The 72,089-nt window shown below is 35.3% G+C and overlaps 1 protein-coding gene, 1 long non-coding RNA gene and 1 pseudogene across 6 annotated transcripts; 1 reads left to right on the top strand and 2 right to left on the bottom strand.

The window, feature by feature from the left end:
• Nucleotides 1-15,732: 15,732 nt before the first annotated feature.
• Nucleotides 15,733-16,826, bottom strand: LOC132035036 (F-box/kelch-repeat protein At3g23880-like; annotated as a pseudogene).
• Nucleotides 16,827-24,635: 7,809 nt separating this feature from the next.
• LOC132032409 (uncharacterized) lies at nucleotides 24,636-25,963 on the top strand. 2 transcript variants are annotated; one of them, XR_009408439.1, is made up of 3 exons: nucleotides 24,636-24,741; nucleotides 24,988-25,077; nucleotides 25,852-25,963. It is a non-coding gene; the product is annotated as an uncharacterized LOC132032409 (long non-coding RNA). The 2 variants fall into 2 exon arrangements; XR_009408438.1 differs by lacking the exon at nucleotides 24,636-24,741 and having other exon boundaries at nucleotides 24,941-25,077.
• Nucleotides 25,964-40,623: 14,660 nt separating this feature from the next.
• Nucleotides 40,624-55,330, bottom strand: LOC132034356 (PWWP domain-containing protein 4-like). Of its 4 annotated transcripts, XM_059424682.1 has the most exons (6): nucleotides 50,007-53,674; nucleotides 49,853-49,923; nucleotides 44,602-45,461; nucleotides 44,202-44,274; nucleotides 42,637-43,343; nucleotides 40,624-41,970 (listed from the first exon to the last, which is right to left on the bottom strand). In XM_059424682.1, exons 3-6 carry the CDS (start codon nucleotides 45,449-45,451, stop codon nucleotides 40,784-40,786), a joined length of 2,817 nt encoding a protein of 938 aa, XP_059280665.1. In that variant the 5' UTR covers nucleotides 45,452-45,461; nucleotides 49,853-49,923; nucleotides 50,007-53,674; the 3' UTR covers nucleotides 40,624-40,783. The 4 variants fall into 4 exon arrangements, with proteins under 4 accessions (XP_059280665.1, XP_059280666.1, XP_059280663.1 ...); XM_059424683.1 differs by lacking the exons at nucleotides 49,853-49,923; nucleotides 50,007-53,674 and adding an exon at nucleotides 55,121-55,330; XM_059424680.1 differs by having other exon boundaries at nucleotides 49,853-53,674.
• Between the last annotated feature and the right edge of the window lie 16,759 nt (nucleotides 55,331-72,089).

Genomic DNA, 72,089 nt, shown 5'->3' with positions numbered 1-72,089 from the left:
CCCGCCGCTCGTGGTCACAAACTTGAGTCCAAGTTGGGTGCCCAATTCATATCTTCCAAATAGAAGGAAAAGTGGTAAAGTTGACAACCGTCGTGCCGCGACGTTAACTTAAGCGCTTGGTGGGAGGCAACCCATCATTTTCAAAATTTTAAGTTATTTTCAAAATTTTATTTTTTAGAATAGTTTAGTTTATGGGTTTTGACTAATCTGCAAAATTTCAGAATTTTTGCAGTTGTTTTGAGCAGGACGAGATTCTCGAACAGCCCATCACAACATCAGCAGACTTCAGGGAGTCCCTCAAACTATTTTATGTTTCGTTTTGCTATTGTGCAGTGAGGACACTGCAATGTTTTTAGTTGGGGGTGGCATGTAGTGGCACATTATAGTTTATTTATACTGGACATGTGCCCTTGTCGGGCTTCTATGTTATGTATGGATATTGCGTGCCCTTGTCAGGCTTGTTTTACCATCTATGATGATCATGTGTCCTTGTCAATCTTGCTTTATGATCGTTGGTGTGGCTGTGGATAGATGTTGTTGCAAATGGAACATGGCCAAAGTTTTCAAAATTTCGTTCTGTTGGTATGTTGCAGATTAATCACTTTTATTATTTTATTTTCTTTCTTAGCTTCTTTAATTAGTCTTGTAGTTTAGGTGTAGGTGATCCTTTGAGGAAAAATTGTGGAAACTCTTGGCTTGTTTGGTAATAAGAGAGTTAGTCTCTTGCATATGAAGCATTTAATTGAGCATACCCCTCCAAGTGAAATTTAAGTGAAAAGAAAAGCAAGATGCATGGAAAGAATGATCTTTGTGACAACTTTTTGGCTCATTTTGTGACTCTTTACCTACTAGATAGGTTTACTTTAGATTATGAGATATTTCTCTAATTGTTCTTGCTTAGGAAGTGAAATTGATCCATCTTGACTAGTTCATATGCCATGTGTGGTGAGTGTTTGTTGAATAATTCTTGTGCTAACTTTTTATCATCTAGAACTTTCCCGGTTAGTCTTTCAATGCTAATTTTGATTATGTTGGTTGGAGAGATGACCTTGAGCTATCTTTGTGATTTTTGAAAAAACCTCTTTAGCCTTTCTAGCCTACCATTGCATAAATAATATCACTAGTAACCCCATTTGAGCCTATGACCTTTTCTTTGATTGCCACATTACAAGCCTTTGCCCTTCTTGATGAAATTCTCTCTTTTAAACCTTTCCCTCCTTGAACATTATGTTATATCCGGCATTTTTGCGTATTTGAAAATTTGGAAATAATCGTGAATTGTGTAAGGTCATATTTTGGTTTTATTTAGCATATAAGTTGTTCATGAGAAGTAAGAAAATATCGAGGAAGGCTAAGGGGTGTTAGTGTTTATTTAACCAATGAAAAGTGGTGGAAAAGAAAAAAAGATAAAAAGGCCCAAGCCCAAGTTGTTAAAATTTGTGGAAAAGTCAAGAAACTTCAAGAACAAAAATTGAGAGAAAAAAAGAAAATTTGAAAGAAAAAAGGGAAAAAGGTTGCAAACTTTGATGTAAGAATTCCTTTCTTCTTGAATTCTTAAAAAAACGTACTTCGACGTGGTACAATTAGTTAAGCAAGAAAACTCCGTTTGCGGAAAGTAGGAATTTGAAGAATAAGGTATGAACTCTATTCTTTCATGTTATGGAAGGTGTGTGCATGTTATAATGATTAGAATTGATGAGAAGGAAATTGTGTTGTGAGATTGATGGAGAAGATGGAGAAGTGATGTGGAGAAGAAGTGAATTTGATTTTACTTAACTTGTTAAGAAGAAGAAGGAAGTTGGCGTTGAAATGGAAGAAATTAAGAAGATTTTTATATAATTGTGGAAGTAAGTCTAAGGTGTGAATTAATGTTGTTGTGAATGAAAGAAGATGAAGAAGCAATTGTAGGAAGTTGGGATGGATTATGGTTTGATGAAAAACTTGTGCATTTTGAGGAATAGTGAGGAATGTGTTTGAAATGTATTTGAATGGTCTCGAATTAGTAGATAAATATGAAAACGTCGATATTGGATGAAAAATGTGAAGTTAGAACGGAAGTTGATGTATTATGTTGAAAGAAAGACTATTTATGTTAATATGTGTTTTGTAGCGCTTAGTTGTTGATGGATGTTGTTGTTGGGCTGAGTTGTCATTTAAGAGTTTAAGGATGTTAGATTTATAGAGAGAGCTGCCCAAATTTTTGTAGACAAATTCGGGCTAAAAAATAAGCTCTTAAGGACATATGATTTATATTTGGTAACTTTGACCAGGAGGACGAAACGAGATTTGAATTTAAGTGAGCATAAAGGAGGATGTAAGGCTATTCCTTTCCTTCTCTTGGCATGAGGTGTACTAGGTTTGAAGGAGGAAATCCGGAGTTTGAGTACTATTCAGCGATTGAATTAGAATCTTTATATCTTGTTGGAAAATGCTCAAACGTTTATAACTTGCATAAATGTGATCGAATTGCCTTGAAACTTTCATAAATGACTCCATTAAGCTTAGCATATGTAATTTGCGTACGCCACCTCCGTTGGCCGAGGCGGGCCCACTATTTCCGGATCCCCTCCTATCGTTTTATTTGACTTATTTCTGTACCCCAATTGAAGAAAATTTTTTGGCTATTGTCCTAACTACTAAGCGATATTTTATCATTCAAGACTTTTCAAAACCACTCCGAAGGGAGTGCGATATTTTATTATATAAAAAGGAAGGAGGAGACATTCCCTAACGTGATTATTATCATTATTATCAGAAGATTAATAAGAAGAAGAAGAAGGAGAAGCCGGGAGACGTATGTTGGAAGAAGAAGAAGAAGAAGGGAAGAAGAAGAAGGATTATTATCATTGTTATTACCATTGTTAATACTATTATGGTTATTATGGTTAGGCCGGAAGAAGAAGACTATTTTAAGATATTAAGATATCTTAAATTTGTTTACGGTGGTACGATTTATGAAATCAAGAAAATGGTTACAAAAAGAAGTTGGAATAATTGGGAAACTAGTATGGAAAGGAAGGTCGGACAAATCAAGAAAATGGTTACACAATTATTTTGTTGTAGAAGTCCTTTTTGGCTCGCCTTGTCCTATGTCGTGTATATATATATATATAAGATGTTTTGAGAAACTAGTATTTTGGTTTAAAAAAAAAAAGGAAGGAGTGATGTATTGAAATGAAAAGGCTAAATGCACTAAGTTAGGGGTGTAGTGTTGACAAAAATTGGTGTTGTGGAAAAGTCAAAAGAAATATGAAAAAATACAAAAAGGTTGCAAACTTTTTGTCAAAAAAAAAAAAACCTATCAAAGAGAGAATTGGAAAAGAACAAAAACATTAGAAACCAAGAAAATGGTTACACAAAAAGAAGTTGGAATAATTGGGGAAACTAGTATGGAAAGGAAGGAGTGATGTATTGAAATGAAAAGGAAAGTGGACAAAAAGTATTATGTAGTGTTCAAGGAGGGCATAGTCACTTGTATCCCAAAAACTTATCCTACCCTTCCCCAAGCCTACATTACAAGCTTAAAAAGTCCCCATGTGATCTCCAACCGAATGTTCTTGAGTTAGTGATGATTGAAAATAAGGGCAAGCTTATGGTGTGATATGTGTTAGCACTAGAATTTCTTTGTTGAGTGTGAGTGACTTTGTGTATATGTCCCTTGTGTTGTTGTTGTTATGTATAGTGATTTTGGGACTTTCTTTCTTGTGAGGGCATATGGATTAAGATAGATTGGTGATGTTGAAAAATTTCAAGTTGAGTCAAATGAGCATATCTAGTAATCTAGTGGTTTTGAGTCACTTCTTGAGGCTTGGTTGTTGTTATTTGATTGTTTTGAAACTCCATTGCATTCTTGAATTTGTATTTGAAAATGAGGGAGTTATTTGCTTAAAGATTCACATGCTTGTAGCCTAATTATTTGTACCATCCAAAGTCATGAGTTTTGTGCTTAATTGATGAATGTGATTTGAAATGATAGTGATACTACTTGAGCTTGAATTGATAGGTCCTCATTAAGTTTTTGGTTTTGATTTGCTTGAGGACAAGCAAAGACTTTAAGTTGGGGGTATTGATAAGTGGTGATTTTACCACTTATTTTAGTCTCTTTTCTTTGGTTTTTGTGTTCTTAATCTATAATATAAGGCTATTCTTGGTGTGTGTTGCTATTATTTCAGATGCATTGAGTCCAGGGCACAAAAAGGACAAAATGGCGTAAAAAGACGGAAAAGAGCTGAATATGGGTTCAGTATGCAGCACCGCAAACTCTGGTATACGGTTGCATACTCAGTCTCAGAATGACCGGTGAGTGGAGCTAAATGCGCAAGGATGCGAAGACTATGCGGCTTCGCAAACTCATTTTGCGGCCGCATACTTGGTCCGCATAGCGTCATTAAAAGTCACTTTTGCACTTTTTGTCTCCTTCCTATAAATACTCTCCTAGAGTTTTATGATAAGTTAGTTCATATGATTGAGAAGAGCTTTGGAAGAAACCAAGTGAAAAACAAGTCGAAAAGAGGCCAAATTGAAGAAATGGCAAAAACTAGACAGTGGACAGTTTTGCAAAAATGGGCCAGTTTCACAAATTCGGAAAATCAGTGGCTGCTTTGGACATATTTTGGGTTGGAAACTTTTGCAACTATAAAAGGAACATTTGGAAGACAATATCATTATCTTTGGCCATTCAACACAAGCTTTAGAGCTAGGGTTTTACACCACACCTTTGGAGGAGAAGATTGGAGCTCTTTAATGATAAATTTCTCAACTCTTTCTTCAATTCCTTGCTTTGTATTGCATATTTAAGTGTGTTGTATTTTATTCCATTACTTGAAACTTGTTTATGAAAATATACATTGTTAAAGTTTTGGATCAAACTCTTGTTATGCTTATATATTGAATGATGTTTATATCTAATGAAGTGGGTCATTGTTTCTTTAATTAATCTCGTTTTGAATGATTCTTAAGGGAGTAGCTAACCATAAGACTCTCCCATTACTTTGATTGAGCTCGGAAGAGGAAATCTAGTTGGGAAAAATTAATTAACAAGAATTTGGGGCATAACCTTCATCTAATAACTTGAGTTAGGAATAGGAAAGTTACTTGAGATTCAATTGGTTGTGCTTGATATCACACTCTAAGGCTTGGAAAAGCTTAGAGTGAAATTCATTGATTTGGTTAGAAGACTTTCAATGAGATGTTAGAAACCATTATCTATTAACATAAGCCCGCTCTTAGTTGTAAAATCATAAAATATACTTGATCGTTACTTGAGAGTTTCTTGTATCCATGCTTGTGGCCATTGATCATTTTACTTGCTTTCTAGATTAATTTATATTTTTGCATTAGGTATAATTTTCTCAAAAACCAAATATTGAAAAAGTGTTTGACTTAGCTTAGTTGGTGATAATTCCTTACTTGTTTAAATCGCCTAGCATATTGTTTGTTCCCTGTGGGACCGATCCCGACTCATAGTTGGGTAAATTATATTGCGACGACCGTGTACACGTTCTCTTTGAGGAGTGGATTTGGACATTATCAATGCATATGAAAAAGGTGAATCAAATCTTGTCCAAAAATCTTGCCAAAAAGGGGAGATTTGTTAGGGTTTTTACCCTGATTTTCTTACCATATTTGAGTTTTACTTTTCGTTAGAAGGAAAGTCAAAGTATTTCCATAATTTCTTTACATTTCCTGAAAGGAAAATATAATTATCTTCCGTATTTGGCTATTCCTTGTCTTGGAGGAAAAGTTTTGTACATCTATAAATTGAAACACCCTTCCCACAACTAGAACACAGAAACATATCCACAATGTAGTCATTGATAGAATTAAATTTAGGAGGAGATTATTCTCTCATAGTTTTAGGGTTTCTTTTTGTATTAGTTTTTCAATATGTAGGTCACTTGACCAAATTATATTATAACATTATGTCTTTTATAGTATATTTTCTTTGTTGTCTGATTTATCATCGTTCAAAGTTTTTAATTGTTAGCTTCCGTATGACGCCCTGTTATTTCGATCCTAACATATATTTTCCTTCTCTTCGGGATCAAACATCAATTGCAACGATTCGATAGACTGCTCATTGGGATAGATGTAGATAAACAACACCCCCCCCCCCCCCCCGGAAACGTATATAAAGCTTTCGCGTACGGCTCGTGAAAAATGATTGATTCGAAATTTTGTCCTTGTATGGAATTCTATTTGAAAAATGATAACTAGGTTAATAAAATTATCAAATCAATTAAAGATGTAAGTTTTTTTCCCTTCCTTATGTACATAGGATTATATCTACTTAATACTTCTTTAAAATTGATGTTCTCGGTATTTATTTTCTTCTTTTTTCCCATGTTACGACTAATTAACATAATCCTATATTAGAGATTAAGTGACTGTATATTTATTTATTGACATTTAAAAATATAAAAGTGTTAAAAATCATCACTAAACAAAATTACATTATAAGAATATTAATCAGCTTTAAGAATATTTTGCTATTTATTTTTTAAAAAAAATTGATCACAAAAGTAAGATATAATCATTTTTGCCATGCAAAAAATCAAGTAATTGTCATAAAGGCTGTTGTGAATGGGGTAATTGGGAACCTTTTTTATTTACATATTAGTCCCTGAGGTAATAACATTTCTATTGTAGTCCTTAGCTTTCCTTTATATTCTGTACCAAGGCTTTGTAACAACCATGTTGAATGAGAAATCAATTTTATACTTTGTTTTTCTCTGTTTCTTTTCCTTGATTTTCCTTAGTTAATTTTCATGGCTTTTCCCATTTGGGAATCGCAACAATTGGTATCAGAGCCAACGTTTCTCGGCCCCAATTCCGCAGCAATGCTCCACCACTTTTATTGTCATTCACCGCGAAGCTTAGATGCTGCATCCATTCCCGAGGTCTATATCCATGGTTTACCACTTCCATATGACGTTCAAACAAGCAGTAGGGTGCGGCGGATTACATCGGATCCGTATGCACATAGAGGCTTCATTAACCACACGTGCAACGGATGTGGAAGGAAGTGGGTTCCATGCCGGCCGAGCAAATAATGCTTCAATTAACCCAGTTGATGCATATGCACATGGAGAACTCAGCTCGTACATACCGAGTCACAATTATAAATTTACCACAAACACAATTGTTGGTGGCTAGCTTATCGATATCATTCCGCAATGAGAGAATCTGTATTCGACAACCATAAACTCGATTACAGGTGACGAAATTGTCAGTAGCTGTCAATATTGGGATAATCTTTATCCAGGGTGGAAGTTTAATGTCACTCGGTCGGTGGTATCGGTGGATACGTACAATTCGGGGGTAAGTGCAAATTCTGTTTCTTCTTGTACTATTTCTAAAGAAACATTAGAGGTCCCTCACAAACAAATTAGTCACCCTTTTGTTGAGAATCTGGCCGTAGGTGATACCAAAGAAAGTGTCACCTTGCCTCTAGTCCCGATAACTGATGTTATTGAGAATGAAGTAAATGAACAAGCTACTCATTATAAGGACCACCTGTTTGATAAATGTTCTCAAAGAACAGTAGATATTTTTCAAGAGTTCCCAAACAATGGAGGTGACTTAATGAATAGCGGCCAAGAGTGTCGAGTGTCCAATGAGACTAAAAAAATTATCACTAATGAGATTTTTTTTTTAAGAATTTGGAAAACCCGAAGAGGAGAACTTAGAAGATAATGGATATCAAGTGCTCGATCAAATTCTTCGGTCATATGGAATTAATGTGATGGATATGCAATGGGATGAACGTGAAGGAGATGAGCCTATGGAGCTTGAAGATGGTGTGGACGAGTTGGAGGTATCTTACCAACATATCAAGGTTAATCATGAAATTAGTTATGCACGTGTGGATGAGTCGGAAGAACCTCATCTACCTATTCTAATAGGGGTTCAATCCAGAGAAACTGGCCTCACAAAAGTCATTACGACAGAGGTGGAATCCGACACTGAAGTGGGAGACTCAAGCTATGTGGCCAAGGTGTTTGATAAGAGCTCCCCAGGAAATGAAATCCAGTCACTTAAACCATTCATTTATAACTAGTCGCTCTTCATTTATCTTAGATACAGGAGTTGTTAGTGCTGACTGCCACTAAAAATAAGCTTCAGACTCAAAACAAGCATACTCTGAGAGTAACTTTTAAACAACCGAGAAAGAAAGAAGTGATGCGTATAATTAATGATAACATCTGGTGGCTACAATGTGACTTTGGCTTGTATAATAGAAATTTTCTTGACACTGAGCAAATAAGACAACAGTTGGTTCATGTCCCTTCTAACGTGAGTTTATCAGACTGTATGCACAACACCTTCGCAAGATGTTTCATGAAGCATGATGTGATCATTTTTGGTTGTCAACTTCAAAAGATTGTGAGAAAGGATATAGTTAATCCTGAGTTTTATTCACTTGCACTATATGAAAATGCTCTTGCTCATTTGTCACATGACACAGTCTTTAATATCAACATTATCGTAGTAGATACTAGAGATTCCATATTTCTTCAGAGAGATCCAAATCATGTTTCATCATTGAACTACATTGCTCGAGGTGAAAAGTTACAAGGAGTAATGAAAATTTCTATAGAAATGCAGATGCAACCTAAAGTGGTATTAGTAGTGAAAAGTGAATCTAACATGGATGATGTTGAACTTGGATTGGAAAGTTCTCTGATGGCTTGTAATGAGATTTCAGACACATCTTTGGCTTGGTTTGGTAATTGCGACAACCAAGTGATTGTTAGGGGTAATGTGTTTGTTGAATCTGCATCATATGAGGTTACCTTAGACTATATTCATGGCTGTAGTTTGTTTGATATAGGGCAGAGTTTGAAGAGGCTCAGATTTCGTGATCACCATGTGTTTGCACCTGCAAATCTCTTTTCACATGCCACTTGGGATACTATTAAGCTGAGACTTTTTCTTGAACCGAGTCCTTCTATAGCGGAACTTGGGATATCATTGACAGATGGGGATCAACATACACTCGAAGAATCTTTTGATGGGATTAAGAAGGTGTTGGTTGGACGGCAGATTATTGAGGATAACGCTGAAAGTTTAAACGAGAAAATGTCTTATTTCTGGTGTAAAGGCGAAGGAGGTAGTTGGCAAAAGCGATGGTCAAGATGACCGGAAGGTAGTTGGTATTGCTATTAAGGTAATCGACTTGTATTGTCGCAACATTAGTTTCATTAGCACTTCATCCAAGTTATTTGAAAGATGACAATGGTGTTGCAACTCTATTGATTTATAGTCCTCGAAAGAAAATTAATGAAACAATGATGGTCTTTGATCTCAGATATGACACTTATAGTGAACTTTTTTCATCAGTTCAACGATGCTGATTTCACGTGGCTCTCTACCTTTTATGTTAGCTATATTGATTGTGATGAGTTTGAGATGGTGCTTGAAACGCCAGCGATTCTGATTATATTTCAAGATGGACATGTCAGGATGTGTGTAATCGAAAAGGAGAATAGCTATGGTGTTGTGGTGAGTAGTATATTTCTTAATTGCGATGTTGCAGTGTTAAAGTTGAAGAGAGTGGGCAAATTGGCAAGTTTGTTTAAATTTTCAAGAATTATTCAGAATGGATTGAATGGTGCAGCTAGTCTTCTTATGCCAATTTGCAAAGTTGCAATGGTCCAACAATATTACAATAGTGCAAGGTGTGTTTGTAATGATACCAAGTGCACGACAACCTTAAATGAGATTGAAATACAACTTCTACCTATTTCTTTGCTGCTGGTTATTGCATTGTCCACCGAGACTAGCGGTGCGGTTTGCCGGGTATTTCTTGCTCATATTCATCATAGAAGTGAGTAGCGAGATAACATTGTTGGAAGAAGCTAATACTAATGCTATTCAATATGGTTTTCCTTGCAAAGATATTGGTAAAACGCTAGTGAACGCTAGCTACTTAGCAGTGGTCTATTGTGCAGAAGTAAACCATAGGTTTGTTACTTCCTTGACTGATGGATTCGAACAAAAATTGGAGACGACAATTTTGATTTTTGATCCTGGAGGTGGTACTTTGGATTGGTCACTTTATGCGGTATTTGAGATGTTTTGTATTGTTTTTAGTACCAATCTTAGGGTTGGGTGTGCTCAAAAGCTACATGAGACCAAATATGTTGCACTTCAACTATATATCTCGGTGGTGAAGTTCATGTAGCTACCACCTATGTGTTAGGCAAGAAAGCTGGTGAGAGGAATATATTCATCTTTGATCCTGGAGGGAGAACAACTTATGCGGTGTTCTCGTTGAAGATGTCGTGCATGATTTTGTTTAATTTATAATAAACGTAGAGTACTCATGTTTTTCTACTAGAAACCTTACCACATTCAATTTGAATTGGAACTAAATTCATGGCTAATAGACCGAACAAAAGTCAATTAAGTAGACGATGTGATATTTTCTTATATTTACCAAAATTACCAATAAAAATATATTAAAATTAGACTCAAAAGGTATATAAGTCAATCAATATTTTAAAGATATTTTTATCGTTCAATTTTGTTGTTGTGCTTTTAAAATAATATCAATATATATTCGTTTACCACGCCCTTCTTTGCTAAAACCACGCTTAGTCGCGCCTTCGAAGTTAATGACAGATCAAAAATCAACTGGACACAATGCAGTGTCGGCTTGACCTTTAAGAAATTTAGGCAATTGTTTAAGGCCTCATAATTATCGGGAGTCCTGCATAATTACAGGGGTCCCATATTTCTCTGTGTGTGTGTGTGTTTTAAAATTAGTAGTAGTTTTGAAAAGAAAACAAAATACTACTAGTTTTGTGTACTATTTTTTTTTATAAAAAACATAGTGGTAGTTTAGAAAAGAAAAAAAATACTACTAGTTTGTTAGCATAAAAAAGGGAAGACGGCTATTGTGACTGTTTGGCGGACAATAAGAAAAGTTTTGTGAGAGAAAGATGGAAAGTATCAATCTTTTAGGGATAACCTGATTGCATGCCAAGAATATAGCTATACATCTATTATCTCATAAATTATTGTACTTTAAATTCACCTTCTTTCTTTTTTTTTTTTTCCTCAACACTTTTAAACTTTTCTTCAATACTCATTACTTATCAAACACAACAAAATGCTTCTCATTTGTGCTGCCTTTGATTTTTTATTTTTCAATCTTCATTCTCCATAGGCTCAAAATTAATTGATCAGTCACTATTTCGAGGGAGGGAACACATTTTCAAAACTTAATTGGACAAAGTCTTACCTAAGGTCAAAAACGTCTCAAGAAATATTGAATGGATTAACTATTATTGTCAATTGAAAAAGAATTACTAGAAAATATTGATTATAAGAAAATTATTAGTAATTTTGCATATCAAAAATCTAGAAAAATAAATTCAAAGAAATAAATATACTTTTTTTTTTAAGTTAAGGTCCCCCATGTGAGTTGGCTTTAAACCCCGATTGGACCCGGGTTGGTTCGGATTTTTTAAACACCAAACCAAACCAATTGCGTCGGGTTTTTAAATTTATACACCAAACCAAACCAATAAAATTCGGATTTTTCAACCTCGGGTTTTCTCGGGTTATTCGGTTTTCTCGGACGGAATAGTCTTGATACAAAACATATAACACTTCAAATATTTCTTTAGTTCTAGTAAGATACAACTATATAATTAAGGTGTTTCTTAAGAAAATAACACAAAATGTGAGAAGAGTGATGACATTGTATTAAAATATTCAACAAAAGCTAATAAATTCGGTCAAAATAAATATTGCTAATTAACACCACATAATTAAAAATCTCATGCTAAAATAAGTAGGGCTAATAATCTTAATTAACGCGCGTGTGTGTGTGTGGTAAATTGGGGGGGGGGGAGTTACTAACATCCATAGGATATAAAACTTATTGACATTCAAAACTCGAAGTTCAAGCTTGAATAATATGATAATAGTTAAAGAACTACGAAAAAATTTAAGAAATATTTATAAATTACATTACAAATAAATATTTTTATGTATAAAATATTTTAAAATTTGAATACATGTAATGCGGGTTTTGGTTCGGTTTGACTTTTTTAGTTAAACCAAACCAAACCACGGGTTTTTTTTTTCCAACACCAAACCAAGTCAAACCAAACCACTAGTCGGGTTTTTTTCTCGGTTTGACTCGGTTTATCGGTTTGGTGCGGTTTGTCGGTTTACTTTGTACACCCCTACTCTGTATTATGCGATTTAGAGTAAATCCCACCACTATCCCTCTCCCATCCCACCACGCTCCTCTCCATCACACCCACCCCTTCACCATCCCCCCCCCCCCCGGTCACTGCCCTCCAAAATTTCAATTACATATATTTTATTTTACTTTTGTAAATATTTTATAAAAAATGAGAAATTTTTTCTTGCCAACCACCCCGCCCTGCACCCTCCCCCCCCCCCTCTCCCCCTCTTCCCGAATTTTCTATTTCATATATTTTGTTTACTTTTACAAAATTTTATAAAAAATAAAAAAAATTCTTACCACCCCGCCCTTGGTAGAGAGGGTGGGTGGTGGGTTGAGGTGGGGTTGTTGGTCGGTGAGGGTGGGGGATGGTGGATGGGTTAGTGGGTAGTGGGTCGTAGGGGTTGGGAATGAATATGAGGTGCGTTCAAAAGTGGTGGTTGGGTTGGGTGGGGGGTGGGGGGAAGTATTAGGTGTGGAGTTAAAATGGTGGGGAGTGAGTTAGAGGGTGGGAAGAGATAATTAATATGGAATGTCACTTGTGAGACTTATTTTTCCTACTTTCATTAGGTAAGTTATTTTTCTCATTTTTAGGGAAGTTGTTTTAGTAAAAAAAAAATGTTTTTCAAAATTTTTGACTAACGGAACATAAGAGGGGAAGGTACTTAAGGGAAAAAGGTCAAAAAATGGCTCTCTTCTTTGGGAAAAGGGCTAAAAATATCTTCCGTTATAAATTTGAGTCAAAAATACCCCCCATCATTAAAGTTTTCAAATATACCCCTATCTTAACGGAAATTCTCAAATCCCTCAAAATAACAAGATTTCATTTTTAAACCCAACCCAATTGCATAAAAAATGCATATTTGACCAACTTATTCCCGAATCCTACATCTGGAGCCACTAGGCACAAGAGCAGGTAACCCATATCTGTTTTTTATTTAGCTGGGTCGGATGTAAATGGAGCGGGTTTAAAAATGAAATCAGGTTATTTTTGGAAATTTCCGTTAATATAGGAGTATATTTAAAAAATTTAATGACAATTCTTTATCCAAATTTGTAATGGAAGATATTTTTAGCCCTTTTCCCAAAATAGAGGGGCATTTTTTACCCTTTTCCCCAAAGTTAATTAGAGATAGGGAGGGATATTATTAAATTACACGTTGCTTTTGTTTTAACCCAAAAATCAGATTTTTTTTTTTAAAAGCCAGTTATTTCACTTCTGTAAGTCGAAAAGGGCATATCTGAGCCATTTGCATGACAACAGGGTTACAATCATACAAATATATCATTTCGCATAATAGCGTATATTTGTGTGCGTTTTTGTGTGTAAAAAACAAGTATAAGTAGAGTTATTTATTTTAAAACCCAAACTCTCAACTAAGACTTCACTACGTCTAAATTTAGAGGAGCAGATAGTGTAGTGATAGAAACAGGGGAAATTATAGTGATGAAAACATGAAGCGAAACAATGCAGGGCTTTCCACTTCTACTTATTTCTTTTCTGATATAGAAATAAGGGAATTCCGAGAGATACCCCACTTGTTTCAATGTTTATTAGTAGTAGACACTTCACAAATAATTATTACTTCAAAGAAGATGTGGTACTATCAAATGAGCAGTCAATATCATATTAGCGATTGATTTGTCATAATAACAAAGATAGTACCTTTATTCTATTCGATTAACGGTAAGCACTCATGATCCTGCTATATATTTTATATTAAACAGAACATTGTTAGCACCTAAATGTTGTCTAGCGTAAATTTTCTTTTGATAAATTTGCCTATTTCACACTATATTTTTCACTTTTTTTTTTCGTTAAGGTATATTTTTAATTAAAGGGAAAGTGTCAAATTTACCCTCCAAGTATGGTTTATAGTTTAAATTTGCCCTCCGTCAAAGTTTGGGATCAAATTTGCCCGCCCTGTTACAATACTTATTATATTTGCCCTTTTTTGGATGGAAGTGTGACTTGAACTAAAAAATTAGCCACGTAAACTCCCAAACCCAATTATTTTAACACATGACCCGTTTACCCATCATATAAAATAATACAAACTCAATCCTTTTATTTTAGAAAAGAGAAAAGAGAGGGAACGAAAAGCTCTACTGCTGTCATTTAATAGCTGGATTTTGGAGGCAAGACACAAGCCAATTATCAGGATGCTTGAAGATATCAGGCTAAAGGTAACACTTGTCCATTTTAGCTTGTCTATTTAGTCTTGACACTTCAAACTAACACTTCAAACTAACACTTCAATATTGTGTAGGTAATGGACATGTGGGTAGCCAATGAAAGTGAGGTACACAAATGGGCTACCAACTACACTCTTAAGGATTATGAGGTTATTGCTGAAAACTGTGAGGTCCATTTCAATGGTGATGTTGGGTATGAAGTGTCTGAGGGAATTGACACACATGTTGTGGACCCAACCTTGAAGAAATGCACCTGTAGAGCAGTAGAGCTTTTCGTTCCCTCTCTTTTCTCTTTTTTAAAATAAAAGGATTAAGTTTGTATTATTTTATATGATGTTTAAGTCCAAGTCACACTTCCATCCAAAAAAAGGGCAAATATAACAAGTATCCTAACGGGGAGGGCAAATTTGATTCCAAACTTTAAGAAGGGCAAATTTAAACTATAAACCATACTTGGAGGGTAAATTTGACCCTTTTCCCTTAATTAAAAGGGTACCAAGAAGGTACACACTATATTTTTCTACGTTAATCTTAGGCAAGTTAAAACCCACAATTACACACAAAAAAAAGCGGAGGTACACAAAAAGAAGTCATCAGTTCAACAGGATATTAGAGACTGGAGAACATAGACATAAGAACAAACATTAGCAAGTTCTCTAGAACACTACCCAATATATACATGCTTTGGGTGATGAAAACCTCTAGTCCTTATGATATAGACTGAAAGTAAGTAAGCTCTTTGCATTCATTATACGCATCATTAACCAATTAAATTCAATATAATAAGTAATGACGTTTATTTTGCAGCAGCAAGAAGTATAGATTTAAATGCATCCATTAAAAATTGATGCTTTAGCATCTCTATTTGTTGTAGAATTATCATTTTTTAAGATTCAAACCAGCGGTTTCACATACCTTCTGTGTCAAAATTTTGTGCAGCCCTGCAGAAGGTAGTATGTATTCAAACTAGCGGTTCCTTTTCCACAATAAACATGCTGGGCACTGCGCTTGCACTACATTCGAACCATCAGAGTCAGAAACAGCTGGAATAAATAAAACTTTGGAGGAGCTTCTGAAAAGCCAATTTTGTTGGTAGCACCTACTTTTGTAAAGGATGAAATTTTAAAAGAATCGACTGCCGCCATAAGTGCCATACTAACATCCATAGGACTTTATTCCCTATGATGATCCAGTTGTCTGCCTAAGAGCCAAAATTTTCCGTGTTTCGTCTTTTTGGCAAAATCCAGAACCATCGAGTAAAGATTTTGTTATTTTATCATTACGCACAAGGCCACATAAGGAAGACCTTATCACAAATTTCCATCCTTCACTCATTGATTCATAGCTTTCCAAACTTCCTCTACAAAGTGTGGCGAAACAAGACTTTCAATGTACAGACTAAATAGAACTCCATAACCATGACGGATCTGAACCTGAGGATGCTGGAAAGTGTTACGTGTTGAATTATATAGCAGTAAACTTGAACCGTGTTGCAGTAAAATTTCATCATTCTGGGAGATGAAAATTGGCGAAATCGAATGCTTAATAACTGTAAAATAGGGGACCGAAGTCACCTTGGTCCATGACTCCACAAGTCCATACACGTTCATTACCCACACATCCATCTGGACGTTACAACAGTCACAAAATACACATAGATTACCACCTAAAGTCCCTAATTCCCAATCTGAATTAACCATCAACGAGATTGGGCAATGCTACATTTTCATGTGTCTTGTCTAGGAGGTTCAATGAAAAAACAAACCATAAGTCGTTCTTATTACTAACACAAGTTGTCAACCAATGAAGTCTTCCATTTACAAATTTAGCAGGATCTTTGCAAAATACAACACTTGGGTACTCTTGAATCATTTCCCAAGAGTTAGTTCTTAGACTATAAACAATAAATTCATTCCGAAACCCATAGTGACTATGTGTCCTTCCCACAACTTCTGCAACTTTGTAATCATCTTGACACTCATTGTAGCCAAAACCATAAGCCACATACGAACTATTATACGCCTTACTTCTTGAAAATGGCAATTGTTTCATCTTCCTTATCGATGGCTTCCATAAAAACAAATCGCGAAATGGCTCATCCTGAACAAGGACAGCCAACAACGTTATAGCCAACAAATGGCTCTTGGAAAGGAAAATGAAGCTCATCAGGTATGTAGGGAGATTCTTGATACATAATTGCATAAAGAGAGCAAGTGAAAAATGTTAGGCTGTTTTCATAAGAGCTATTAAAAAGAAGAGCAAAATCTTGTTTCCTGGTTGAAAGTTTCAGATGGATTTTGACGAATTGGGGAGATGAGATGAGAGAAAGTAAAGATTTAGAAACACACCTCATCTTCAATAAGGATTTCACGGGTAGCGTTAACAGTATTATTTCTTGGGGCAATGATTTTGATTCATGGGACATTGATGTTGTTGTTGCCGCTGGGCCTGAGCTTAAACCCTTTACTTTTAGTGGTAGTGTTGCAACCCCTTTCAAGAACTTGGTCAGTAGCAAACTCAAAAGCTTCAATTTTTCACCATTAAACACATGCACTATTCTATTTGCAAGCAACAACAATGAGGAGATGAGAAATCAAAGAGAGAGAGCACCGAAGACTCACCAGATTCGCTGCAATGGAAGTTTGAAGGTTTGAACTTTAGGAAGAGGAGCGGTCAGGGGAGAGGCGAGGATTGGAGGAAAATGTGAATATTTTACCCCCCGTTTGGATGGTGGTTTCCCGTGGTTCATTAACGTATGGTTTTCTATAAAATCATGTTTGTTTTCATTATTTTTAAAATTATATAGTATGGTGTTGTAAATCCGTGATTCGTCCTATGATTATATAACCATGAAAAGTCTCAATTTTTGTAACCACGGATTTGGTGATTTTTCCGTGGTTACGTATTTCATTTCTCCATTATACCCCACCCTCCACCTTCCACCCCACCCCAACCCTACCCTACTACTCACCCCCACCCCACCCTCCACCATCCACCCCACCCCATGCTCACCCCTACCAATCACCCCCACCCCACCCTACCCCCGCCACTCACCCCCGCACTACCACCCCCCCCACCCCCAACTATCTCACCACCATGCCACCCACCCCCACAAAGAGAGACCCACTACCTCTAACCACCGCCCTGGAGGAGCCCACTCCACAACCACTCACCCCCACCCTACCACCCACTACCCCCATCCTCATCCCACAACCACCCACCTCACACTACCCACCCTTCCACCACCCCCATCCACTACCCCTCACCACCACCCAACCCTACCCCCACCCTACCACCCACGCACCCCGACCCTCCCACCCATTACTTACTTATTTTTTAAAGTTCCCATTTTATTTTTTACCTGAGTTTTATTAATATATATAAACTAATTTCTAATTAAGAGTTAAGGGTATTATAGTAAACTTACAAGTTATTGTACAGTACCATACAGTCAAACCAAACAATACAAATGTTATTAAACCACAACAAACGATACAGTCTATCCATACATTATGTTCATTAATACAGTACAATACAATACAACACCATACTGTACCATACCATACTGTACATTAATGAACCACAGGAAACAACCATCCAAACAGAGGGTTAGGGAAATGTAGATGGTGTAGCTAACATTAGACCTAATTTTCATCTAGTAGATATATTTTAATTTATTTACACCTCATAATTAAAAGGTGTATATTAATTACACTCCATAACTAAAATATACAAAATAGGTTAAAATAAAAAAGCAATCCCTGTATCCACATTTTTCTCTCTCCTCCCTCCTTCTCCCTCCTTTCTGCTCTCAATATCGCTGTCGAATCTCCGGCGAACGAGCTCCGATCCTTTGCTCCCTCATCGTTACCACTGCTTCATGCGAAAGCCAGACGGAACATTGTAGGGATATTTCTTGCACTTGGGGAATCACTGATTAATTCACGTTGCTGTTGGTTGTGATTCGTGGTGTTGTTGTTGTAGTTCGTCGGAGAAGTAAGCTCCGGCGATGGCTAGTGTTGTTGTTGTGGCGGAGAAAATTAGGAGACTTTATATTCATTTTGACGGTGCTGTTATTGTTGTTGGCTGTGGTGGTTGTTGTTGTTCGCCGTCTCTCTCTCTCTTCTCCCTCACGACGATGACTTACAACTCCGCCTCCCGTAGCGGTCAGATCTGGCCGGAAATGGCTTTCTATTTTTGAATACAATCCAGTGTTGATGACGACGACGGTGACAACGGTCAGATCTGGATGGGAACAACCAAATCTGACCGGAATTTTATTTCTTGTATTCAGTTTTGAGTGTATTCGTTAATTTTATTTCTTGTATACAAATGAATACAGTGAATTTTGAAGTGTATACAAATGAATAGAATGAAATTTATTTCTTGTATTCAGTTTTTTAGTGTATTCGTTAATTTTTTTTAGTGCAAATTTTTTGTGTTTTGATGTTTTAGTTGAATACATCTAATTTGAATATAGCAAAATTCGAATTGAATACAGCAAAATCTGACTCAACCGAATTTTGAATACAATCATGGATTTACGAATACAATCAAGGCTAAGAAATTTTAGGTATAAGGCCAAGGTTGGTTACGAAATGTAATTAGCTAAAATGTAGCTATGCTCAATTTAAAACCCCTAAATGTTAGTCATTTATGTAAAATTCCCAATATTTTATTGGCAGAACGCATACAAGTTAATACTCCCTCGGGCACAAAATAATTGAGGTTTTAAGTTTGACACAAGAAGTAAGAAATTTGCTTTTTTTACTCCCTCCATTTTCATAGTAAGTGACTTTTTAGGCTTTTCATTTAATTTCAAAACAAATGACGCTTTAGGATTTCAAGGAGAAATTGATCTTTTCCTTCCAAAATGACCCTCATTTACATAATTAAGAATCATTAAGCTTTTCTTTTTCTAGGCATTTAATTAGGGGTAAGTTAGTAAAAATACTCCTAATTTTTTAGGAGTGAGCACTTTCATTAAAGGTGTGCATAAGTCTAAAAAGTCACTTATTATGGAATGAAGGAAGTAAAATTTAAGAGAGGTTTTGACTTATATGATTCTCTTATCTTTTTAGTTTGACCTAATTATTATAGGGATATGGAAATGTATCTAGGGTAAATTTGAAAATGAGAACTAAATACTTTCTTGGTTTTACAAAACATCAATCTATTGGATCAACTTTTAGAGGCTAAAACCTCAATTATTTGTGACTAGAGGGAGTATGGTTTAAGTTGGCCTCGTAAACACCCCCAACTTTTGAAAATGCACATCTAAAGTGTCTAAATGTGCATTTTTAAAATTGAAGTGTTTACTTGCCGGCTAAAACCAAGTTAAAATGTATGTCTATGTATGTTATGCCTATTTTATTTTGTGATTGGTTGAATTGTTCTTTCGATATAAAGATTCTCGGGGCAATGCTTGAGACACAAAAGAAACTTTTAGGACTTTCATCTAGTATAAGAGCATAATGGTATGTGAGGCATATATCATGATTTTGCCGCGGACAAAAATATTGTATTTTAGCGAAGAAAAGTAAAGGGACGAATTTATTATTCATCGAGTTTCAAATCTTACATCACTTTTCTTCGAGATTATCTGGATTAAAAAAAGATAGAGATACAACAAACTTTGTTTTCCGATGTATGAATCTAACATGACAAAAATTGAAATAGCAATTTCAAAAACCGAGTTAAAATTAAAATGTAAAATCATCAAAAATATGAAAAAGAAATGAATGTACATAGAGAAGGAAAGACAGAATTAAGAGGAAGGTAAATACACATTTTAATTAAATGACACAAAATTGACTGTTATTTACTCACTCATATATGAACAAACAACAACAACAACCCAGTAAAATCCCATCAGGTGGGGTTTAGGGAGGATAGAGTGTACGCAGACCTTATCTCTACCTTGTGACAGGTAGAGAGGCTGTTTCCGATAGACCCCTTACTTAAGGAGAAAAGAAAGGAGAGATGAAAAAGCATCAGTAACAATAAACAATAATAATAATCAGTAATAAGAACAAGATAATAATATAATAGAGTGAAAGAAACAATTAGATAGTACTAGGGATCTAATAATAAGAAAACAAAACAACGATACTACTACTCCTAGTATGGGAAAGTAATTTGTGCGCAACCTACTAACCCTCTGCCCTAGTACTTGATCTCCACACCCTCCTATCAAGGCTCGTGTCCTCAGTATCTTTGAAGTTGCATCATATCCTGCCTGATCACCTCTCCCCGAGACTTCTTAGCCTACCTCTCCCTCTTCTCACCCCAACCATGGCCAACCTCTCGCACTTCCTCACACTACAACATAAGGCATCTATAGCTACGGAATTTAAGCTATGAATTTAAAAATCGTAGCTATTACCTAGTAATAGCCACAAAAAATAGAATTTCATGGCTACCTACAATTTCGTAAAATTTCTTAGCCACGAAAGTTAGATTGTCAAAGCTAATACCTCATTTTTGCTATAATTGCTAACAATCGTGGCAAAAACTATCTAAATAGCTACAACTTTATTGCTACAATAAAAATTTGTAGCTGATTATAAGTTTTTGTCACGGGATAAAAGTTATTGTAGCAATAGTAAACTTTTAGCCACAAAAAATTATTTGTGACAAACTATTGTAGCTAAATAACTATTTTTGCTTCCGGTTCTAAAATGTTGTGGCAATAGTTAAGTGATAGAGCCACATATTTTTTGCTGTAATAAAATTTTGTAGCTAATCATATGTTTTTGTCACGCAATAAAAGTTATTGTAGCAATAGTAAGTTTTTAGCCACAGTATGTTGTTTCAAACAAAATATTTGAAGCTAATTATATAAATATGTTTGCTTCAACTTATATAAAATTGTGGCAATAATTAAATGATATTGCCACATATCTTTTGCTATAATAAAATTTCGTAGCTAATTATTAATATTTGCCACGAGTTGAAACTAGCGTGGTAATAGTAACCTTTTAGCCACAATAAATTAGTGTATTAGTGATGTCGTTAAGTAATGTTAATGCTTGATCAACCAATGCATGATAGTTACAACAAATAGAAGTGTATTGATGGTATTCTTATGTAATATGATTGATTGGTCAGCTTATAAATTGATAACTACATTAAGTAGAAGTGCATCAGTGGTACTTTAAGAAATGGGGAAATTTCAATTATGTACAATCCAGCATACAAAATTACATTTGCGTAGCCATATTTTTAAATTGCACCCGCATAGCCATTTTTTCACGGTATACAACATTTTACAACAATATATAACTTCATACACCTACTGTAGACAATGTATCAACCTTGTATAAAATTATATAATAATGTTTAAGAGGTGTTTATACATACTTTTACACTAGTATACAAACTTATACAAGAGGTGTTTAATGTTTATACATGAGAGGGGTTTATACATAATGTATAAGAGGTGTTTATACACACTCTACCATATAAAAATGTATAATAGTGTATAAGAGGTGTTTATAAACACTTTACGAAACCCTAGATCAGCGGCCGCGAAACGGCGGCAGTGATGACACCAGATTCCTTTATCAATAAGCGAGAAAGTGCATAGTCAAAGCAATGGCGATGGCATACGGTGTTCAAACCGAGACGGCCATAAGCCATCTCACATGCTATTACAATCAACCTTACGTCCAATTACCTCGTCGCTTCCTTCTTCTCCATCGCTGCCACCGATGGCTAGCTCAGGTAAAAAAATAAACATGGACTAATCTGGATAAATATTTTCCTCAAATTGTCACACTATGTTATTCTCCCTTAAGAAATATTATAGATTGAATAGCCTATACATCAATAATTATAGTAAGTAGAAGTACATTCGTGATATCGTTATCAAAATATTACTGATAGATCCACTTAGACGTTGATAGTTAAACTAAGTGAAGTGTATTGGTGACATTATTAAAAAATATTATGGGGTGACTAACTTATAAATTGATAATTATAATAAATAGAAGTGTATTAGTAATATCGTTAAGTAATGTTAGTGGTTGATTAGCTTATAGTTTGATAGTTATACTAAGTATTTATTAGTGGCATCTTTATGAAATATTATTGATTGATTATGTCAATAATTTTGAAGTAGAAGGGTATATATCCTTAACATAATGTTCTTGACTAACTAACTTGTAAATTAACAATTACACTATGTAGAAGTGTATATATCCTTAACATAATGTTCTTGACTAACTAACTTATGAATTGACAATTACACTGAGTAGAAGTCTATTCATGATAACGTTAAGTAATGTTAGTGATTGATTAGCCTATATTTTGATAATTATACTAAGTAGAAGTATATTCGTGGTATCTTTAAGAAAAATTATTTATTGACAATCATATACACATCAATATTTACAGTAAGTAGAAGTGTATTTGTGATATCCTTAATTTTTTTTAAAAAAAAAAACTAATATCCTAAACAAAATGTAATGATTGATTAGCTAATAAATAGCCAATTGCACTAACTGACGTTTATTAGTGACATTCTTTAAGAAAAAAAGTGACCGACTAACTAATAAATTGATAATTACACTAAATAGAAGTGTATTAGTGATATTGTTAAATGTCATACTATGTGTTGATAATTAATGTTGGAAATTTCTTTACACAATTTGCAACAATTGAACTCAATTTTTATTATTTAATCTTTCCCTCTAATTTTCCCCCCAACATTAGCGTTTCCCTCTAATTTTTTCCCCAACATTAGCAATCCCTCCGAAAATTTTAAACAAGTTGAAATAAGCTAAAAGCTCTCGTATCCCCTCATAATTCAAGAACCACCATAGCCCCCTCGAGTGTTCCGTCTCTCACCAAGCACCACCGCCGACCACCATGCCAGTAACCCAACTCACCTCTTTGAGATCTATATTTTCTCTCTATAATGTATTACTCTCTTTTCTAGGGTTTTGGATTTTGGTTTTAGTTAGGGATCTGAGTTATGAAAATATATCGAAAATAGGTGCAAAAGGATTCAAGTCAGTTGATCTAATTGTTTGTTGGATTATTTTATATCTTTAATTTTTCGTTCGGAAAATCGTCAATTAGAAGATTCCTTAGGTAGTGAGTTTTGAGTGAAGCATTAAGGTTTTAATTGGTAATATTTCTTCTAGTAAATAAACATGCGAGTTGTAATCAATTGTGGAGCATTCAAGAAATAAGACAATTTTTCCACTTTCATGCTTGTTAAGGGATTTTTGGAGTAGCTTGGTAAAGTTGTTACCATGTGACCGGGAAGTTAAGGGTTCAAGCCGTGAAAACAACCTCTTGCGGAGGCAAGGTAAGGCTGCGTACAATAGACCACTTGTGGTTCGGCTCTTTCCATTATGTTCATAGCGGGAACTTAGTGCATCGTCTTGCCCTTTTTATGCTTGTTAACCTACCATCGCCTCTGCCAACTTTATTTTCAGTTTTGATTATTTGTTTTTTTTTTTTTTGTATTGCAATATAGTTTGTCAAGCTTGTTTCATGAAGCTGAATTCACGCTAACAAGTCTGTAACTAGGTTGAAATGTTTTTTCTTAGTTCTAATGGTTTGTGCAAATCTATTTGGTGTCCTTCTATGTTTCACTTCTCTTCGATGGTGAGGTTTAAATTTTAGGGTTTATTTGGTTTATTAATTACTCCAGGTTAGAATTTTTATTTACTTTATGAGCCTTTCAATACTCATAATTTTATATGATTTTAAATTCAATTTACCATGTGCATCTCATTTGGCGGTCCAATTATCTATTGTTCACTACTATACGAGTCCAATATTAGCCTTAAATATTGGTTGGGATTCTTGAATAAAAGCGAGAAGCACTTGAAACGTGGAAAGCATGAGCTTCTTGATTTTCTCACACGGTTTAAAGGAGAAACACTTGAAATGTGGAAAACACGAGCTTCTTGATTTTCTCACACGGTTTAAGGCAGAAACACTTGAAATGTGGAAAACACGAGCTTCTTGATTTTCTAGCACGGTTTAAGGTAGAAGCACTTGGCTACTCTTGTAAACAAGTTAAGAAACAATACTAAAAGGAATCTTCAAAATTTTGAAACATATGCCCATCGTTTTGTCTTATTTGAAATTGTGATTTAGTTTATTACCTTTGTGATTTACTCTATCTATTTTGTACTAGTAGTATATAACATCAGTTTTGAAAATACCTATAAGAAAATATTTTTGCACTTTTGTATTTGAAATTCTTGGTCTGTTTGATTGACTACTTCTTTTTGTGGTATCCTTTCTTCTGCTTAGTTGGCTTCAGATGGAAAGCTACAAGGAAGGAACATTTCAAGTTTATGGAACTTGCTTTAGAATAGGTATAGACCTCTTATATTGTTGATATAGTATATGTTTGTGTATGTTTTAGGTTGATGAGTCTACGAGTAAACTTAAGGCTATAAGTTTAGCTAATGAACGACAATACAAGTTTAAGGCTATAGTTAGCGAAGTATACGTTAGTTTTCTTTTTTAAAGCATTCTATTTTCTTGATATGTGTCTACATAATACACGAGTATGAATTGTTTATAAAAGCTTTCAATTATATTTTGGAAATATGGACTAGATATACAAGCAATTGATGAAGAGAAACAGGCATCCCTTCGGTGGGAGGTGCATCATGGGATAGAGCGCAAGTAAGAGGATTTTGATTTAGGTAATAACTTAACTTTGTTACTTTTCCCCTTTTGGTAGATGGGGTTGAAGAGATTTATATGATCAGTAAAAAGAATGGAAAAGAAAAAAGATAGCAAGCTTTTTAAGATGTTATGTTGTGTTGGTCAGCTTTTTAAGATGTTATGTTGTGTTGGTCAACTGTTACAAGTTCAACTGGAGTTTTGGGAAATTAAGTTACTCTTTATGACAGACTTAATATGCACGGTGTTGCATTTCCATCTTGTCTTGTTTTTATTTTGGTGTTTGTTGGTGGTGGCATGTTGTACATCGAGGACCTTTCTTTTTCGACACAATAACTAAAGGGTAAGTCTATAAAACATCCTCCCTATCTTTTAAGGTTGGGATAAGGCTCATGCGCCTACCCTCTAAAAACCCCCACTAGTTGAAATATTTGGATTTGTTGTTATTTGTTGGGCCTTGTTTGTGTTCTAATTGGGTTCTTTTAAATTTATCATAGACAAGTACTTTAGCCAAACTCAGTTTCTTTTCAATAATTGGTGTTGTTGTATAGCTAGTGTTTTAATTAGATTGTTGTTAGTTTAAAGTTGGTTTAAAAAAAGAGATATTACATAAAAAAGAGATATTACATGATATGTGGCTCTCTTTTTTCAGCCGCAAAAGTGTTTGTGAGTTGGTCAAACTTGTTATGAAAGTGCATCTCTATTTGTTTGTTTTATTGCGGGAGAGTTTGTAAGAACATAAGTAGTTACAACCACTCTTGACTTCACCTTGCTTATGGTATTTGTACTTTCAGGCTTTGTCTTAAAGGTGCAGAATCCGTTGTGTTAGCTCTTCCCCTCAACAACAAGTTCAACATTTCAGTCTTTTGAGACAATCTACTATTGGCTCTCAACATATCATAGGAAGGACTTTCTCCACGTGAGAGCTTATTTACCTCAGAAACATGTTATTGGATATGCATTGGAGCACCTCTTGGATTTTCACTTCAACGTCCTCGTTGATGATTGTCACTATCTAACCTCATGTTAGCTTGTTTTTTCTTCTAACTTTATTGTGTTTGTTATAGAAGAGTAATGTAATGCGGATGCTATAAGTTTTAGCTATACAATTGTGTATCTGGAATTTATTTTGGCAAACTTTAGACGTCAATTTGAATGAAATAAGTTATTTCCAAATCTTTATATGTTGCTAGTTTCCAATATTATGTGCATCAGTGCGTGATTATTCGAAAAATTTGAAAGTAAGTGTTAAAAGCAATGGATTTGTGGCGGAAACTTTGGCTATTACTAACAAATCAAAATTTTTGTTACCAAAACGCAATATAATGAAAAATTTAGCTCCAATTATTGTGTCGGTTATAGCTATGAAAAATTGAATTCGTAGCTAAACTTAGCTTTTAAAAGCATAGCTACAATTCAAATTTTTGTGGCAAATATTTCAATTCACAACTATGAATTTTTTAGTTTGTAGCTAAATACAAGTATTGCCACGGAACTAAACTATAGAAATAGCCACAAAAATTGAATTTGCATGGCACACTTTTGCTACAAATACAATACCTCGTGGCTACAATTTGGAGATAGCTACAAATTTTGTTCGTTGTGGCAAAAGAATAAAATCACTTGCTATAATTTTATTTTTCGTGGCAAGAACTTTTTACCATCACAGCTACAACACAAAAAATTCCATAACTATATGTATTTGTCCTTAGCCACGGACCATGTAAAGTCCGTAGCTAACTTTTAGCCACGCTACATATTGCTACGAAAGTTACGGAACAAAAATTTGTGGCTAAAGTGTTAGCCACGAAAATTTTCATATTTAGCTACAAAGTATTCTGTAGCTACAAATACTCTGTGTTGTAGTGTCACTGGAGCATCTGCGGATCTCCTTCGCACGTGAAATTGAAAAAAAAAATGTGAACTCTTTTATTAAAATATTAATAGTAGTTATATAATATGTAATATGTGTCATGCCCTATTTTTTAACGGATTAAAACTAGTTCACAACTTATAGGCTATATTTCCTCTGGTTTTTTGCAAATTTTCAGAGTCGCCACCTAATTTTAGGAAATATTAGGAAACCATTTGTAAAAAAGTAAACTCCATTTTTAGTCTTTGAAACCTGTGAGATTCTAGGTAAGGGTTTTATTTACCCCGAGGGAAAGGTGTTAAGCATCCCTCAGAGCCTATCCGAGGACAGTCTTTAAACTTAGTTTAATTAATACTAGAGGGGGATTATTTAATTACTTATTATTACCTATTTAAAGAATTGCGGAAAAGAAACTACTCTCTCAAAACTATTTATATAAAAAGGGTATTTTTAAAGTAATTATAACTATGTGAGTAAATGCATATTTTATAAAGGAAGTAGTTAATGGTAACGCATGCATGAGGAAAATATGCATTGACATTTATTTTATATAAGAACGGTATGTATAGAATAAAGAGGGGTATATTTTTATAAGAAAAATAATGTATATATGTGATATGTAAAAGAATTAGATAGTATATGTGATATATATGTATATGAAAATGGTACATGAGTATGAGTACCATTTCCATATAACAAAAATAGCTATTTTTGAACAATTATATGCCATTTAATAGCTATTTCCATATAATTGTTCAAAAATAGCTATTTTTGTTATATGAGATGTAAACATATATATGTATATACTCATGATGTATTTTGTATACCATAGTATAAAACGAGAGGATTAGAAATGCATATTTTTTAGAAAAATAATGTATATGTACGATATTTATATCCTATGATAAATGGCATATAATTGTTCAAAAATAGCTATTTTTGTTATATGGAAATAATATATACATATACGCACGATGAAAAAACGATTAAAGAAATTATTGAAAATAATATGTATGAGTGTATATAAAATGGGATATTTACCTTATGGCTTTCGTAAAATAGCTTGAGCCACTATACTCGGGCTCTAATATAATTTTCTCATTTAAATTTAATGAACCTAACCTGTCCAATGATTACCATAAAATAAAAAAATGATTACCCATAAAATACGCATCTTATCCTTTTGAAACCCCTATTTAAATCGCTTATTTTGTTAAAACGGATAAAAAAAAAATTTTAAAAAAAGGAACGTTAATTAACTTTAAAGAAGGGAAAAAGAAAAAAATAGCCTTATGTATTGGTTAGAAAATGTTCACAACCCGTGAAATACGCAAAGTTAAAGGGACGTTTGTTATTTCTTCATCCTAAGCTATCCTTAAACCAAGATCTATATCTAAGGAAAAGTGGCCAATGAGAAAGCTCGGCCATTCACGATTTCACAAACAAACAAGAAATAAAATCCTACAAATACAAACCCATAAAAATGTTAGTCAGAGAGTGCAAATAACGTATAATAATACAAAAGATATAAAAATTTTAAGAGATGAAGAGGGACATGGACTCTTGACACGAAAGTGGGGGGACAGGTAGACACGAGCATTGCAGATGCAGCCACTGTTTTTTTTTTCTATGAGTCTGGGCAGAATCCGGAGTTGCCTTAACTCCAAATGCTCCCAAGTGTTGCATGAAAAAAAAAAAAAAAAAAGCAAAGGATTAGCAGCGATCTTAATCATAAAACTAGTTAACAAGAATAATCACATAATCTGAAATGAAGCACGTGTTTTGCTTGGTTTCCCGAATTTACACAAGACATCTCATTTAGCTTTGGAAAGGACTTGTTACAATTCATATCTTTATCTCAAACATCTTTACCATTACCCATAAAACATCTCAATTCCATGGTACAAATATGAAAACGCAAGCTGGAAATCTTCACAACTAAACTACTATTATAAAATGAAGAACCTTGGCATGGTAGGCTATTGGAGGAGGCTAAACCACACCCAAAGCTTGCCTTAGCTTTCAGCTGGCTAAACCAAATGATAGGAAAAGAATAACAAGCAGGAATCATATCATGACAGAATATATCCAGTTTGAAAGAACATGGTGAAATTAATCCAGAAGCAAAGAAAACTAGAACTCCTTATTCTTTCCCCCCTTTTTTTTTTTCACGCAATTTCACTCAGCCGCTATAGAAAAGAATCTTTTTTACAAGCAGAAGGGAACAGCTTTCAATCATGCTGAAAATCATACATAACTTGGAACTAACCTCATGTTGAGCTTTTAGAAATCATGTAGATTTAGTAAATACAATTGAAGACAGAACAGTTCTTTGAATCTTTTTAAAACTCTTTGGTAGAGAGATTTACACTTAGCTATGACTACTACATTATTCAAATCTTTCTAATTAATAAGAGGTAACCATGATTCAACTAATTTTTTTTTTGAAAGGGAATGTTATCAAAGATAAATACCACTGACTACTGTCAGTAGCTTTTAGAGCTATGCATGATATCCTTTTGGCCTCATACAAATCACAAAATTAAACTTATTACATAATGGAAAGGAAGTACTTGTCACATATTCCTCACAAGAGAAAAAAAAACCAAGGATTTCAGGGGGTTTATACCCCAGAACAGATTACAAAAAAAACTCCACACCAATCCTGGTTCCACTCCAATTGATTTCATTGTAGTCACAAGTGACACAGACCCTGAACAGCTGAATCAATTGAACAAACATTTGACCCCTATATCCTACATGATTGTAAACATATCCCTAACTTAATGACACTTAAGAGGAGACAAGGAAGGTGGTTCAATCCAAAACTACTTACTACAAACAAAGGACAACTATTGGTAAGCTAAACAATGAGGTTCCAAAACTGGAGCATCTTAAACAACAACACCAAGGGCATTGAGGACTATTAATCCATGAGATCAACTAACCATCACTATGGACTAGAGAGGGCAGTTACCAATTAAAGGTCATGTAATGAGCACTTAAACTGGGTTCACAACTACAATCAGGCCATATTAATCAAGTCAATCAAAACTAGAGCTAAGCTATTCTAGCAGCTATATAAAATATTGCTCACAAAATAAACTTCATCAATCAACTTAGATGATCTCCACACTATACAACTTTGAACTGATCTATTTCAAATGGCAAAGCAGACAAGAATCGAATGTACTAATCACACATTTACATACTAAAGCCTAAATTAAGACTGGAATTTAAGGAAAAGCTAAGGATTACCTTACATTGATCATGTGATTCATTACCAACTTAACATAGAGGTTATGAGGGAGCTCATTTGCTAAGTCAAACACATTCAGAGAATTAAAGAAGATCAGTTTTAGAATCAGCTGAGTGTTTGAACTAAATGACTTGGGAGGTTTATGGAACTGAAATTCAAAAGAGAAAAAAAAAAATGAAGTCTTTACTGGTTTACAAAGCAAACAAAGACACCCCAATGGAAAACTGATGTGCCTATTATAAAGACTTCTTTTGGCCTTTCAAAATCAATTAGCTAATCCTCTGATGTAATTATCAACAAATGAGAACACCACTTAGAACATTTGATAGGCAATCCTAAAAGAAAACAACTACTTTGACAGGATGATGTTTGTGCCTTCAGGTCTCAAACTGAGTTTAAAGAAGATTTTATCAGTTCATAGGGTCATAAGATCAAGCTGATGTCTAGGTAGTCCAATCAACATAAATGACTCCAGCCAGATATATAGGACAGGGTTTAGGATTCAAAAACAGATTTGGAAACTCATATTAGGAGCAACTATGTTACCAACTATTTAAACTTGAGACAATTAGGTGTAACATAATATCAAAAATATCTTATTCCTACTTCTTCAAACTCAAGGAAACTTAGCAAAGTGGGAGTGTATAACTCCATCTCTTCTTAAATAAAATTAAAAAAAAAAAAAAGCATTTTAGATGAAGGCAGTAATCATAAAGGGAGAATACTAAAACATCCAGGGATCAGTCAAGAGAAAGCTGGAAAAACAACAAATTACAGTCTGGTGGCTACTAAAGCAAATAATCAGTCACAGGTACCTTGACTAGACAAAACCAGAATCAACTACTACTAGCCAACAACTCAATCAAAAACTATTTTCAAGAAGTTTATACACCAACTTGTTGAATATGCAAAACAGTTAAACAATGATTGAATTCTTCCAGGTTTAAACAGAAGTTGGGAAAACACATAATGAACTGAAGGCACAGCCAACACTACAACAGATTCCAATCTCTCCCAACATGCTTCTAAAATGACAAACTGTATAACTATCAAGCAGGATTCTCAACAAATTAATTCCATCAGTATTAAAGACCTTGAGACTCATTCTTGGTTTTCAGAGAGAAAGCAGGGACATGCTAATACTAAAAATGGGTAAGGATCTTCAGAAACTTGTTTTAAGCAATACTTTAATCATTTTGGAAGGAGGAGAAGCCCAGGCAGGTCACCAGAGTTTCAAAACTTGAAAAGATGTTGACATAAAATGAGTTATCCCCATCCCTTTTACTTTAGCAAGACCTTACTCAAGTTAGACCAACTTTAGGGAGATATACTTTTAGTCAGGCTTAAAGCAAATGAGTTCCCTTTTGTCAAAGCTTCAACACTCAAGAGAGGAAAGGACAGATTCAGGTTCAGCCAAGTATACTTAGAGTAAACAAACAAATTTTTCTTTACTACCACAAACAAGCAAAAGCAAACTAAACTTGTTTTAAAGCTCTCTTAGAGAGCCTTCTTTATTACAATCTTAAACCAAACCAGTTATAAACCATGACACTTTTATTTTTTACTGATTCATTGTCAATGTCAAATAGTCACAGAAGAAATGGCTTGTAACATCTCTTTAAGCACAGCTTATTCATAATACCACTTTTCTCAAACCAATTTTATACTTATAATATAAGCAGGAACAAGCATAAGGAGAGGCAACTAATGTCATCTATTGATCAACCAGTTAAGGAATCAGAAAAAATCAACAGTCAGGGCAACCATCAAAATTTGCAGAGTTATTACCTAAGGCTAGACAATGTTTAGACTAAGCACATTTACAGAAGTAGAAACAGACAGATCCCCATCAGGATCATTCTAAATCACAGCAGTTTCAAGGCTAGGTAAAGACCCTCTATTATCATTCTATTCAAACCTCTTCAAGTCCTCTTCACTTCTCTATGTGATCTGGTTTAACAGGTTATTCAATTACAAGGTGAGCTTATACTTCTATCCATTAAATTTTCCCAGTCTCATTTTCCTTTCTTTTAATCCCCTTTAGCTATAGAATTCAGAGTTCCATTAATTTATTGACAAGTAAGAAAAGAAGGATTATAGTAGAACATTCAGAGTTCTTTAATTTCAAGTTCTTCCTAGTAAGAATGCATATCACAACTGCAAATGTCGAAAATGAAACAGGGGCAGCAACAGAAGTACTTAGGACTTCTGAAACGTATTACCAAACTAAAAAAAAAAGCACTGGGGAATCATTCTTCAAGCAGGACATTGGAAAAAAAAAAAAAAAACTTTGAACTCAAGTTATGAGCCATTACTTATCTAAACCATCTTGAACTTGAGCAAAATGGAACTGAAAAGCTGAACTAGACAATAATCTTCATTAGATTGATATTTTACTGCTTCACCTCAAGTTCATGATCATTACAAATGAACTAGCAACAAACACTTACGCAATTAAGACCATCTAAAGACTACTTACACTTAAACCTGAAGCAGATGGTTCACGACTGATCTTTATGAGTTAAAATCTAAGGAAAACTATGCTAAGTTAAATTAACAACTGCCCCAATCAGTGCACGATACTTTTATTTTTAGCTAAAACAAGACCTACATTATATGATTACAACTAACCTACATCCATACTAGACGAATAAGCCATAAACATGCTAATCACTCATCAACCAATACTAATCACCCGATAAACACAATAATCACATAATAATAATAATAATAATAATAATAATAATAATAATAAAATTAAAGACTGAAATTAAAAGGAAAGAGATTGAGGATTACCTTCTTCGTGACAGCGAACTGAGGCTATTGTCGTCGTCGAGTCCCCGAATCCGCTCCAAACAGTCCTTGCTCAGCCGAGAACTAAAAGAAGGGATTTCGACAATCAAAAAAACTTAGAATAAAAATAAGATTTTCACAGAATACAAGTTTTTAACAAAAGGAATTTTATGAGGGGAAAAGCTTGCGAAAATAGAAGGGATTTTTTGTGGTACTTCAACCTTGTTCTAAAATGGCTCACTAAGGGTTCTATTTATAGCTGGATTGTTGGACTCTTGCAGCTGAAATTCGAAATTCAAGTTTAAAGAAAGAAGGGGAAAAGTGACGGTTTTCTGAGGATTGTTGGAAAAGAGGAGAAAAGTTATGAAATGAAGTGATGAGACTTATCTTTTCAGAGATGGTATCAGTTATTGGAGCCGTTAGGGATAGAATCCGGCGGATTCTTGCTTGTATCCATTGAATCAAAGAAAACGAGCTTGCAACTGGCGGTCCATTACATTTCTCTTCTACAGAGGTTCAACGATCTATAGGGCTCCTTTCGGCTCTGCCACCACGTCAATCAGAGAAGTGGTAGCAGTGGAGGCGGTAGGCTTCAAACCCACAGATTTTACCATTTTTTTTTTCGATTTAAGAGAGAGAGCAGGTTGTTTTGGCAGTCTGATGGTCGTGGTGGCGGTGAGGAGACGTGACGGAAGTGACGGGGTGAAGGCATGGCAGCGTTGGGGGTTGTGTTTGGTTGAAGTGGAGAGAGGGGCTGGTTTGGTTGAAGGAGAGAAGGGACTCGTTTGGTTGAAGGAGAAAGAGTTAGGGATTTGTTTGGTTAAGGCTGATTTAGTTTAGGGGTCTTGGGCCGGGTCGGGTCGGCGGGGAATTGGGCTGGGGCGGTTGAGTGTTGGGCCACAGATTTTGATTTAAAGTGAGATGGCCCAATATCTTTAGGTAGATGATTATTTCCTAATCCCTTTTTACTTCTATTAATTAATTAGAATATGTTCCTTTGTCCTAATCAATTCCCACAAAAATGTATACCTATATAAATTGCAATACGAGTATTTAATATACGTATTTAGTTTTTAAAATAGAGTAAAAGATGATTAATGCGGTAATAAGTAGGATTAAAGGAAAAATGCCAATGCCAATATCGATATACGAAATTCAACATTATTATTATTTTTTCGAATTATTTTAATTATATATATATAAAAAAAAATGATGTTTAGTCCTTTTTAATTATAAAATATGATGTTTGGTAATTTTTAAGAAACAATAAAAATGTTCTTAATTTTAGAGAAATATATCTTGAAAAATAGTGTAATAATTAGCGAAAATATTCCAAACTCATTTTGGGGACTTTTCACGACTGAGAAGCATAGTGAAATTAATAGAATAAAAAAAGGAGGGCCAAAATTAGGTGTCAACAATATGTTATACAAAATAACATAAGGAAGCCTAACATAGGAGCCGTTTGGACATGATTTGAAACCATGAATTGAAACCATTAGATGAAATCATATTTGGACATGCAATTGGATTTCTTAAGTTGTATTTTTTTTATAGACATAAAAAACTCACAAGTTGTGAAAACTATCAAAACTTTCCCAATTCTTATTCAATCTTACCAAATGAGCAAGTCATAGTTCATAACAAAATTAATACGCTACCAGAAGAACTTTCTAAAAAATACAACATCAATTGATCAAACTTTAGTTCAAAAAAAAAAAAATTAACATGAATAGTAATGTAACTATGACTTGGTAGAAGTTAGAACATAAATAAAGGTTGGTAGAAATTAATGAGGTTGGTAAATGGTTAGTGGGAGTAATTGCTAAAAATATCTATCAACTTATGGATTTTTTTTTTTTTTTACAAAATATAAAATTATGGGTTAAGTTTTACAGTTAAAAAATTTGAAATCCCAAATCATACATTTTTGGATGATTTGGGATTTCATCTCATGAGATGAAATCGCATGTCCAAATGTCACTAATGCTTTATGGGAAATCTACATGGTGTGACAAACTAGTGTAGATAATTATATTTAGTAGCTATAGTTTATATTAATTACTCGCTCATAACTAAAAGTTGTATGTTAATGACACTTACTTTTGTTAGAATTACCTCCTCCTCTCTCCTTCTCCTCTCTCTAACGTACTCCTCCATCTCTCTCTCTCTCTAACGTCGTCTCTCTCTCTCTAACAAGTTTTATGGATGTCTCCGTACACGGTTTGGTCAAAAAGAGATGGATTCTACCAATTTAACGTCAAACAAAATTGGCAATGACATATTGGTTTCGGCATGCAAGATGCATACTTCTTCTCAACTGGAATCACGATTGGGAGAGAGGCCCAATTTATCAATCTGAAGAAGAATAAAGAAAATTTATGGTGCAACATACCACTCGACCAAAATATATTTCACAATGTTGATTGTGCTTACAACTTGATTTGAAGATCTTATTCTCGGATTTGTATGGATCCAATTTGATTTTTTGGATGTGTGTGATGATTTTTGTATCTTCAATATGCCAATCTACGCTAACTTTGTTGTTGTTGAGTTATCGTGTACTTGTGCCTTATCGTGGTTGTTGTTGTTGTTCGCCGCATCTCTCTCTCTTCCGTTACGGCGACGGCGGCTTCATACAACTCCGCAATGGTCATATACGGATGGAAATAACTAGATTTGACCAATTTAAATTTGACCGGAATTTTATTTAGACTTGTATTCGGTTTTGGAGTGTATTCGTTAATTTTATTTTCTTGTATACAAATGAATACGAAATGAATTTTGCAATTATACAAATGAATAGAGTGAAATTTATTTCATGTATTCGACCAAAATATTTTAGTGTATTACTTGCTTCACTAAAAAATTTGTATGCAACAAGTTGAATACAATATTTTTTGTATTTATGTTGTTTGAATAAAAGATTTTTAAATACAATAAAGTGAATACAATGTAAAAGTATTATAGATGAATACAACCGAGTTGAATCATTTTGACATGAATACGAGGAGTTGAATACATATGACTTGAATACGATGAAAAGAATTTTGAAATTTTTTTATTCGCGCGATCCATGTCTTGCGATTTTTTTTTTGCTTAGTTTTATGAATACGGCGAGCCGTTTTGAATATTGAAAGACAATACGCAATGTAAATATTAAAGACCACAAATATGGCATATTTAAAAACCCCAAAGTGTAGTCGTTTATGTAAAATTTGCCATAACCTTCAATGGGCCCAGTAGAAATTCACACAACAATAACATTATTGAAATATAACCGTATTTCTCTTGTAAGGTAAAGAAAAAAGAAAAGGCAACATAACGGTAATCGGTATTTTATTCTTTGTTATGCAATTTTAAGTCAGTGCATATGATTAAGGACAAAGTAAAATGTCATTAAGAGCTTGTTTGGATGGGCTTAAAATAAGCAGCTTATAAGCTAGTAACAACTTATAAGCCAAAAAAAAAAGTTGGGGTAGGCTAACTTTTTTTTTTTTTTGGCTTATAAGCTGCTTTAGATAAGCTAAGCCAAACAGACCCAATTATTTCTTGGGCTTATTTTATGCACAAAATGGCTTTAAAAAATTTGGTACCAAACACTCAAAAATTTAAAACCAAGCTTATAAGCAACTTATAAGTCAATCCAAACGGGCTCTAAGATTCCTGTCAGAAATTAAAAAGAAAATAGTTTGGATGGTAAATTGTAAGATCTTCTTAAGGGAAAAAAATAATGCCTAATAAAGGCTGAACATTTCAAATTTCCCTCCTCTGAATTAACGTAAATACATGAGCTCATCTCAACTTGGATTCAAGAACCAAGAGCTGGCTTTTCTAGATCAACATTCTCTTCTCAATCCCATTAAATTTAGTCTTTTGCATTTCTAATCTGTTACAATTCCAACCCTTTTTTTTTTTTTTTACTTTCTTGAATTCTCACTGTCTACAAGCTTTGTTCTTGGTTAAAAGTTAGTCTCTTTTTCCATTGAAAAACTCAATTTTTCCAGCAGTGCATCTTTGATATTTCTCTTCCTACTTTGTTCTTTGTTGAAGTGAACTTGTTCTGTAACAGGTGAAACATATTTATTAGGTGTTGCTTCTTGATCACAAGGTTGATACAATGGGAAGACCCCCTGGTACTTAGCTACTATGAAATCCCTTCTCATGATTGCATCCGTTGTCGTATCTGCAGAAGTCGAGTTGCATTCGTCAAGGATTTCATCGGTGTATGGATTTTTACTCTCTCTGCATCATTTTTGCCTATATATTACTAGTAATAGTCTCAGTTCTGAGTTTTTTTCTTGCAAGTAATTATAATATCAATTTTTTTGTGAACACACCAAATGGTGCTGATTTCATAGGAAGAACTATATTGTATATTTTGATGAAATTGCTACTGATTTCATAAAGAGGATATGTAAGATTCAATCCCTTAATTTCAACAGCCATTTGTGTCATGAATTATGATAAAGCATTGAATTCAGTTCAATTGCTTACTTTTTCTGTTGTATTTATTTGGAACTCAACATTTAGGACAATCTTGATATTTTTTTTCTTAATTTGTACTTAACTATTCCTTTAGGAAAACCATTTTGTATCTCTTGACTAAGCACAGGTGACAGGACTGTTTGAAATGCTCACATTTTTTTTGTCTTGTACATTTTGCAGGGGTCAGACATTCGTACAGGTTATTTAATAAAATGTAAGCGTCATGATTTCATGCAATTTTGAAAATTGGGTTTTACAGACGATATCAGCATCTTGTGATTTGTTTTTGCCTAAACTTTTTCCTGCGGTCTGAGCATATATGTATACACACGTTACAAACCTTTATATATGTGTATATAATATACACAGGGTTAATGTTGAAGTATCAGACAATGTGAGATATCATCGACAAGTATTTGGCAATAGCGTGGTCTATACTTATTGTGTCCAATGTAGAACGCGGCTCGGGTCCAAACTTGTAAGATACTAGTAATAATAAACAGCATTTGATTTTCATGAACTAGGCAATTTTGTTCTTTTTTTAAGAAAAATACGAAATTTATGATTTCTCCATATTGCAGTCCCCCGACCGTCCATGTATCTTAGAGAAGGAAGATTTTTTATGAGATTGTAAGTTTCTAATTATAACTATGCAAATTGAGACTTTACACGTATGCGGTATGACTTGTAAGGTGTTAATACAATTGAGTACTTTGTGGCCGGGGCAAGCTTATTGACTGGAATGATCAACCATTGTTTCATCTTAATGAGGAATTAGTTGGAGGTGCTAATGAGCTAAATGCTGATCAAAATGGAGTCGCTAATGAGCAAAATGCTGATCAAAATGGAGTCGCTAATGAACAAAATGCTGATCAAAATGGAGGAGCTAATGAGCAAAATGCTGATCAAAATGGAGTCGCCAATGAGCAAAGTGCTGATCAAAATGGAGTCGCTAATGCGCTAAATGGAGACGCTAATGAACAGAATCATGTTCAAGATGGAGGGGCGCCAATTAACTGAATGAACTGGCTGATGGAATAGATGATATGAACCAACTAATGATGAAAATGCAGACATTGATAGCCTACTCATGCTGATCAAAAAGCAGAACCAGATTACAACGATTTACGAAAATATACATTCACTGAATAAAGTCACTAGAGTTCATACTTACAAATACTAACTCATAATTGTGTCTAATCTGTTTTCCTTTTTGGTTTCGGGATAACAGTACATATTATAACTTCAGACTGGACTAAAGCAATTGACACTGAACATTTTACATGTGTGAGCTCTGGTATTACTGCTCTCTCTGTATGCTGCTTAGTTTATCTTTATTTCTTGATACGAGTCAACTGCCAAGAAATCAAGCATTTCCTTAAAAATTAAATGACAAAACCGTATCTGATACTTACTGTGTCAAATGTGGAATGTTGCTTGGCATGAAACTTGTAAGATGCTAATATTAACAATTAAATTTATTCCTTTCCATGAAGAAGAGCATTTGCATTTCGATTTAATTTTTCTTTTCTTTTCAATTCTCCAGATTGCAATCCCTCAAGGACCGTGTACTCTAGAGAAAAAAGATTCTTGATGAGAATATGAGTTTCTTACCATCCGGCAAAATGCAACTCCTACACAAATGCGATATGATTTATATAGTATTAATATGAATGTTTTTTTTTTTTTTTTTTTTTTTTTTGTTTTTGTGTGTGTGTGTGTGTGGCAGGAACAAGCTTGTTTGAGATGTCTTCCTTAAACTGCTACAGAAACAAAACAACACCTCATTTTGAGTTTACCTAAGCCAAATGGAATTACACTGAAGTATAACAACTTCTGTTTATCTCCAAAAGCATTGAACCTGGTCCAGAGAGCTCTATTTAGTGCAACATGAAAAAAGAGAAAAAAAAAAGTATGCACAGGTCACAGAAAGTATAAGACAAAACTATATGCAGCATCAGCATGAAGCTATCAAAATGACATTGAATATTAAGTTGAAATAAGCAAGAAAAACATTAATAGGTTGTCAACTGCATACTCATGCAACATTTAGAATTATTAGACAGTTCTATGAAGTCTCTTGTTTTGGATATATCTCATTCCATTCTGTGATTTTGAAGCGCAAAAGAGCATCTATAAGCCGGGTCATCAAGGTTTATGTGGAACTCTCAAATAGATTGCAACAACTAACATATCTTATACAAGTATTTAAATTTTGACATAGAGAATACCAATCACAACATATATCTTTTACCAAGTCATCTGTTGAACAATGTTCATAAGCCAAAAATAAAAGGTACAGCAAATTCCCAACTTAATCATATTTGACAAATGATTTTTTTTAAGGAAAAACGTGACCGAAGTCATCATCCCCCTCATTAAGAAATCTAATGAGGCAAAGGTCAGGCTATCTAGTCCATTTTGAGCCAACAAGGAGTATCTTTTTTGGGGAAAGTGGGGATCATAGAAATTTGACCCATATATATACCACAAGGTGAAGCTCGCGTCATTCATGTCTTAGATATTTGAACCGCTTAATAATATCTCTTTAAAGCTAACTTTCTGAATAGAATGTTCACAAATATTAACCAAGTAAATCAAATATGCTTTGCAATGACATTTAATTTGCTGCAGTAAGAAGTAAAAAGTTTAGTTCCACATGAATTCACAATGTTTGACAAAATTATATGTTGCATAACTTCTCTTGACGCTAAGAAGTATCAAAACAAAATGAATCACTTCCCAAGTCAGCTGTTGAAACTCCATAAGTCAAACAAAAAAAAAATAATTAAAACCATAGGTACAGCAATTCACATGAACTATAGAGAAAACAGAACACCAAACATAGTGTCTTTGTGCCTTGACATTTCCAACTTAATCACATTTGGCAAAGGCTATTCCTTTTAAAAATAAATAAATAAATAAATAAATAAAAGGGACTAAGAGAGAACTTAAATTTGAAGCTCTTAAGTAGAATTACGACTCCAACAGATGTTATATTAGGATATATGCATAAATTGATATATATGTTCATTAACGGTCACTTTCTGTTTTTTATACTATTTTTCGTCAAATTGCTTATAGAAGCCAGCTCTAGTCCATTTTTAAACATAGAAGAGCAACCAGCAAACTTTTCATACAATTCCGTCTAGATGCCTAGTTAAAAGTCTGAAATCAGCATAATCCAGTAAAAGGTCAGAGAGCAAACACTCCCAGAGATGAAGGTAAATAAGAACTAGCCAGAAACAAAAGTATATATAATGCTTTAGATCATAAGTTACTGTACTCTTTTCTTCTTCTCCATCATTTAACTCTATTGGTCTTGTGACCCTTCAATCCCACCCAAAATTTCATTGCACTTCTGGAAAAGGTTAGCCAACTGAAGCGACAAATCTGAACAGTTAATGGCACTGAGATTCTGTTGATAATGACTCTTCCATCCCTCATCCATGGAATATTTTGCATTAATGGCCACAACAGTCTCATCCAAACTATCAACTTCATGCTTATACTGAATGCTAGAAGAAAGAGTCTCTTCCCCGCACTTTGAGTTTTCCTTGGGGAATGACTTCAAGTCAGTATCGGACTGCAAAGGCAACTCCTGGAATGACATATGATGTGGTTCACCTTCAAAAGATCGAATGTCATCAAAACTTTCTCCCATGAACTCTTTTGAACCATCAAAGTCTGTTAAGTGGTAATTCACATCAGAGTTGAACAAGGTTCTACTTTCGACTGCGTAGTCATGTGCAGCCTGAGCATTAGACTTGTACATGAATACAATTTGACATGTTGCTGATCCCCCCAAGATACGGGTAGCTGATTCATCAAATGGCCCAAAATATGCAAACTTGGCTTTTAATTCTGAAGCAGTTGGGAGCATGGTTTGAGGAGGGAACTTTATTACCAGCATTGTTGGTTCAGCTTTCCTTGCAGACTCCTCAGTAAACTTCTTTTCAGACTGCACTGACAATGTTGATTGGATTTCAACGTCATCACCTTCTTGGGGTGTCAAAAATTTTTGGTCACCATACTTCTTTGTCAAGTCCCTCAACCCTTCTTTCCTAGTCATATGTTCGTCTTGGCATTTCAAGAGTGTCCGCTTTTTGTTAGTCTTCTCATGTTCATCTGGACAACAACTCTGTTGGTATTGCTCCAAATGCTTAAATGCACCAGTAGCATTTCCCAGTTCGACTCCACAAAATGGATCACACGCAGAAGCCAGCAAATCGGACAAAAGACCACCATTTTGTGGAGTAGCATAGTCATTAAGCTTGTTATGTTTCTTCTTTTTGACAGTTTCTCCACTTTTGCAACAATAGATTCCATCAGTTTCTTCACCTGATTTTGTTACCAGATTGTCAAAGAAGGCATCCTTTTGGAACTTGCCTTTCCGACTCTGATCATCTGATGGAGACTCTTCCAACCTCTTCCTTTTAGTTTCTCCTTTACATGACTCCTTGGAGCAATCCCCTTGATCTACCTGAGACCCAACAGTACCTGCAAGAATTTACATAGTTTCGCATATCTACCACCATATCTTCAGCTAATCAGTAACAGTAAACAAACAAATCATGCTGCGTTCTTTATTTAAATATGGAATACCAGTGTGTATTTAGAACAAGAATAGGCATGCAGTAGAATGCACGACGAATCTGTGAAACTAAAATCGGTCCAATTGAGTGAGCACTTAGGAGGAGGAGACAATAAAAGCAAACTAACCATGAGACTGAATTTTGGGACAATACAGTGATGGAAAAGCTGAGGGCACAAACGGGTATGGTGGATGCACAATATTTCACCTAGTGAAGTATCGGATTCAAGACACCTAGAAAGGACATGTTGTTACTCCACAATTAGATTATTTTCCTAATAGAATGGCAGTGATCGTTGCTGGCTTTTGTCCAGATAGTGGTATTACTTTCAAATGATTGACAGAACAAGCACATCTAAGTTTATAGCCCGTCATTCTACATAGATACCTCTTTTAACATGCTTCAGAAAAATGTTGTTTGTACCTAAGCTTGATTAAATCTATAAGACTATATACTCTAGATGTAGTTGACCTATTTATCATCTGAATTTTCTCAGGTGATGCAATTAAAAAGACGATTTGCTCCTGGGATAAACTAAAGTAAAAAACATAGAGGAAATATTGATTGATACCTTTAAGTTGATTCCCGTCTTTTGAAAAATCTGCAGGGTCCTCAGAGCTTGAGGCTTTCACTCCATATGCTTGATCATAGATCTCATCACCTTTTTCAAATTCGTCAAATGCCTCATCATACGTCTCATCATTATCCTCAAAAACTGCTTTTCTGTAAGCAGTAACCTTTGCACAGTTAATTATTCCGTAAACATTCTGCAAAGATCTTGGAGACATGGCCAACTTCTTTACAAATGAAAACATCTCATGTGGCTGGAAACCATCTCTACATTTTTTAATCTGCTTTAATGAATAAATGGCCCCAGGGTCATACCCGCTCACATCAACTTCATAAAGCCCTTCAATTCTTGTAGGCTGAGAATTACCCTGGCAGAAGCAAGTCAAGCCAAGTGCTGCTCTCTTTTTCAGCTCATCAATAGCTTCTTCAACTGCCACAATGAAAGTTTGAATTTTCGACTTGTTTGACTTCTCCTCAAAATGAGGTTCAAAAGGGATGATTTGATCATTATCAAGCCACGCATATTCAAAATCACCATAAAAGGCGACTAGAACTGAACCATCTCTCTTTCTATGGTATAGTTGAGAAGGTATTAGACTCTCATTGTATACTTGTCCTGGCCACCATGGATGAGACCGTACCTTTCCCCAAACAAGGTCTCCAAAGCCTAATATATTCTTTGATTTGTCACTTCCCGTTTTCAGTGAACTGCAGTGAAACGAAGAATTAGAACTTCCCAGAATGTGACAGCTTAGCATCCTTATTCAAATAGCATATATGGATAAAGTTAGTAGAGTGGTTTAGAGAACAAGAAAATCAAAGCCCTTAAAAACCAATATCAGAATCTCCCAAAACACCTTTAGTTTCTTTCACAAATCCATGATCACAAAATAATGAAAAATAACCCTTACTTGCATTCAGGTCTAACCAAAGAAGAACCTGAAGAAAATGCTTAAATAAACAAGAAATACACAACAAACTCACACACAGACACACATTTTATTACTTCACCAAAATGCAAGACTAAGATATACCCAAAAAAGAAAGCTACAAAATCACATTACATAACTAGGTAAACCAAAGCACTGAGGCCCAATTTTATAGCACTTCCATTGTAATTTTTTTTCTGACAAAAAAACAGCAGAAAACATCAAATTTACAGTTAAGAAACCCCTTAATCCCAATTTTAGAGCACATCCAATATAATGTAGTTTTTCCTCCTTCATACATCATTAATAAAAATAAGAGTAAAATGCAAAATAACAGAAACAGAAGCAAAATATTACTACAAAGTAGTGCCCATTTTTACCAAAAGAAAATGGCATTAGGCATTAGCAGTTGATGAAGAACACTGATATTATTTGTTTTTGTCTTCCCTGTTTTAAATCAAAGCAAGTGGTGGGCTAAAAACAGAAGAAAAAAGCACCAACCGCTTAGATAGCTTAATAGAAGTGAAACTAGGCACGCACAGAACAAACCCACAAAATCATTCCGCAATAATTCATGTTAGAGTGTAAACAAGATTGAGGAAAACCCAAAAAAAAAAAGAAGAGAAGGCTCACACACCATTTAATCTGCAAGCCTTCATTAGTCATATTTCTCCTTGTAGCAATCCCCTTGATCCCGTCTTTTGAAAAATCTGCAGGATCAAAGTTTGTAAGGACAATAAAATGCACATCAAAGTTTATAGCTCGCCATTATAGATAGGTCGCTTCCTTTTAACATCTACTTTATGCTTCAGGAAAAAAATCTGTTTGTAACGACAATAAAATGCAACGTCCAACCAAGCTTGATCTTAAATTTATACGACTATATACTCTCAATGTAGGTAACCTATTTAGCATCTGAAGTTTCTCAGGCGTTGCAATTAAAAGGAAGATATGTCCCTGGCATAAGCCAAAAAAAAAAAAAAACAATTACAATGGTCTAGAAGACAAATCATGCCCGAGGAAATATTGATTGATACCTTTACGTTGATTCCCATCTTTTGAAAAATCTGCAGGATCCTCTGAGCTTGAGGCTTTCACTCCAAATGCCTGATCATAGGTCTCATCACCTTTTTCAAATTCATCAAATGCCTCATCATAGGTCTCATCATTCTCTTCAAAAACTGCTTTTCTGTAAGCAGTAACCTTTGCTCTGCTAATTATATCATAAAAATTCTGCAATGATCTTGGAGACATGGCTAACTTCTTTACAAATGAAAACACCCCATGTGGCTGGAAACCATCTCTGCATTGTTTAATCTGCTTTGACGAATAAATGGCCCCAGGTTCATACCCGCTTACATCAACTTTATAAAGCCCTTTAATTGTTGTAGGCTGAAAATTACCCTGGCAGAAGCAAGTCAAGCCAAGTACCGCTCTCTTTTTCAGCTCATCAACAGCTTCTTTAACTGCTACAACGAAAGTTTGAATTTTTGACTTGTTTGACTTCTCTTCAAAATGAGGTTCAAAAGGGATGATTTGATCATGATCAAGCCACGCATAACTACCATCACCATAAAAGGCAACTAGAACTGAACCATCTCTCTTTTTACCGCATCGTGGAGAAGGTACTAGACTCTCATCGTATATTTGCCCTGGCCACCACGAATGAGACGGTACCTTTCCCCAAACAAGGTCTCCAAAGCCTAATATATTCTTCGATTCTCCTTCAACATCAGCAATATGGACCTCACCACCACCCACCAATTTGCTAGTGTCATACATATCAGGTCCAACACTACAACTTTTACAATTATAACCCCTAAACTCAACCTGACTGCACATATCTATAGAGCCAGATCCTGATCCTTTTGATTTGTCACTTCCCATTTTCACTGAACTGCAGTGAAACCAAGAATTAGAACTTCCAATAATATGAAAGCTTACCATCCTTATTCAAATAGCATATATGGATAAAGTTAGTAGAGTGGTTTAGGGAACAAGAAAATCAAAACCCTTAAAAACAAGTGTCAGAATCTCCCAAGCATCTTTAGTTTCTTTCAACCCTTACTTGCATTAAGGTCTAACCAAAGACATCCCTGAAGAAAATGCTCAAATAAACAAGAAATACCCAACACATTTTATAACTTCACCAAAATGCAAGACCCACAAGGAAGCAACAAAATCACATTACAAAACTAGGTACCCTGAGTTTTCCAACAATAAAACAGCAAAACATCACATTTACAACTAAGAAACCCCTTAATCCCAATTTTAGAGCACTTGCAATATAACGTAGTTTTTCGTCCTTCAGACATCATTAATAAAAATTATGAAAAATAACCCTTACTTGCATTCAGGTCGAACCAAAGACATCTCTGAATAAAATGCTCAAATAAACAAGAAATACACAACACATTTTATAATTTCACCAATATGCAAGACGCACAAGGAAGAAACAAAATCCCCAAACGACACATTTACAACTAAGAAACACTTTAATCCCAATTTTAGAGCACTTCCAATATAGTGTAGTTTATCCTCCTTCAGACATCTTTAATAAAAATAAGTTTGTAAAAATGCTAAATAACAGAAACAGAAGCAAAATATTACTATACATGGAAAGTGGTGTCTATTTTTACCAAAAGAAAATGGCATTAGGCACTAGCTAAACAATGATACTATTTTTTTTTTCTCTTTCAAATAACAAAAAAATCATGAAAAATCAAAGCAAGAGGTGGGCTAAAAAAAAAAAGCACCCAACCAGCTTAGATAGATTAATAGACGTAAAACTAGAAGCAACCCAAAAAATTATTCCTCAAATAATTCATGCTAGAGTGTAAGCAAGATAGGGAACCCCCCCCCCACACACCTTTTAATAGGCAAGCATTCAACACTGTTGTTTCTCCTTGTTAAATAATGGCTGATTTTTTTATACACAAAGTAAATGCATATACATTTGTTTGTACATGAAAAGGAGATAGAGAGGAAAAAAAAAGGCTGTTATTAGTCGAATATGGAAAGTTGTCTCTTTTTTGCAGTCTGTTATGTTGTATACGTACTAATGTTGCATTGGTCTAACAATATTGCCAGTACACGTGGCACCATCTCATTGATTCTAATTATTTTTTGAGTTTCCCAAAGTTTGCTTGTATGAGCCAATGCAACAATTTTTAAGAAAATATAATCATATTTTGTGTAAAAGAAACAGGGAAAAGGGCCAAAAATGCCCCTCTACTTTGGGAAAAGGGCTAAATATATCCTCCGAATTAATTTTAGGTCAAAAATATCCCTCCCGTCATTAAAGTTTTCAAATATACCCCTGTCTTAATGAAAATCCACAACACAATCTGATTTCATTTTTAAACCCGCTCCATTTAAAACCGACCCAACTACATAAAAAACCCATATGTGACCAACTTGTTCCAGAGTCTTACATCTGGAGCCACTAGGCACAGGAACGGCCAACCCATATGCGTTTTTGATGTAGTTGGGTCGGTTTTAAATGAAGCGGATTTAAAAATGAAATCGGGTTATGTTGCGGATTGCCGTTAAGACAGGGGTATATTTGAAAACTTTAATGATGGGAGGGGTATTTTTGACCCAAAATTATTTCAGAGGATATTTTTAGCCATTTTCCCAAAGTAGAGGGGCATTTTTTACCCTTTTCCCAAAGAAAAATGTTCATGAATAGCTGCGGTTTAATCTAAGCACCCGTTTGGCTATGAGAATTTTTCATTTTTTTCGAATCTTGTTTTTTTCACTTTATTTGAAAATATAAGGTTGGCCTTGAAAATTCCAAATTTGTATTTGGAATTTGGAAAACACCTAAAACTCTGTTTCACTTTTTTTTCACTTTCAGTATTATTCAAATGACCAAAAATTCTCTGCAAAAATTATAACCAAACACAAATCCATCCTCAACTTCAATTTCAAAATTCCAATAAAGTGAAAAATGTGTGGGTTTCATGGCCCAATGCCTATTAACTCTTATTGTCATGACCCTACTATTTTTACATACAAAATATTAGCAGCTGGGTTCGAAGTCGAGTATAAGAGAATTAAGGTGTAACTAACTTTCAAAACGAGCCGCCAGGATGAAGGCTTCATTAATGAGCAAGAAGGCTAGGATTATGCCACGTAGCCGAGTTTGTTATAAAGCTAATGATGAGAGAGAAGAAGGCATCTGGTATTCTTCCTCACTTCTTCTCTCTCCTTTCTCTCTTCTGTTCTCTCTCTCCTTTCTTCTAATCTCTTCATGCAGATTATCACTGGCTTCGGAGGCTATTTTATCTAGTTTAGTTCAGTTAAATTCAGGTAGTTTTCTCTTGTATTCGAGTTCCATTTTCAGTTATAAAATTAGAAAAGTGTCCCCAAAAAGTGTCTATTTCGATTTCAATTTTGCAATTAATTCCAGGTCCATATTTGGATCTTGACAATTGGTATCAGAGCCTTTTGCGACCCGTGGATAGCAATGGCAGAAGGAACACAAATGAAAACTATGGAGGAATGATTGATTAGACATGATGAGGTGATGAATGAGATGCTCTCAAGCATCAACAAGAAGTTAGAAATACTCAGGCAGGGATCCAAGGAGCTCAAGAGCAAGTTCTAGATAGGTTCATTGGCCTTGAAAGGTTAACCAATAGAGCACAGGGAAAAAATCGACAGGGAGACAGGATTTTACCTGCACCAGTTCAGAAAGAAAGGCAAAATCAGGATGTTAGGCCCAACCAGAATCAAGTTGTTCCAATTCCTCCTCCTAAGTGGGAATTGCCCAGTTTTAAAGAATATAAGCCTAAGGTATGGATCCAAAAATGTGGGAGGTATTTCAATCTATATAGGACTCAGGATAATTAAAAAAGTAGAAGCAGCTGAACTATATTTAAATGGGTTGGCTGAGACTTGGTATCATTCCTTAGTATTGAGTAGGGATGAAATTAATTAGACTGAATTTAGAAGGAATCAGTCAGTAGATTTGGGGATACCCTGATGGATGATATAGCAGAAGAATTCAACAAGTTGAGCCAGATTGGTACTGTGGATGAATTTCTAGGGAAGTGTGAGGATAAGAAGGCTCAAATGCTAATTACAAATCCTCACCTTGATGAAGCTCAATTTGTGTCCAGCTTCATAGGGGCTCTAAAACAAGAAATAAGGTTTGGCGTTAAGTTGCTCAAACCTACTACTCTTAAGTTTGTAGTAGAACAAGCTAGACTACAAGAGATGGCTATTGAAGCTTCTCAGAAAAGGACTGAAGATAGTTTGAAGCTTACAAGGTGATGAGTACTCCTGCTTACACCAGGACACCAGTAGCAAATATGTCTAGGCCCAATGCTTCCAAGCTTAGTCCTGAAGTGTATGAGTACAGAAGGAATAATAGACTATTTTAAACGTGGTGAGAAATATACACCAGGTCACCAGTGCCTAAAAAACCACTTAACTATATGTTGGGAGAAGTAAAAACCAATCCTGAGTGCTCAACTGAAGGTAGAGGACCCATCCTATGTTGATATGAAAATTGTAATGGAAGAGGAACAATTTGTCTGGGAGGCTGTTTGTATGAGTGCACTAACTGGTGGGAATCAGGAGGTCAATACCATCTTAGTTAGTGAATCTGCCAAGAAGAGGAGTCTACAATTGCTGATTGATTCTAGCAGCACCCACAACTTTATTGATACAAACACTGTCATAGAAACAGTTTATCATGCCAGCTATTGCTCTCCAATAAGAGTAACAGTGGTTGATGGAAACTTTGATATGTGCACATCATATTATAAGGGGTTCCAATGGAAGATGCAAGGCAGAAAATTTAAGAGGATTTGCTTATCATTCCATTGGATGCATGTGATATTGTCTTGGGAAATTACTGGATGAAGAAACACAATACAACTAAGTTTGACCATGAGAGGAGTTGTGTCGCCATTGGTAGAAGAGGAAACAAGCTGGTATTGCATGGCATTCCTGAAGAGGGCAAACTGAACATAATCTCTAGTAGGACCATGAGCAAGGTTGTGAAAAAAGGTCAAGCCTTAAGAGCTCGCCTGTTTATGATGAGTTCAACACTGAATGAGGACCAAGATGAGGTGGATGACACAGTGCAAAGAGTACTAGAGTCGTATATTGATGTGTTTGATATACCTAAATCATTACCACCTATCAGAACCCTGGACCACACTATTCCACTCAAACCTGGTGCTATGCTATTCAGTTTGAGACTATACATGTACAATTTCTATAAAAAAAAAAACAAAAAAAAAAACTAGAGAAGCAAGTCAAGGAAATGCTTACCAATGGCATATTCAGCAGAGTTAGTCTCCATTTTCATCACCAGCACTTCTTGTCAAAAAGTTGGATGGAATCTGGAGATTTTGTGTGGATTATAAAGGACTAAATGACATAACTATAAAGGATATATATCCCATTCCTATAATTGATGACTTACTTGATGAACTGCATAGGGCTGTGATATTTTCCAAAGTTGATCTAAGGGCTGGTTATCACCAAATCAGGATGAAGATAGATGATGTTGACAAGACTGTTTTTAGGACCCATATGGGCCACTATGAGTTTAGAGTCATGTCATTTGGCTTGACAAATGCACCCGTCACCTTCCAAGCTTTGACGAATCAGGTTTTTCAACCCTTCTTGAGAAAATTTATTTTGATTTTCTTTGACGATATACTCATATATAGTGTATCAGTAGTAGATCATGTTAAGTACTTAATTGCAATGTTAGAGTCGTTGAGAAAACAATCACTTTTTTCTAAGAAGTCAAAATGTTCTTTTGGTTTGTCCAAGGTAGAATACTTAGGTCATGTAATCAGTACTGAAGGTATTGCTAGTGGCCCATCTAAAATTCAAGCCATGGTTGAGTGGCCTAAACCAAAATCTCTTTGGGCCCTTAGAGGATTTTTGGGACTAATTGGTTACCACAGAAAATATAATGCCAATTATGGTTCCATTTGTAGATCCTTAAGGATTCCTCCATATGGAGTAAGGAAGATGATGTAGCTTTCTCAAACCTCAAGTCTGCTATGACATCCACTCATGTCTTAGTGCTACTTGATTATGACAAGGAATTTATTGTAGAAACATATGCTAGTCATAATAGGATAGATGATGTCTTAAAGCAGGGTGGAAGGCCAATGGCTTGCTTTAGCAAGGTGTTGGCACATAAACACAGAGGTGAGTCTATACATAAAAAGGAGAATATGTCCTTGTTGAATGTGTAGAAAAATGGAGACATTACTTGTAGTTCAGACACTTCGCAGTCATAACTGATCATCACAGTTTAAAGTATTTGTTAGAACAAAGGGTGACTTCAACTATACAACCAAAGGGATTGACTAAGCTACTTGGGTTGGATTATGAAGTACGGTATACGAAAGGTGCTGAGAATAGAGTTGTTGATGCTCTTTCTAGACAGACTGAAGGGTTGGATCCTAATCCTGACACTATTGCTGGTAAACTGCTGCCTATTAGTGTTTTTATTCCTTTTTGGGTACAAGAAGTGACAGCCAGTTATGATGGTGACCCTCAAGTAATGGAGATGATCACACAGCTTGAAGTGGACTTGGAAGGGCAAGGTTTATGGAATTTTTCTTTTGTTATTCTCAGGAAGAAAGGTAAAGTTTATATTGGAGCAACTTGTTATCTTAGAAATAAGCTGATGACCACCTTCCATGATCTCTATTGGGGGCCACTCTGGTCAAATAGAAATTCTTATGAGGTTGTCTCAAATATTCTACTGGCCTGGAATGAAACAGATGGTTGTTGAATTTGTAACCAGTTAGTATGTGTGTCTCAAGAGTAAAGATGAAAGTGTAGCTTATCCAGGCCTGCTACAACCCCTTCCTATCCCTATTCAAGCTTGGGGTTACATTAGTATGGACTTCATTAAAGGGTTACCCAACTCTAGAAACAAGGAGGTGATATTGGTGGTAGTTGACAGAATGATTAGTATGCTCACTTCCTATCACTCTCCTACCCCTATACTGTTGCTACAGTAGCTGAAGTGTTTTGGAAAAGAGTACATTTCCTTAATACCACTTCTAAATCTATTGTCACTGATAGGGACATGGTCTTTCTTAGCAATTTTTGGCAAGCTTGGTTTAAACTACTGGGAACTTAACTGCACTATAGCACAACTTACCATCCTCAAAGTGAAGGCCAGACTGAGAGGGTCAAAAGTGCTTGGAGAATTACCTTAGGTGCATGACTGCTAGCAGGCCTAATCACTGGAAACATTGGTCCACTGCTACAGAGTGGTGGTATAACACCAACTTCCATACAAGTATACAGTGCACTCTCTTTGAAGCTTTATATGGTTATTTCCACCACACTTATCAATTGGTCCATTGCTTAAGACAAAAGTAATAGCTACAGAAGATGCAGTTATGAATAAACAACAGATGTAACAATTGTTGAAGGACAACTGGAGTAAAGCACAAGAGAGGATGAAACACTATACTGATAAGAAGAGGAGTGAAAGGGAATTCCAAGTTGATGAGATGGTCTATTTGAAACTGCAACCATATACACAGTCTTAACTTAAGGAAGAACTTGAAACTAAGTTTAAACTATTATAGACCCTATAGAGTATTGGCTAGAGTAGGCAAGGTGGCTTACAGGTTTGCTTTACCTCCAACTTCCAAGGTATCCTGTTTTTCATGTCTCCTTGCTCAAGAAAAAAGCGGTCAAATGGGTGATCGTGCAAATAGTTTTACCAAGTTCTAGTGATGATGGTCACGTTTTGGCTAAACCTGTAGCAATTCTTCTGAGGTAGATAGTGAAAAGAACAATGTAGTTATGGTTAAAGTGCTGGTTAAGTAGTCCAATTACCTCCAGAAGATGCAACTTGGGAGGATTACTAGTTCCTTAAATTCAAGTTTTCAGATTTTGATTCTCATCCTTGAGGTCAAGGATGATTTGTAGAGGGAGGGTATGTCATGACCCTACTAGTTTTACATACAAAATGCTTGCAGCTGGGTTCGAAGTCGAGTATAGGAAAAATAAGGTGTAACTAACTTTCAAAACGAGCGGCCAGGATTAAGTCTTCATCAATGAGCAAGACAGGCCAGGATTATGCCACGTACCCTAGTTTGTTATAAAGCTAATGATGAGAGAGAAGAAAGCATTGATCAACTGGTATTCTTCGAGACTATTTGGATTGGCCCATTTTAGGTGCTTTTAAGAAAAATAACTTTTAAACACTTTTCTAGTGTTGGGTAAAATAAAAAAGTGCTTTTATGTACTTATTTTTAAGCCAAAATAACAAAAATAAGCTAAAAGTGATAAGTTAGGAATCCTAACTTATGGCTTTTAGCATATAAGCCATAAGCTCATCCAAACAGGCTCTTCATCTTTTCCAAACTTCTTTTCTCTCCTTTATCTCTTCTATTCTCTCTCTCCTTTCTTCTAATCTCTTCTCATCTCTTCCTGCAGATTATCACTGACAATGGAGGCTATTCTATCTAGTTTAGTTTAGTTTAGTTAAATTCAGCTAGTTTTTCTATTGTATTTGAGTTCCATTTTCAGTTATAGAATAAAAAATTGTCCCAAAAGAGGGTCTATTTCGATTTTGCAATTAATTCCAGATCCATACTTGGATCTTGATACTTATTAGTGCTTTTTCAGCAAAGTTGTGTTTTTTTTACTTAAAAGGAACAAATTTTTTATATATTTCTTAAATTTTTTGAAAGATTTGAATTGAGTTTGAAAATCTTGGGAAACAAAATTTTTTTTCAAGATTAAAAACTCAAAATTGATTGCAATCTAAAAATTCAAACAAATGCCACTAGTTCGAGAATGTATGCTTGTCTGTATGTTTTTTTGTGTTAAAAAAATTGGTTAAGTAAGCGTTCAGCCATAGATTCTAAATATTTTTGACTATATTGAAATTTATGGAGTTGGAGTTAGAAAATGAAGTTGTGTTTAGTTTTACTTTTTTGCAAGGAATATTTGAAATAATGTTCATGTTTGAATGTATTTTTCATATTTGAAATACAACTTCAAAAGTGAAAAGTAAGTTGGAAAATAAAGTAATAATTTGTTTTCCAAATTCAAAATACAACTTCAAGTTCGATTTGAAATTTTCACGATCGAACACTGATTTTAAAATAAAGTGCAAACTTATTCTGGAAAAAGTGAATAATTGTTTGTCTTGAGGAATCTTTAGAAAGATAAACAATAAAATAACTAGTCATGATTTGTAATTATGTTAAGTTTGATTATGATGTATTAGTGTATAATTTAATGCATGCCTACGTACACACACAAGGAAACAAATAGTTCTTGAAGGGGAATAAAAACTGAATCAAGTGATGCATACTTTAATTTAGTTCATGAAAGTGAGAAAAAAGAATTTCAACTATGGACCTAATAGAGGGAGTGTTGTTGTGGAGGCTTTAGAGAGATACTCTCCAAAGGTGAAAGTAACTCAAGTTCATGGAAATTACTAGATATTGAATGGATCAAGGTTAACACTGATGAAGCTTTTAGAGGAAACCCTGGAAGAAGCTCATGGGAGTTTTGTGTAAGGAATGACATCGGCAATGTGGTGCAAGCTCAGGCTAAAGAGATGGAAGACCCTTTGAGTGCCAATACAGAAGCAGAAGCACTGACCATTCTGCAAGTTCTCAGATACAGTATGTGAAGGATAATCAAATATATAAAATTAGAATTGAAACTGACTCATTACTATTGAAAAACATCATTCAGAGGACTTGGGAAATACCCTAGAAAATTGTCACCGTTATGGAAGAAAAATGAAAGATTATGGAGGATGAATTTGTGGTGATAGAGGATATCTATAAGGAGGGCAATAAATTAGCAGATCATCTAGCTAATTTAGCTCTGGATTCTGAAGATGTATTGTTCAGTTCCTTTTCAAGACATGGAGAGCCAATGCAAAAGAATAGTGAACAATGACAAATTGCAAATGTCGTACCTAAGGATCAGGAAATGCTGAGGAAGCCAGAACGAGGGGAGGTTTGGAGCAGAGGAGTTCCTCGCATTCAAATCATTTGGAAGGAGAATGTGAAGGATTTTTATACTAATATGTTAACGTTTACAGGTACTTTAAACACATATGGAGGCACTTTAAGGTCAAAAATATCAAAGCAAACAATCACATTGAAGGAACTCAACAAACAATCAAAGCAGATACAAGATTCAGAATCAAGCAACAAAATCACATGAACAACAAATTTTCTCTGCATGCAACCCAGAAAGGCATCAATGGTTGTTTTAACCAGTTAGGGATTATAAATGTTCAATTCGTGGTATTAGCATCAATTGGTGCTCAATCGAATGAACAAAAATCGATTTTATACATGTTTAAACCAAAAAGGGGAGAGATACATCTAATCTTTCATGCTCATCAAATCGAAGGACATATGAGACACAAACATGAAAATTACCAGGACACAGTTATCAACAATAACAACACAAAATAAGTATTTGTTCAAAGAGGAGGAAGTAAGAAGAATTGCCAGAGAAATCAGCAAGAACGAGCATCAATCAGCAGAGATGGTAGAATCACCCTAACAAATTTACCAGTAGGAGCAGCTATCAATGGCAACAAATCACCGATCTTCAGCAGGAGCAACTATCAATGGCAAAAATTTCAGGTGAATCGACGATGAGGAGATTGCCAATTGGGAAACAATAGAAAACCCTAATTTAGGGGTCGACTATTTTGCATTTATGTCCTTTTACTTCCTTTTCTGTATTTACTTGTTGAACTGTCTATTGGTTCTTCTAATTAAATAAAAATTAGTCACTAAGGATCCACCTAGTGACCTTGATTTAAAAAAAATTACTACTATTATTTTTACATTATTGTGCTTTTTGTTGCAAGAATCTTTGTTTTATGAAGAATTAAGCGAAATAGTCGACTAACCAATCACATAAATTAAAAATAGTCAGCATGTATAATATAAACAACGAATCTAGTCGGCTATTTGTGTAAAGTTACTTTTTTTTATCTCTCCATTAATTTATGAGCTAACAACTCCTGATGTAATGCGTAAAATAAAATAATCATATTAAAATGATGAAATAGGCTTTGCACTAAATTGATTTTAGAACTTGGTCTTCGCATTCCATGCCGATCATATGTAACAGAACACCTGGAAAATTAAGAGTTTAAAGTTGGAACCGTAGAAAAATGCTCAGTGAAATAAATTGTTCAATTATGTGCAATATAAAAATTTGCACAAAATGATCATTCACATAGCAATATATGATATGCTTTAATTTCTTAAAATTGTAACACCATTAAGGAATCATAAATGTAGGAACTGTTTTGTGCATAAATCAATCTTTAAATTAAATTCATGAATAGCTCCAAAAAGAGTATGCACAAAATTAAAGGAATAAGACAACAAAGAAAAGCATCCAAGAAAAGCAAATGCATAACTCATGCAAAAACACACAAATTATGAGAAGCTTCCTTAGCTTTGTCTTGAAAAATAAATAAATAATATTAAACATTGTAAAAAAATAATTAACATGAATTTCAACTCGTATGAGAACATCAAATGATATTTGATTCTGTTCATTTGCTAATATTTTTAACCAAGTTGGCTAGTGTGATTTGAAATCTAACTTTCACCCTTACAAGCTTCATCTCCTTATTTGTCACGCTTGATAGCTTTTTCTTATCGTCATCCTCATAATCATGATATTATCATTTGCAAGGTTTCTTCTGATTTTTTCCATTGAGACAGTGACTATTTATAAATGCAGACATTAATCTCCATTAGTTAAGGCAGTAGTTTTTTAGATGCAGGCCTTCTCGGTTACTTTTTTTAGAGGAAGTATTGTTTCTAAGAATATAGTGAAGGCATTAATTGACTTTAATGATCGGCTGGTATTCATTCTCTATTAATCAACGGTTATCTTATTTTTCAACTAAAAGATCTTTTGATCTTCCAATTTATAAGGGCACGACTGTCCCTTTATTGAAAAGTGAAAATGGTTCTTATCCCCATTATTAAGGCACGATCAAAAGTTAATCTGATCCTAATATAATGTATCAACTTTCTTGTAAGGCTAACATAAATTTTATATTCCCAATGAGTATTAAAGGGAAAAGTAACTCCAAGAAATTGAATAATCTACAATAAATGTGGTAATTTAATGAAGCTACACCACCAATTTCTCATTTAAATAATTCATTGTAATTTAATGAGCTAATAACATTTATTGCAATGTAATTTACTTTTTAGTACATAAAATATTATAAGAATAGTTTTAGATTCAATGGCAAAATGGTCGTTCAATATTTGATGGACAAATTGGTCTTTCAACTTTTAACTTTGGGGCTTCCGACTTTTAGAATAGTATATAGATAGATAGATAGATATAGACAATCTTATTTTACGCCTTACCCACATTTTCTTTTCTATGATAACTCTACCCCATATTAGGAATTATAAAGGAGATCATGAGTATGCAAAAGCCAAAGAAATTCATGAAACAAAAAATATGAAAGCTGAGGCAATAGTCATAAAAAAAAAAAAAAAAGCAATATGTCATCACAGCAGAAAATATACATGGTGATAATTGAAAATTATTCAATGGTAATGAAACACATTTGGAGAAAATATAGCATATACCTTGACAACTCATCACAATAATTGAAGCTGGAAGCTAATGGAACATTATGAAGTGAAAATCACACATATATATACAGAGAATGTAACGTCATTGCAGACTATATGGCTAATCAGGCACTAGACTACACTGGAGGGATAATATTTAGAACATTTTCAGAATTCCCAACACAAGGAAAGAAACTGGTCAATTTGGATAAAAATCAGTGTCCAGTTTTGAGGATTAAAGCAACACATACAAATTAGTATCATGTGCAGAACTCCATGAAGAGTGGAAAAGGAAACATCAAATGCAGACATACACAAAACATCAAAATCAAATTCACTGGCATGCCACAACAAGACATCAAGAATCAATATACCACCATATACATGTTGAGCTCGAGAGTTATAGAAGAAATAATGTCTGTTAGCAAACAGTTGGTGCCTAGTCCCTTCATCTTCAGCTTCCTTAGGTTTGATGACAAAATGAAGGACATAAACGTCAAATCAACTATCAGAGGCCTGTAGATGCATCGGCGAAATCATCGAAGATTCAAAATCGTTAAGCTCAGCACAAGACCTTTCAAAGAGACAAGAAGAAGGAGCAAATCACATATGACTTATATGTTCAAAGATCGGAGATTGAAGGGTGGAGCTTGCGATGCTCTAGAGAGTTCGAGAAAGATATAGGAAAAATGAGAGACTTGTACCTTTTTTTATGTTTTATCTTTTTCCGGTTTTGCTTAATTTTATTTTTCAGATTCTGCATTTATTTTGTACTTTGCTTTTAATTTATATATATAATGGCCTTTTAAAGGCTGACATTTAATTTTAAAAAGAAACGTATTCTTCATATTATTGGTGTGTGACATTATAAAATAACGGAAAACGATACAACTAAATCACATATTATATTCATCAAAATATACATTATAATACAATATGATACATTATGGAAATATGTGTAACAACCATCCAAATAAGTTGTTAGTAATTCGTAGATATGACAGTTACTTCTATGTTGTTGTTTTTTTGCAAGAAATAGGGGCTAGACAGAGTGTCTAGCGGCTTTTTATTAATAATATAATAAAGAACCTCAACATGAATAAGTACAAGTACGGAGGGCTAGACCTTATCTTACCAATCCTAATGAGGTGCGAACCTCTACTAATTAACAAGCATGAAGAAAATAAGAGCTGGAAAAAAATAGGTATTCTATGATTATCACAGAGTTTATAATGCATCTATGATGATATTACAGATGGAGATGCTTAAGTAATGCAAAAATATAAAGTCAAGAATAAATTTGAGTTATCAACCTCAAACTTCATTTTATATATGTATGAACTAAAAAAAACAGCTTGCCCGTCTAAAGTAACCTGAAGTATTTTTCTCTTGTCTTCTTCTTTAAATCTGTCCAACAACTCTTGATAGTTAATCACTTCTTAGATTTATTGGATCTTGTTGAAGTCATTGACACTGTCATATGGTTCTTCTTAGCCAGTCGCATTGATAGGTGTCTTCGAATAAATTCCATAATCACCTTACCATCCCAGCTATGCTGCCTTTCATGTGTCTTCTTTTTGCTCTTGTTGTTTCACTTTTTTGTTGCCTAGGTGAGAGATTACCATCTCTATCCACCTTATCAAAACTTATGTCCAGCATATCATCCCCATTGAACATGGTATTTCCCAAATCAACATCATAAGTTGTAGTTGGACTTAGTCCTAAAACTACATCTCTTGGCTCGTGACTTTTTGCCACTACTCCTATATCTTCAGCAATAATGGGTAAGCTCTTTAGAATTATCAAGTGCACTCAGTGTACCCATATCATGAGAAACTAACATATAAAGGCTATTTGTATGAGTCAGTTTGATATTACATCCACTTACCATTGAAGTTGCACCCACTTGAGCCATAGGTTGTCCAGGAGCAAAAATTTGAACCAATTGATGGCCATATTGCACCCCAGCAACTTGCTTCCCCTTATCACCTTTCGAATCAATTTTTTTATACCTACCTAGAACAAAAATAGTAGGTTTTGGATTCAATGAACTCACCGTAGTCACTTTTTGATCCTCATTACCCGGAGTACCTTGATTCATATGATTTGCAGTTATGTTAGAATTTTTTTCAACACTTTTCCTATGGCTATCATTTGAATCGACAACATTCTCTTCCTGCGCCGCTACTTTATCTATCCACCTCTTAGAATTAGACATAGGGTTCTCAAACATCTTGTCTGGGTCATATTCATATTGACCATCTATATGTTGTGCATTTCGTTTTTTGCTGCTCACGATATTATGGCCGGTGTTTCTTGATTACGTGATGAGTGCACTGAATTTTCTATCGACTTAGTTCATCATTAGAAGGAATATCATGATTGGAAGTATTCAATCCAACACCTTGAGCTTCATTGTCAACATTACTAGCTCAATGATAATCTTTTTTAGCTGGAGTAGAAATTAAATTCCCAGTCATTGCATGGAGGGGATTCATGTTTTCTAGAATTTCGACTCCAACTGACTTGAGATTAATAGTATCAGGTGTGAAGGAGTTTTGACTATCACTAATCATCATAAGATGAATCCCCTTAGCCTGCAAATAATCCTCTATATTAACAATTGCAACTCCTTTATTCATCAAATTATCATACGAGTTTTTGCTAATTAGATCGATCCTTAGAAACATTAGATTGATCACTTTGTTGTACCTTGCTGTGGCCCGGTGTACCCATTCGAATTATTGCACTTTTTTAGTGTGATAGAGTAGTCCACCCTTTCTCAGCAGCCATCTCCAAGTCTTTGCCCATATCATTTGTATTCGTCCTAGACACAGAAGCATCAAAACTCCCAGAAGCATTCTCAATGATACTGGAATTTGCAACCAATTAGACCTGCTTACGTCCATTTTCCTTTTCTTGTGGTGTACTAGAATTACATTTAGGTATTACATCCTTAGATTGTCCCACTTATGTCGACAAGCTCCTATCACTTGTACCTCAACCATCTGCTTCATTAGCTACACCCCTTGTGATTCTCGGCACAACCATCTCCCTTCTCGAACAACTGTATATCACAATCTCTATATTTTGAAGCTTCAGCTAACGCCAGTGCATTATATGTGGTGTTCTTTTCACCAGCAATCTGAACACCCTTAACCAACCTCCTCTTTTTGTTTGAAACCTCCCTTAAATAACTTGTAAATGTATCTCCAGTTTCTTGTAATTCAAGATCACCATGATGTTGTTCCAAATACTTTCCTATTTGCACTGTATTAATTTGAATCCTTTCATCATTCTTTCCTAACATCAAACAATAATTTTTTTCTCATGACCTTGGTGTTTACAATAGGTACAAAACTGGGGGGATATAAAAAACAAAACGCTGAAAATATTCAACAGCTATACCAGTTGTCTCGTCGACATAGTGAAAGCCGAATACGTACGTTTGGGATGTTTGTCTAGCTAATCGAGTTCAACCTTAGGCACTTTAACAGTGCTAGGTCTTGAATTTTCTTGAGTTTCTCTATCAATGGAGATAGTCACTGTCACACCCTAATTTTCGATAGGGCATGATGGGCACCCAACCCTTACTTAGGGCCGAGCGAACCCGCTGACTCTCGTTATACTCATAATCATGCTGGGCCCTTAAATCATGACAGAATGCATAAGGAAAGCCTTTCAAAGAACAACATACTTTTCGTCTTTTTCAAATCAAATAAAACTCGTAATCATAACAAATCGTAACATAATGCATGATGATACATCGGCTTACATAGTTTACAAAGTCGACATGTTATATCCACGTGACCCCGTTCGCAAAGTCTCTAACATAAACCTAGATAACATAATATAAACACTCGACTGGCCGCACTCCGGAGGAAATGGAGCTCGCCAATCCAGCCGGAACATCTTCTAATCATCCGTATATACCGCGTGGCATGAAACGCGACCCCCCGAGGAAAGGGGTCGGCACGGAATATGTACCGAGCATGTAAAGCATGAAGTACGTAAAAGGATCATAATCGACATAGGAATTACGTAAATAAATATAATAATCGAAAATCATAAGACTTGCCTTTGAAAACATATATCATGCATATCATTATCATAAAATCATCATGTATACATATAACGTGTCCCGGCCCTCTAGTGAGGGACTCGGTAAATAAAATCATCATATGCATGCCATCATGTCATCATGTCATCATATACATATAACGTGCCCCGCCCCCAGCCGAGGGACGCGGTAAGTAAAATCATTATATCATGTACATATAACGTGCCCCGACCCCTCTAGTGAGGAACGCGGTGAACGAAGTCATCATATGCCATCCCGGCCGCCTCCCCATATCATCATATCATCATCATATCATATAACGTGCCCCGCCCCCCAGCCGAGGGACGCGTGAATAACGTGCCCCGCCCCTCGGTGAGGGACGCGATGAATAATGCAGTGGAGCTGCACGAATACATGCCCTGGCCCGGGACGCAGTGAAGGAAGTAATAACAGCTCGCACGAGCAGAGTAGTGAGAAACCACATGCACATAAATCACTTTCAAAGACTCAATGAAATAATCTAAATGAACTGTCATTTGAAAGTCGGGACAATAATTATATCAAATATCTTTCGGACGCCACTGGGAAACATATCAAACATCATGAGCATATCGAAGAACCGTAGCGACCATAGTCATGCATCAAACCCATCCGAGCCCGCCTATGAAAGTTACGGGCATTATACGTTATAGAATCATGTGCGAGCATATCAAAGCAATCCGGTTCCGTTTATGAAAGTTACGGACATTTTTAGATATAGGATCTTTTAAGAACAAAAATTCTTTTGCAACATTTGAAATTCAATCATACATAAGACTTAAGGAACAAGTTTCTACCACATTAAGGATACCAATACTAAGAGGTGAATAAGGATCGTAAACATGCTCGGATCATAAGAATAGAATTACCTCGAGGATCGTGTCATAACTTACTTACACTAAGACATGCCAAAAGAAAGGAAGGGTAAGCTTTACATACCTCGTCCGCTTCCTAAGCTAATCCAAACTCAAGTCTCGGGCTCCCCAAGATCTACAATACGTCAATAAATACCAAACATTAGCTATAGGCACTTAGGAATTCAATCCTAAGTTAGCATTTGTCTACGTAAATTTGCAAAGATTTCCCCGTTTATATGCCTAGCCCGAATCCTCAATTCAGTAACCAACAACACCAACAACAATACCAATAGTATTAACATCATTTCCAATACCGACGTATGCCATAAAACAGCCGGCATTAATCGTTTTCTAAATTTCTCAACTAACCAAATTTGCGATATAACTATTTAATAATTTTATTTCCGTAAAGGAGTCGAAATTCATATGAACAACATCAATAACCACAGCCTTCGCATTTTACAAGGTAAATACATTTATTTTCATCCAAAATTCTCTTCAAATCTCCTTCCATAATTCACAACACCAACAAACGAATTTATCAGACTATTCCCTCCGTGCTAATCCGTTAAAATTCTAAATAAACTCATTAACAATGAAAAGGAACCGTATTCATACCTTAAGCATGCAGCCCCCACGTTATCACTCTTCTCCTTGGTTGATTTTTAGCTCAAATTAAAGACAACGCAAATAAGTACAACACTTTTTCTTCATGGGCTTGAATTCGGGGCTCGTATTTTGGTCAAAATTGGTTTTTCTTCTCTCCAAGGCTCTTCTCTCTCTCTTTCCAGAATTTTCTGGTGTTTTTGGTCTGAAAAATGAGAGGAAAGGGCTGAAATTTCACTTAAATAGGCATGGGTCATGGGCGTAACCCGATTGGGCCCGGTTTGGGCCTAGCCCACTGACCTTTCCGCCTTAAAACGTCCATATCTCCTTATACCGATGTCACCTGTGGGACCACGACCTATGGTTGGAAAGCTAATTCAATTATCTATAACTTCTATATTTGGTATTTGTCCAAATTTCAAACTTATAATACCGTTTCTGCCCCTCGAAGTCAGATCACCTGAAAACGTTACTTAAAAATATTTGCTTGGAGGACTTCCACTTTGATTTGGCTCAAGGGTCCTTCTTGAGTTATGTTTAACTTCACATATGTGATTCATATAAATTGTCGCATGTCCCAAAAAAATCTCAATGTGTGGGCCCCCCCTCGCCTTGCGAATAATCCGACGTACAAAAATACGAAATATAATACGTCAACGTGAGTTTAAATTATGAAGCAACAACATGATTGTCAATTTTTAAGCACGTTAATAAGGACCTTCCAATTGGTTGGAACTCGCTAGAAGAAAATATTTTTTTGAATCAAGATTTGAGGGGCTCAAATTCTCGGTTCCATGGCCGAATGGCCTCTCTTTATTTTTCTCCAAGTTTCTTGAATTTTCTAAGGTTTGAAAGTATGAAGAATGTGATTAATAAGTCATCCAATATACTCATATATATAAGTCATCCATGTGTCCCATGGCCCACACATGGCTTGGATGAATTAAAATAAGCCAAGCCATACGGGTGGTGCCCCACTCACACCACACGGCCAACTTGGCCATTATTTCATGAAATGCCAACTTTCCTAAATTAACTTTTAACCCCAAATTTTCCTTAATATTCCATGCCAATAAATTCATAAGCAACTTATGCCTTAACACAAAATCGAAGGTCAAAAGTCTCTACCTCATATCCCGGAATAGTCCTGTCCTTAACTTATCATGGTTAGCTCCGATTGTCCCAAGGTACAAAATACGGGATATAACAGTCACACCCCAAACCCGACCCTAGCACAACAGGAAGCTGATGCCATGAACAATACCGGAAGCACCTTATAAAATCAATAAACGTTTATCCTCTTTCAATAATCTTTTAACATTTATTTAGAACAAGTCATAAATGGCTAAATGTAAACATAATCGTACTTGTTAAAATCTACAGAAGTCTAATAGGATCACTCAATCATAAAACATGGCAAACACTTCAAGAAGTCATACGAGACTTTCAACATCTACCTACAATCTGACAACTATCTATGGAGCTTCTAGGATAAATAAACAAGTGTTTAACTTCGGAACGCAGCCCCGGAACTGAAATAAGTAAATAAATAAAGATAAAGTGGTGTTTCGTGAACAAGCATATGGGCTCACAAAATAGTCCAGAAAGCAACAAATTCTCCTACTCTATAGGCGTATCACAAACCTTCTCTTTGTCGTTTCCCGACACACCATAAAAACAATAATGGTATGCCTGAGTACTAGGTACTCAATGAGTGTCTGAGGGGAAATAGTTAACAATCATAAATAAAATAGTAAAATCAGTAAAGCAATATCCATGAAACAATTGAAATCCAGAGATAGAGTAAAACATCAAACTTAATAAAATCATCAGTAAGAAACCAATAACAAAATATACATCAAGTTCAACTCATTTACCCTTTACCATATTAAGTGTTTCACTTATGAACCCAAAATCATCAACCAGCCAACTTATGGGCAGCCAAAGAATCAACACATGCCAACTCACGGGCGAACAACCATTCGATACACCTGAGTTACCATCCCTCAAAAGCTAATCATCATCTAGACTAGCACAACAATAGATACAATGGCCTTATTTTCCCACGGAGGTCAATCGTCATCTTGACTAACAAAGCAATTAGGTTCCATAACGGCTAATCGTCCTCTAGACTAACACAACTTGCCCAAACAAAAACAAGTACATGTCATGACATATTAATCGAATCATCATTCATGGATTATACCCGAATTCAAGTTATCTTCTCACGGTAGAGATATTTCAAGTCATAATCAATTTAGAAATCTTGTTCAAATTCTTCATTCAAATTCAAGAAACCCCTCAATTTAGAAATCTTGTTCAAATTCTTCATTCAAATTCAAGAAACCCCATTTAACAAACAAATCATGTATAAAGTTTCAATTTTTCAAAAATAAACACAATCATCCATATTAGGAAAATACATGTTTCAATCATAGTATGCTTCGTATGAGGTTCTATGCGGGCTTGACCCTACACGTGCATGACCTTGTTCAAATATCATCTTTAGCTCAAAAATAAGTTCAACAAGGAACAACCACCAACTAGGGAAAACATTCAAAGAGAATCCTCATAACAAATCATGCTTTCAAAACATTCTTAAAAGTAAACAAGTTTCAAGCGATGTTTTCAAAGTATGTATACACATGTCAAAATGTTTTGAAAACGTCGACATACCTTAATTCCAGCTAAAATCTAGAAAACATACTCCTCCGTGTTCAACAATAGTTCTACAATGATTATTAATGAAAAAGTTCAGACATTAATCAAATTCTAAGAGTTCTCACACTTATCGAAAACTAGGGATTTTCATACCAAAACCTGTTCTTGAAACACTCATGAATCACTCATGGATTCTCATCATTTCTAATACCCTAAACTAGTCTAAATCCTTTAAATAACATCAGCAAGGACCAAAGATCATACCTTCAAGAGATTTTCCAAAGTCCCTTTCAATTTCCCTTTTTTTAGTTTTCAACAATCTATGGGTTTGAAGGATGAACTAGTGTTAGTTGATGTTAGATTGATGTAATAATAAATGGGTTTGATTAGGAACTCACCTTGGATGATGGAGGGACCTTGGAGGAAGCTGGGTTCTTGAAAGCTCCCTTTTCTAGAGCAGATTTTTGTATTTGGGTTGTGAGGTAGAACCTAGGGTTTTTAAAGAGACATTCCCCATGCCCGGCTGTGCAGTGGAAGTCCCAAAAATGTAGTGAATACACACCAAAGGCAGTAACACTGCCTCCAGTATGTGGTCGCGCACCTTAAGCTTAGTCGTGCAACTAGTTGTACAGATCGGGGGTGTCCAGTAAAATGGGCATAACTCCCCTAGCACAGAGTTCCAACGGTCCATACATGGTTGGAAAGGTATTTCAAAGGGCTAAAACTTCCATGTTTTAAGTTTTCTCAGATTCCCAACTGATGTTCATATAAACTAGCCAGAAGTCAAGACTATCGTAAACTTATTATGTAGGCGAAAACTGTTCATAAGTTGCTCGATCAGGCCATATGGCCATATTGCATCAATATGGATCCAATAATACATCAGGTGTCATCTTCTTTATGCTTGATATTGTAAATCCACTTGCACACAAGAATTAGCTTCCGAGGTTGAGCAGTCTCAATTTCACTACAACCGAAGCTACTGGTAGTCCCGAAGGGGCGGCATTTGGGCCAAGACTAACTGGGAGTTTAAAGTGGTTTAATATGTATATTTCAAGGGAAAGCAGGTATAGGTAGCAAAGCAGGCTCCTTTAGCCGCTTCGATAACGATATTGATTCCTCATGCCCGATACCTTCCACGTGTGATTCATCCTAACAGTTATCGATTAGGTTAAAAAAGTGCCCCTTTCTTAGCGCAGGATCTGATTTCTTTTCTCCACTTAACATCTGACATTTAAATAAAAAATCAACATTGGGTCCCGCGGAAGCCATACCATCCTATTACCTTACTATAAGAAATTATATCGGCAATCCTATGCACCTTATCTTGTTTTTAAAATAACTATTTCCACCCAAACTCATTCCGATAGGACTCCATATGGGTATAATGTCACATTAATACTTATTCAACACATTCATACAAAATCTAGATTTATGGAGTTTTACATTATACCCTTCTCAGGATCATTCGTCCTCGAATGAGAGTACATAGCCTAAGATTTTCACTAAACCTCAAGTTCTAAAAAATTTCGCTAGAGTTCCTTTGTATTGCAAGCTATCCCATAACAAAACTTTTCTAGCACCCTACCAATAACCATATGGTCCTCACCGGACTCCTACAACTACACCAAACAAGCCTAAGCATGAGATAAGGGATTTACACCTTCAATCTATACCATCGCAAGAATTCGTTAACCAGAAAGTTCAACACACACCTGGGATAGGGAATAAGTGAGGGTATCTCTTCCTCATGTCCTCTTCCGCCTACCAAGTCGCTTCTTCGATATTATGGTTTCGCCACAGGACTTTAACCGAAGATACATACTTAGTTCTCAATCTCCTAACTTGACGAGCTAAGATTTGCACAGGTTCTTCCTCACAAGACAACCTCTTATAAACTTCAATCTCTTCGTGAGTCAAGATATGAGAAGGATCAGGTTTATACAACATCAACATTGAAATGTGAAACACAGGGTGCACCATAGCCATCTCGAATAATAGTTTCAACTTGTAAGCCACCATCCTAATTCTTCTCACAATTTCATAAGGGCCAATAAAACGAGGACTAAGCTTACCTTTTCTACCAAACCGCATTACTCCCTTCATTGGAGACACTTTCAAGAGTACCTTGCACCAACAACAAACTCTAGCTCTCGACGCCTTATGTTCACATAAGACTTTTATTGACTCTGAGCTATCTTGAGTCGTTGCACAATGAGATTCACCTTCTCAATCGCATCGTGAACTGAGTTGGGACCCAATACTTCAGTAAGTTAAAACCATTCAATTGGCAATCTACAAGCCTCCCATAAATTGCTTCATAAGGAGCCATATGAATACTCACTTGATAACTATTGTTGTAAGCAAACTTCACGAGAGGTAGATATTCATCCCAATTTCCTCCAAAATCACTTCACGAAAGGTAGATGTTCATCCCAGTTTCCTCTAAAATCAATCACACAAACATGTCCTTGAGAGTTTGTATACTTCTCTCCACATGGCCGTACGTCTGAGGTGAAAGGTGGTGCTGAAATTTACATGGGTTCCAAAATCTTCTGGGAATGATTTCAATGAGCAGTGAACTGCGTACCTCTGTCAGATATGATTCATGTCCGAATCCCATGCAATCTAACTATTTCCTTTAAATATAACTTGGCATAATTCGCAACAGTATCATCTCTACTTTCATTGTGGAAATCTCGATGTTCTGAGCAAGACCACCAGACTTTTGGTGTTCAGTCTCCACTTGCTGACAGTTCAAACACTTAGCCACAAGGTTTGAGCTATCTACCTTATACTTTTCCACCAAATTTGTTCTTTCAAATATTTATACATCTTGGTGGATCTCGGATGCACAGAATAACTGGAACTATGAGATTTTACCAACAATTCTTGTCGGAGACCATCAACATCAAGGACACATAGGCGTCCTTGCAACCTTAGGACATTATTTTCAGCATCGATGGTGAATGAAGTGTAATCGCCCTTTGTCACTTCATCTCATAGCTTCAAAAGAACTTCATCCTCATATTATCAGATTGTTCTTGAGTAATTCTCATTAACTCTCCATTTTCCGTTTCATCGAGTTGGACCTTAAGAATAGAAAGTCTTCGAATTTCCCTACCCATCAGCATCTCCTGAGCATGCAAATATGCTAAAGTACCCATATATTTTCAGCACAAAGCATCAACAATAACATTTGTCTTACCAAGATGATATAAGATATTCAAGTCGTAATCTTTCAACAACTCTAACCATTTTCTCTGTTTGAGATTTAACTCTTGTTGCTTGAAGATATATTGCAAGCTCTTGTGATCAGTGAAGACATCACAATGCTCATCATACAAGTAGTGACGTCAAATCTTAAAGCGAAAACCACAACAACTAATTCCAAATCATAAGTCGAATAATTCTTCTCATGCTTCTTCAATTGACGCGAAGCGTAGGCAATCACCTTGCCATTTTGCTTCAATACACAGTCCAAACCAATCCGGGTGTCACGACCCTAATTACTAATCATGCGGGCACCTACCTTATTATCACAATTAGGCGAACCCTTACCCGTTAACCCATTAATCACTAGCCAATTTTAACTTTTTTAATTATTTATACTCTAACAATCAATAAATAAGTGAATAAATAAATAGTCTAACCAAGTCATAAATGATAAATGATATAAGTGCGGAAGTCTAACTATTAAATTTCCAAAATATGAAACTCATCGTACAAGGACTCTAACCAACAATGTCTAAAGAATGAAATATCTGTCAAATATAATAATAAATAGTGTCTGGAATGACAGTAGACATCTGGAAAGAAATCTTCATGCGGCATGGCATGGATAGAAGCTCACCCTCGGATCTGATCAAGCAAACTAGCTTCAAGTTAGTGATGTGTTCTGGGTGAAATCTCTGGAACACAATCTGCACTCAAAAAGGATGTAGCAAGGTAGTATCAATACAAACACTATGTACCGGTAAGCATCATAGGCCGACTAAGATTAGTTCACGCATATAAGCATAAAATTAACAAGATAAACAGATAGTCACATAATACTCAAATCCAAGTCACAGAATATCCCATAACTAAATCACAAACTAAGATGAAGCTTCTAAACCACAAGTCTGTCCAGTCTCAATAATCTCACCCGATAATTACAAATTCAAGTTTCGACCCTAGGTAGAGTCACTAATCCATAATTTCACTCAGTCAATGATCATATCTATACCACAACAACCATTTCAACAAACCATACCAAAATCAGATATAAGAAGCTAGGTGATGATGCATAATAAAATGCAATGATGTGGAATGCAATGCAATGCACTGGTGAAATACTCCAAACCTATACACACATGCTAAATGGTAATCTTTTCTCCAAATAGTCATGACCTGCAAGGGACCCATGGTTTCTATGTACCACTCATTCCAAAACGAACCTCGAACCACAAGCTAACAACTAGGCCACATCGGCACCCCCCGTCAAATGTGCCCTAATAGATGTATAGGTTCCATCTCAATATCTTATTAACAATACCTTATAATCGAATCACAATGAATAACTCAAGAACACATATCAAAGCGTAACAATGAAGTACAGTCATAGTAACACAATTCATAACAAGACTTGCCAATAACTCTACTGTCACGACCCGACTAGGGGGCCATGACGGGTACTCGGAGCTGACTACCTAGCACCACTCCTCATGCTAATCGTCGTTCTCATCTTGGACATATATAATCTCGAAGACAACACATGCATAGATATAAGCCCTCATGGCTGCAAAATGATATACAAGAATGTATAATGGAGTCATCGTAGGACACCCACTACCCACACATACGTATCTACGAGCCTCTACTAGAGTTCTAAGACATAAGGACGGGACAGGACCCCGTCGTGCCCATATATATACACAAAATAACATCTCAAAAATGGCACCTCCAGAACAATGGAGTGCTTCTGTAAATCTACTGAGTAGCTCCTACGAGTCTGGGCCGCCTCCCTGTCTACTCGGGCATGAACACAACGTCCAAAAAGAGAAGACGTCAGTACGAACATTGTACTGAGTATGTAAGGCATGAAAAATAATAACATATCGAAGAGATAAGGAAACATCAATTAAGGAGACAACCTGTAGCTGAGTGCCACTCAAGACAAAAGAATGCATGCTAACTTACATCATAAACATCACTCATATCGTATGCACACACACACACACACACACACACATATATATATATATATATATATATATATATATATATATATATATATAAGCTGCCCGACAATATAGGTACGGTGTAATCATCATTAGCCCGCGTCCAGGCCTCCCATATCCGGGGCAACGATCTCATGTCGCCCACTAGTGGTGTCTACCCATGCCCTCTAGACATGGTGTATATGCTGCCCGCCTTAGCGGTGTCTGCTCGGCCATATAGGTACGGTGTAATATCATCATCATATGCTCATCATAATGCATGCAAAAAAACTCAAGGATAAGCTATTACTCTATCGGGGTGACGTAAGGTGGAGAACCCCCGATCCCATTATGGAGTAGTCATACTCATCATGCCCCACCTTAAAGGAACTAGCATTATAAAGTGAGTGTAACAATAATGAATAACGTCAAGGAATCATTAGCTTTAGAATCTTTGGACGTAGACTCATCGCCATCATTATCATATTCATAACATATCTCTTATCTTTATCTCATGAGAAGCTCTTTATAAACATAGACTCATAGTTTCCGAAATATAAGAAAGTCATGGAAAGTTAAAGGAATAGGAATCATGCCTTAGAAAAATAAGGGACTAGCCTCACATACCTTGATGTCATTCTAACTTTATCAATTTAATCGCTTTCTTCCAATGGTCACGATTCTACATTCAAAAGAATTCGTACTAGAATTAGATAATCGGAACGTACTTAAGCTTAAGCTAAAGCTAACGAAAGTTGGGCAACATTTCCTTTGTTTCTACAATCTCCTCCATATAATATAACAACTCCAAACATCAATAACAACATTCATAACATCACAATCAACAACTTTGTCAAGTTGGCCATTATTCAATTCTTACAATTTCCTCTCAAAGTCATCCATAACCATGGTTGTCACCCAATATCATATTCATCCACATATCATGCTTCTCCAACATTCTTAGCATTATTTATAACAAGATTATACTCATAATATCTCAAAAGTTATGGTTCATATCAAATTATTATTCAAGAACACCATTATTTCCACAATTGACTCCATATTCTACTTTCTTCCATAATCTAAGTCTTTCAACCATTCAATAACCTTAACAACATGAAATAATCATAAAACTCACCTTTGATGGTGTAGGAATAGGCTTTTGATGAAGGTACTTCACTTGGAGAAAACCTTAGCTCCACTTCCAAAGAATTTCTTAACTTCAAGCAACCCTAAAGAAATCCCTTACACTTGATTTCCTTGAATTAATGATATTGATCTTTGATTTCCCTTGAGTTCTTGTAAATGAAGTGAGTGGAATATTCTAGAGACTTAGAGAGAAGTGGAGAAGTGGAAAGAATGAGATTGGAAGTAGGAACATGCATTTATACTTGGAAATTACTCAGCCCGTTGGGACCTATACGGACCCTTATACGGTCCGTATAACATTGTACAGTCTGTATAAGTGTCCGTACTTCACCATCAGTGAAAACA

Source organism: Lycium ferocissimum, chromosome 10 (assembly GCF_029784015.1).
Source record: "Lycium ferocissimum isolate CSIRO_LF1 chromosome 10, AGI_CSIRO_Lferr_CH_V1, whole genome shotgun sequence".
Classification (NCBI taxonomy): Eukaryota; Viridiplantae; Streptophyta; class Magnoliopsida; order Solanales; family Solanaceae; genus Lycium; species Lycium ferocissimum.
The sequence above is the reverse complement of the archived record's forward strand: the minus strand, read 5'-3'. Positions and strand labels throughout refer to the sequence as shown.

Excerpts from the sequence above, each read along its gene's own strand:
- LOC132034356 (XM_059424683.1), bottom strand. The coding sequence starts at position 45,451 with ATGGGAAGTGACAAATCAAAAGGATCAGGATCTGGCTCTATAGATATG. Across the intron at positions 44,275-44,601 it reads AGATGGGAATCAACGTAAAG|ATTTTTCAAAAGACGGGATC; the intron begins GTATCAATCAAT and ends TTGATCCTGCAG. Across the intron at positions 41,971-42,636 it reads AGACGGGAATCAACTTAAAG|GTACTGTTGGGTCTCAGGTA; the intron begins GTATCAATCAAT and ends AAATTCTTGCAG.